The sequence below is a fragment of the Oncorhynchus mykiss genome, chromosome 16, assembly GCF_057628025.1.
Source record: "Oncorhynchus mykiss isolate SJ-2025 chromosome 16, ASM5762802v1, whole genome shotgun sequence".
In the NCBI taxonomy this organism is placed as follows: Eukaryota; Metazoa; Chordata; class Actinopteri; order Salmoniformes; family Salmonidae; genus Oncorhynchus; species Oncorhynchus mykiss.
This window is the reverse complement of record NC_143037.1, coordinates 10,150,001-10,201,282: the sequence shown is the minus strand read 5'-3', so window position 1 is coordinate 10,201,282 and position 51,282 is coordinate 10,150,001. Positions and strand designations below refer to the sequence as shown.

General features: G+C 44.3%; 2 protein-coding genes across 5 annotated transcripts in view; both read right to left on the bottom strand.

Annotated features, from left to right (window-relative positions):
* Window positions 1–881: 881 nt before the first annotated feature.
* On the bottom strand, window positions 882–34,029 carry LOC110491336 (transmembrane protein 94). Of its 4 annotated transcripts, none has more exons than XM_036946120.2 (31): window positions 33,861–34,029; window positions 33,374–33,435; window positions 32,716–33,026; window positions 22,663–22,788; window positions 22,431–22,558; window positions 21,255–21,391; window positions 20,780–21,067; window positions 20,535–20,686; window positions 20,062–20,164; window positions 19,890–19,976; window positions 19,647–19,763; window positions 19,509–19,565; window positions 17,090–17,194; window positions 16,858–17,013; window positions 13,999–14,178; window positions 13,578–13,887; window positions 13,313–13,486; window positions 13,017–13,119; window positions 12,692–12,900; window positions 11,547–11,725; window positions 11,245–11,457; window positions 11,066–11,165; window positions 10,744–10,852; window positions 10,374–10,563; window positions 9,510–9,587; window positions 9,323–9,408; window positions 9,145–9,226; window positions 7,576–7,834; window positions 6,900–6,993; window positions 6,596–6,766; window positions 882–6,416 (listed from the first exon to the last, which is right to left on the bottom strand). In XM_036946120.2, the coding sequence occupies exons 7-31, from the start codon at window positions 20,786–20,788 to the stop codon at window positions 6,344–6,346; spliced, it is 3,396 nt and encodes a 1,131-aa protein (XP_036802015.1). In that variant the 5' UTR covers window positions 20,789–21,067; window positions 21,255–21,391; window positions 22,431–22,558; window positions 22,663–22,788; window positions 32,716–33,026; window positions 33,374–33,435; window positions 33,861–34,029; the 3' UTR covers window positions 882–6,343. The 4 variants fall into 4 exon arrangements, with proteins under 4 accessions (XP_036802015.1, XP_036802013.1, XP_090057989.1 ...); XM_036946118.2 differs by having other exon boundaries at window positions 20,853–21,067; XM_090201863.1 differs by lacking the exon at window positions 19,509–19,565.
* Window positions 34,030–38,716: 4,687 nt separating this feature from the next.
* myo15b (myosin XVB) overlaps window positions 38,717–51,282 on the bottom strand; it is a 38,321-nt gene continuing 25,755 nt past the window's right edge. Inside the window, exons 30-37 of the mRNA XM_090201862.1 lie at window positions 51,224–51,282; window positions 51,041–51,137; window positions 47,880–48,028; window positions 47,626–47,750; window positions 45,071–45,204; window positions 44,768–44,901; window positions 44,410–44,550; window positions 38,717–44,104 (exon numbers count right to left, since the gene is read on the bottom strand). The exon at window positions 51,224–51,282 is cut by the window's right edge and continues 19 nt beyond it. Of these exons, the coding sequence (XP_090057988.1) occupies window positions 44,018–44,104; window positions 44,410–44,550; window positions 44,768–44,901; window positions 45,071–45,204; window positions 47,626–47,750; window positions 47,880–48,028; window positions 51,041–51,137; window positions 51,224–51,282 (926 nt within the window). The 3' untranslated portion in view covers window positions 38,717–44,017. The remainder of the gene's footprint in view (window positions 44,105–44,409; window positions 44,551–44,767; window positions 44,902–45,070; window positions 45,205–47,625; window positions 47,751–47,879; window positions 48,029–51,040; window positions 51,138–51,223) is intronic.

The following is a 51,282-nucleotide window of genomic DNA, read 5'->3' as shown; positions in this document are numbered from 1 at the left end:
TGCAGTTCCGAGTTAAGTTGTTTTGAGCCTGGCACAAATCATGCTTCATTGACAGCATGGCCAATGTTGCATGTTTATAATTTTAAACTAGAAAGAGAGACCCTTTAATCTTAGACTTGGGACCACACAGCCACTCCACTGAATAGCAGGCTAATGATTTCTTTGCAATGCTTGCAGTTAGCTGCTGATTCTTTCCAAACTACTCATTGTTGAATTTGCGATTTCCAACTTGTGTAATTTTTATGTCCAATGGCCGATGAGCACCGATACGTCCTATCTGCCGGGCGGCAGCGTAGCCTAGTGGTTAGAGCCTTGGACTGCCCAATCATCCTACAGTCTGGCCAAGTTCAAATCCCCCAGCTGACAAGGTACAAATCTGTCGTTCTGCTCCTGAACAAGGCAGTTAACCCACTAGGCCATCACTGAAAATAAGAATTTGTTCTTCACTGACTTGCCTGGTAAAATAAAATATCTATACTTTTTTTTTCATTATTTCTCTTCATGTGACAAGGATTAAGAAGTATTTTGTCGACTTGATTCATGATGGACAGCTAAGATTTTAAAGGTATGATTTTGAAATGATCAGTCCAATCAAAGCTACTGTAGATATGTGATCTAACATTTTATCTGTGGCCAATGACCTTGAGCCACCTTGGATGGACACTTCTGTAACTCTATGGCAGCCCCTTGGCTAAGGGGCTTGAACTTGAACTCTACCCTTAGACTTCACCAGTGACGTAGTGTCCCCATGAGTGACAGAACACTGAGCCAATCATGCTCCGTCTTTCCCGCTGGCTTGCCCCACCACCACAGAAAGCACTGAGCTAGGCTGAAACATCTGCATTTAAGAGCTGCCCTACTCAAGAACACAAAAACGAGATCATGTTTGTATGCGGCTTTATTAACTCAATTATATTTTTTTTATACATTGTTTGTAAATTGATGTGACACGTATTAATGCAAAAAAATAACATTCAAAACAGGCAAGCCCAATATTGTTTTTGCAAAAAATGTGGGATCTCTGCCCAAACTGCCCTGAATGACAGGTCGCCACTGAGGTTTACATTTGAGTCATTTTGCAGACGCAGAGCAACTTACAGAAGCAATTAGGGTTAGGTGCCTTGCTCAAGGGCACAACAGATTCTTCACCTAGTCTGTGACCTTTTGGTTACTGACCCGCTGTTAACCAATTTCTGTCTAGTCTGTGTACTGTATCAGAGATGAAGAGGCACATCTTTGACTGTACTATGGTACTGTAAAAGCCACAGACTAGTATTCTGACCCTATAAATCAGAGCTATCTAGTTTTGAATTACATTAAATAGTTGCTCTCCCATAGATTGTTATTCAAAGGCATTTTAATAAGTGCATTCTATAGTCGTTCTCAACATGTCCTTCTCTAAGCCTCAAGCAGCATGCCTTAATTCTGCACAGGACATCCCTTTTGTACCTCAGAGGCCATTGGATGCTTTTCATTTGTGGAATACATACAGTTAGGTGGAATAAATATTTATTTAAAAATACCATATGACATTACCATATGACATATTTTTGCACAAAAAAAAAACAATTATACATCTTTAAAAATATATACATTTATCAATTCACCAAAAAGTCTCACATTTCAAGTCAATTGACACAAGGTTCAGCTTTACGCATTTTAATATGGACAAAGTTCCAGAGCCTTGGTTGTTCCACCAAAACTGCTGTTTACCCACCCCAATCCCGTACCTTCAACACCCCAATCCACCTACATCTCGTACCTTCAACACCACCCCAATCCACCTACAGCCTGCACCTTCAACACAACCCCAATCCACCTACATCCCGTACCTTCAACACCACCCCAATCAACCCACAGCCCGTACCTTCAACACCACCCCAATCAACACACAGCCCGTACCTTCAACACCACCCCAATCCACCCACATCCCGTACCTTCAACAACACCCCAATCCACCTACAGCCCGTATTGCCTACACTGATCCAGTCCTTTCAGATCTACACATATCTAGGGGTCAATTTGGAGCTGGGTCGTAGAAGAGTGGTAAGAAGGTGTCTAGGTCGATCTGTGTATTGAAAAACAACACCTGCAGGCCAAGCTCCACTGAGTTCACATTGCATACTCAAACTGAAAACATAAAAAAAACTGAAACCATATCATGACCAATACTTGGCATCTATAAGGTCTTATTTATGCATACATGTAAGCAATGACATGAGAAATATATATATTAGATACACACACAAAACTAGTCAAAAGTTTGGACACTCATTCAAGGGCTTTATTTTTTTTTTTACATTGTAAAATAATAGTGAAGACAAACTAATACAGGATCAAGTTGTAACCAAAGTGTTAAACCAATCAAAATATATTTTAGATCCTTCAAAGCAGCCACCCTTTGCCTTGACAGCTTTGCACACTTGGCATTCTCTCAACCAGCTTCATGAGGTAGTCACCTGGAATGTATTTCAATTAAACAGGTGTGCCTTGTTAATTTGTGGAATTTCTTTCCATCTTAATGCGTTTGTGCCAATCAGTTGTGTTGTGACAAGGTAGGGTTGGTATACAGAAGATAACCTTATTTGGTAAAAGACCAAGTCCATATTATGGCAAGAACAGCTCAAATAAGCAAAGAGAAATGACAGTCCATCATTACTGAAAGACATGAAGGTCAGTCAATCTGGAAGATTAAGAAATTTGAACGTTTCTTCCAAGTGCAATCACAAAAACCATCAAGAGCCATGATGAAACTGGCTCTCATGAGGACCGCCACAGGAAAGGAAGACCCAGAGTTACCTCTGCTGCAGATGATACGTTCATTAGGGGTAACTGCACCTCAGATTGCAGCCTAAATAAATGCTTCATGGGGGTCAAGTAACAGACATCTCAACATCAACTGCTCAGAGACTGTGTGAATCAGGCCTTCATGGTCGAAATGCTGTAAAGAAACTAATGGACACCAATAAGAAGAGACTTGCTTGGGCCAAGAAACACGAACAATGCACCGGTGGAAATCTGTCCTTTGGTCTGTGTCCAAATTTGCGATATTTGGTCTTTGTGAGATGCAGAGTAGGTGAACAGATGACCTTCGCATGTGTGGTTCCCACCGTGAAGCATGGAGGAAAGGGAAAGGGGGATGCCTTCAACTGAAATATGTCTTCCGCATTTAATTCAACCCCTCTGAATCAGAGAGGTGTTGGGGGCTGGCGTCGTCGGTGCCCAGGGAACCGTGGGTAGATTGACAGATTTTTACCTTGTCAGCCTGGGGATTCAATCCAGCAACCTTTCGGTTACTGGCCAAACGCACTAACCACTAGGCTACCTGCCGGAGGTGGTGTGATTGTGCTTTGTTGCTGCCACTGTCAGTGATTTATTTAGAATTCAAGGCACACTTAACCAGCATGGCTACCACAGCATTCTGCAGCGATACACCATCCCATCTGGTTTGTGCTTAGTGGGACCATAACTTGTTTTTCAACAGGACAATGACCCAACAAACCTCCAGGCTGTGTAAGGGCTATTTGACCAAGGAGAAGAGTGATGGAGTGCTGCATCAGATGACCTGGCCTCCACAATCCCCCAACCCCAACCCCAATTGAGATGGTTAGAAATTAGTTGCACTGCAGAGTGAAGGAAAAGCAGCCAACAGGTGCTCATTATGTGGGAACTCCTTGAAGACTGTTGGAAAAGCATTCCTCATGAAGCTGGTTGAGAGAACACCAAGAGTGTGCAAAGCTGTCAAGACAAAGGTTGGCTACTTTAAAGAATCTGAAATATAAAACATATTTGGATATGTAACACTTGTTTGGTTACTACATGATTCCATGTGTGTTATTTAATAGGTTTGAAGTTCACTATTATTCTACAATGTAGAACATAGTACAAATAAAGAAACCCCTTGAATGAGTAGATGTGTCCAGACATATATGGGAAACACATTTTTGTTTTTTTTAATAATGGATTGAAATGTACTTATGTGCAGTGTGTGGATGCATTCTATTGTACAAAAACCAACATCTTCAGTCTGTTTTCCCTTTTAAGATCGCTACGTTGTTCATTCAATAAGGATTTCTAAGTAGACCAGTGCTTTTACATGACATCTACCTCACACACAGATCTAGCAGACCATGCAACTACCAACTCTTCTGTGAAATAGTGTCACTTAAAGTAAGTACGCTCCAACCAAAGGGAGCCTGTGAAGACCACAAGTGTGCGAGGCCCGATCCTGAGGTGTTAATCTAAAAAAAAAAAAAGGTAGGCACCATGTTTTTATGCCATCTTGGGCCCTGCTCCGACCCCCATGTCAATATAACGTATGAGCATTGTAGCCCGCATTCAAAACAGAGAGGGGTAACCAATACCAGAGCACGTGGTGAGAAGTCGAGAGGTGTGGGCGCACCACGCATGATCAAACGTATACAGTTTGACTGGGGCACAGGAGTTTTTTTCTGACCTCGTGATACAACCGGGGGAAAAACTACAGACCGAGGTGCATAGGGTGCCATTTGGGAAACAAGGATAAGAAGATCAACACGTCTGTAAAAATAAGATACAACAACAATTAAAATAGAACTGTAGTGGCTGATCAATCTGTAGCTAGTCATCATTTGTAGAGTTCAAATGGGTCTACTGATATGATCACCCTGCAGACAGGTAGCCTGGCGGGTCTCAGTAATTCTACTTTTAGGCCGGGCTTCAAATCCGAAAGCACCATTCAGTGCTTGACATAGGCCATTTCCAATTGAGCCGAGGTCTGCAGCTTTAACCTTAAAATGGGATCTCCACGAACGCGCTACCATTGCCTTTGAAAGCAGCATTGTCTACAAGCGTGATCGGATTGAATCGCGGACTAAGTCAGCTTGCACATTGTTGTTGTCGAATGCAGAAACAAGCACACAGGCCAGTAAAAAGACAACTGGATGACATGAAGCACCTTCAGAATACCCTGGGATGCTCTAGAACTCTAGAGGCTATTATAATCTAGAACACCACTGACGAAACCTTATTAGCTTGAGTAGACCACAGTCAGTAGAACTCTGGTGGGAAAAACAGGATGTACACAAGGATCAAACCGGTCTAGGATGATTGATGATTAAACAAATCCCTTTCTTACAGTACACAAGTTTCAAAGTGGCAGGCTAGCACATTCTTCAAAAATATAATTTACCTAGAAAGAGACAAATTCGGTTTTTACTTGTTTATAGTAAATTAAATGAATGTTCATTACTTATTGCATTAGAGCAGGATTGCCCTTGGCTTAGCTCGGGAGTCGGATCGTGTGGTTGAAACAAAGGAAACATTTGTTAGGAAGGAAAATCACAAGAGATATTCTTGGATCCTGGTTAAGAACATGCCATGTTGATTTCATGGCTAGAAGTCTGGGCTATAAAGAGTAGCCTTGTTAAGAAATCCTTAGTATGGTCAACAGAACTTTTCCGAAACTGCGTCAAGTGAATACACAGGGTTAGCACTACATTGTGGACTCCAGACTTCACCTTGATGGCAGGCTTTTCAGGTCTATCAATGCCAATTATTTGACAGATTTAGGATCAGGACATTGTCCCAGATTCTAGATACATCTCTCCTATCCTTTCAGCACTGCTGGGCATTCAGATATACAGCAGCAAGTGGCTGTAATGACACACTACATTCAAGGTGAAGGCTAGTGTACTCTACTATGGTATTGGGATTCATGTGAAAGGGGGAGACATGCTGAAGTGTGATAAAGTGTGATAATCCCCATGTGAGCCAGTATCAGAGACCAGTGACTAGGAGAAAATACCCCCTTCCCTAAACTCAAGTAGGGGATACAGTAAAACCTTCCACATGCATTAAAAAAAAAAAAAAAACACTCCACTAGATAATAAATTATTCACATTTCTTAGCTGTCTTTCTTTTAAAAGCAAAAAAGAAAATAACATTCTTTGGGATTTTCCTCTTTTTTTTTTTTAAACATAACAATGATACAATATAATTTAAATCTAAAAAATAAAAAAAGATTGGATTTTCGCAGTGTTCGACCACCCAGCACATGTAGCGGTTTGGAGGACCTGCTAGGCAAAGTGCTTTCACGGTGAGGTGGGTTGAGTGATCCTGGGTTCAAGTCAATGGGCACTCAAGGAGTTTGATTCTGGGTTTAAGGTAGAAGTTCCCCTAAACCACAGATCTAAAGTCAGGTAACCCTTTCTCCAATCCTAACAAACAGAGGGATGAGAACCATCTGACCCTGTGTCAGTGGTTAGGGCCAACTTCGACCTCCTCCAGATTCTGGTGCCTCATCTTTCCCCGAGGGCTGATTGGTTCACAGCATGCTTTGCCACGCCCTTCTGTTAATTGTCAATCAGAAGGGAGAGTTCATCCCTAGTTTAGTCTCAAACTGTAGCTTCTGTCTCTTCTGGTAGCGAACCCTCACCCTGCAGACAGAAGGAATGGAAAGAGCAACACATGAGAACAATTTCCCCCCCACATGACATCATCCTCCATCCCACAATCCTCACAGAATCCTCTACTTTCAACCCATCTGTCTTTTCCGCAATCTTCCTCCCATCATACCCCTCCTACTCTCACCCATTCCTTCCTTCCTCCATCTTACCGTATCTCGTGTAGTTTGACAGCCTCGTTGAGCAGCACCACCACCAGGCAGGACAGGGAGACCAACAGCCAGGCCAGCATGGGGATGTCCTTCAGGCCAAAGGTCAAAGAACCCGACCTGTCCTGCCACAGCTTGTAGTCCACCGTGGCCTGTACCATCTGACCCAACAGACTGGAGGTGGGGAGGAAGAGTGAGAGTATCAGATGATGCCAACAAAAAAACATCTATTGCAGCTGCCCGCTTCACAGTTGTTTGAAACAATTAGGCTACACACACACACACATACACACACACACACACTTACACTACAATGACAGTGAGGCACCACCAGGTGTTGCTGAAAGGGTTCTTCTTCCACAGAGGCTGGGAGCGATGGACGTAACTTAGCGAGATGACCACTGGAAAAGAGGAAGGGAGGACACTTAAAAACACAGGACTCTCCAGGGGCAGAACAGAAGTCAGAGTCTGTGTCTGAAATGGCACCCTATTCCCTATATAACACACTGGTTAAAAGTAGTGCACTGTATAGGGAATAGAGTGCCATAGGGCTCTGGTCTAAAGTAGTGCACTATATAGGGAATAGAGTGCCATAGGGCTCTGGTCTAAAGTAGTGCACTATATAGGGAATAGGGTGCCATAGGGCTCTGGTCTAAAGTAGTGCACTATATAGGGAATAGGGTGCCATAGGGCTCTGGTCTAAAGTAGTGCACTATATAGGGAATAGAGTGCCATAGGGCTCTGGTCTAAAGTAGTGCACTATATAGGGAATAGGGTGCCATAGGGCTCTGGTCTAAAGTAGTGCACTATATAGGGAATAGAGTGCCATAGGGCTCTGGTCTAAAGTAGTGCACTATATAGGGAATAGGGTGCCATAGGGCTCTGGTCTAAAGTAGTGCACTATATAGGGAATATGGTGCCATTTAGGATGCATCCTGACTTAACAGATGCAGGGGTGAGAGTTCACCGAGAGCTCCTCATACCGGTGTGCAGGGCCAGGAACCCAGCCATGACCTTCTGAGTGAGCAGCAGGCCGTTGGACAGCTCTCTGAACCAATGGGGAGCGTCCCGAGCCGAACTGACCCTGAGGATATCAGTACAGTTGATGGTGGTGTTATCGGCCAGTGTCAGGTTGTTGGTCCTCAGGCAGACCTCGTGCAGCGTGAAGCCAAAGCCTAGCAGGTAGGCACACACGGTCAGGCCAAACTTCAGCAGGAAACAACCCAGGAAGTAGGTCTGTGTCTGCAGGAAGTATATGTAGGCAAATCAAGATGTTAGAAGGAATGCCATGGTACACGTCATGATTAAGACACACTTTATATACAAAAGTATGTGGACACAACTTCAAATGAGTGGATTTGGTTATTTCAGCTAAAAAAATAATGGAGCACACAGCCATGCAATCTCGATAGACAACATTTGCAGTGGAATGGCCTTACTGAAGAGCTCAGTGACTTTCAATGTGGCATTGTCATAGGACACCACTTTTCCAACAAGTCAGTTTGTCACATTTCTGACCAGCTAGAGCTGCCTCATCAACTGTAAGCACTGTTATTGTGAAGTGGAAACTTCTAGGAGCAAGAACGGCTCAGCCGCAAAGTGGTAAGCCACACAAGCGCACAGAATGGGACAGCCGAGTGCTGAAGTGTGTAGCGCATTAAAATCGTCCGTCCTCAGTTGCAACACTCACTACCCAGTTCCAAACTGCATCGGGAAGCAACATCAGCACAAGAACTGTTCGTCGGGCGATTCATGAAATGGGTTTCCATGGCCGAGCAGCCGCAGTGGTGTAAAGCTCAGCACCATTGGACTCAGGAGCAGTGGAAATGTGATGAATCACGCTTCACCATCTGGCAGTCCGACGGGCGAATCTGAGTTCGGCGGATGCCAGGAGAACGCTACCTGCCTCAATGCATAGTGCCAACTGTAAAGTTTGGTGGAGGAGGAATAATGATCTGGGGCTGTTTATTATGTTTTTTTTCAAGTTCCAGTGAAGGGAAATCTTAACGCTACAGCATACAATGACGATTCTTCCAACTTTGTGGCAACAGTTTGGGGAAGGCCCTTTCCTGTTTCAGCATAACAATGCCCCTGTGCACAAAACAAGGTCCACACAGAAATGGTTTGTTGAGATCGGTGTGACTTGACTGACCTGCACAGAGCCCTGACCACAACCCCATAGAACACCTTTGGGATGAATTGAAACACTGCAACTGCGAGCCAGGCCTAATCACCCAACATCAGTAACCGACCTCACTAATGCTCTTGTGGCTGAGTGGAAGCAAGTCTCCGCAGCAATATTCCAACATCTAGTGGAAAGACTTCCCAGAAGAGTGGAGGCTGTTATAGCAGCAAAGGGGGGAACAACTCCATATTAATGCCCTTGATTTTGGAATGAGATGTTCGACCAGCAGGTGTCCCCATCCAACTGGTCATGTAGTGTATCAATAATAAGCATTTGACTCAGCATATTTGGAGTTGGCCAATCATGACAATCCTCCTAAAATTAGCATAGTGTAATGTCTGAAACCGGGCCGGAGCGGGTATAGTACCTTTCTGGGGATGGCATCTTGGTTCTTCCCTGTGGCTACATTCATCACAGAACTGTCTGGTGGCTTTCCTAAGAATGACACACTGCCAACAACACAGAGACATGGTTAGTATCATGTAAGTCTACTGTTGTACTAGATAACACGAGTGTGAAATCGATATGGTTAGTAGTGGTGGTACCTGAGCAATGGACAGCTGAAGCAGGACAGCCACAGGATGTCAGTGATGTTCATGGGAGGAGGGAGCTGGGCAAGGCAGGCCAGAAACTACACCAACAATAATGGAATCCAATATTCAGGTGAAACTGTTGCATCCTCAGTTCTTTTATTATAGCTGAAATGAATTGGCTGTACAGGTGTTCTCTCACCTGGATGAGGACCAGGGTCAGCTGACACTGCAACAGGAACAGGAAACTCTTGCGGATGCTGTAGGTGGTGTGACGTGCCTGGAAAGGATCCAGACATGTAAAATAAATGTATTGTATCTTTGTGTGTCTGTACATGTTTTCTTACCTTATCAGAACCAAAATGTTCCGACAAGGTAGGAAAACAAGAACCATTTGGAAAGCCTGTACTTTTTTCAGGTCCTGAATTTGTTAGTCTTAAGGGTTAAGTTTGGGGTTAAAGGTTAGGGAAAATAGGATTTTGAATGGCATTTTTAGTCATATATATATTTACATATATATTTATTTATAGTGTGTGTGTGTGTGTGTGTGTGTGTGTGTGTGTGTGTGTGTGTATATATATATATACCTATGATGAAAATTACAGGCGTCTCATATTTTTAAGTGGGAGAACTTGTACAATTGGTGGCTGACTAAATACTCCCCCCCCCACTGTGTGTGTGTGTGTGTGTGTGTGTGTGTGTGTATATATATATGTATTTTTTTTTAAATATATAATAATATATAATATATATATAAATATAAAATATAAATATATAAAAATAAGAGAGAGCGAGAATGTGGTCGTCTCTGGTGTTGCAGCATGGGTTCATTCATCTTCTTGCCATCAATTATACAGGCTGTGTGACCTAGCTCTTGGTTGACTCATCCACATCTCTGTGCATTAGTAATGGGGTAGGCTAAATAAATACAACAGAAATCAGAGCAGGAGAGAAGGATGACACTTAAAAAAACACTTTTATACTCTCCATGTTCCAGATGACTCAACTACTCTGCTCTGCTCCAGTTCCACTCACATCCTCTGGTGTGTGTGTGTGTGTGTCTCACCTGTTCTATGAGTTTGACCATGCTGACCGACTCCCCCTGGTGGAAGGTGACAGAACAGGCCAGGGTGTTGAGTTGACCAGACAGACTGAGAGGAGACAGACCCTCCACCTCCCCGTTCAGCCCTGCCCCTGTAGCGTAGCCAAACGTCTCCCACGAACACCGCGACGGGTACAGGGGGTCCAGGGCGATGCTGGGGGGTTAGGAAACAATAGTGTGTGATCTGTATTCCTCTCCATACTGTCATTAAGTCCAGCAGTATTATGTGGTTGTAAGTGTACTTATGGACGCACATCAAAGACTATTTATAAATTAACTAGGCAGCAGCTGCCGTGTTTGTGACATGTGATCACGTGTGTGTGTGTGTGTGTACCTGAGGTCACTCTGTAGAAAGAGGCAGCTGTTGCGGAAGTTAGCAGAGCTCCCCAGGCAGCACGTCACTTCTCTGTTCTCCTGCATGATCTTGATCATCTCACACATGGCTACACACACACACAGAGAGAGAGATTTAGAGCACTCACACATGCGTAGCTGTAACACGCATAAATACATTGCATATCTTGTGATAAAATACACTTCTATACCGTGGTCGATTGATTTGTATATTAAAATATAGGAATGTCTCAGTAACAAATACTACGGTTTTTGAAAAACAGAAACGTTTGTTTCATGTAAGTGGAGATGTTCAGACTCACTCTCTGGGGTACAGTCGGTGAAGAGGGGCACCAACAGAGGCACGTTGTCAATGTTCTTCAGGTGAGGACGAACCTGGTGGATACCACGAGGTAGCTTCGCCTGGAGGGAGACAGAAGGATTAGCATGAGACAGGGGGAAAGGACAGACGAGGGAAGACCAACAGTGTTTGTTCCTGTACCCGGTTGCAGTCCTCCAGGAAGCTGGGGACATCAGTGGGCTCCTCCTCTGGTAACAGCAGCCCCTCTGCCTCATCTCTGGAGTCTTGATGTTCATCGTGTACGGAGTACTGGCCGGGGCTGTTGGGGGCGCCGTCACAGGGACTGTCTCTGTTTGGGGTCAGAGAGATATGACAGTTCCACCCGGTCTCCAGGCCCATCTTCTCTGCAAACACCTACCACATTCACAAAACAGACAGACAATCATCATCGTCTCCGGCATCATCACATACATCTCAGCAAACACACACACACACACACACACCTTGCTGCGTAGTTCGTCCTCCATAGAGAAGTAGACAAAGCGTATGCAGGCGGTGACCAGAGCGTCTATGAGCCTGACGGTGTCCAGACGAGCCTGGAACTGTGATGACACCATCCCCATGAAGATCTGACCACTCAGAGCCTGAACACAGTCGTCCTTCTCCACACCTCCTATACCCTCTATGGAGAGAGAGGAGTGAGAGAGGAGGGGGACAAGACAAAGTACAACATCTTGTGAGTGTAGCAGCATCTCCCTTCCTGCATCCTCCAGTCTTCCCTCCCTCAGTCCCTCCCTCAGTCCCTCCCTCCCTCAGTCAGTCAGTCCCTCCCTCCGTCCCTCCCTCCCTCCGTCAGTCCCTCCCTCCCTCCGTCAGTCCCTCCCTCCCTCCGTCAGTCCCTCCCTCCCTCCGTCAGTCCCTCCGTCAGTCAGTCAGTCCCTCCCTCCGTCCCTCCCTCCGTCAGTCCCTCCCTCCCTCAGTCCCTCCCTCCCTCAGTCCCTCCCTCCGTCCCTCCCTCAGTCCCTCCCTCCCTCCCTCCGTCAGTCAGTCCGTCCCTCCCTCCCTCCGTCAGTCAGTCAGTCCCTCCCTCCCTCCCTCCCTCCCTCCCTCCGTCAGTCAGTCAGTCCCTCCCTCCCTCCGTCAGTCCCTCCCTCCCTCCGTCAGTCCCTCCCTCCCTCCGTCAGTCCCTCCCTCCCTCCGTCAGTCCCTCCCTCCCTCTCTCCGTCAGTCCCTCCCTCCCTCTCTCCGTCAGTCCCTCCCTCCCTCTCTCCGTCAGTCCCTCCCTCCCTCTCTCCGTCAGTCCCTCCCTCCCTCTCTCCGTCAGTCCCTCCCTCCCTCTCTCCGTCAGTCCCTCCGTCAGTCCCTCCCTCCCTCTCTCCGTCAGTCCCTCCGTCAGTCCCTCCCTCCCTCCGTCAGTCCCTCCCTCCCTCCGCCAGTCCCTCCCTCCCTCCGCCAGTCCCTCCCTCCCTCCGCCAGTCCCTCCCTCCCTCCGCCAGTCCCTCCCTCCCTCCGCCAGTCCCTCCCTCCCTCCGCCAGTCCCTCCCTCCCTCCGCCAGTCCCTCCATCCCTCCGCCAGTTCCTCCCTCCCTCCGCCAGTTCCTCCCTCCCTCCGCCAGTCCCTCCCTCCCTCCGCCAGTCCCTCCCTCACCATCAGAGCTCCAGGAGTTCCTGCGGGAGACATGTTTGATAGGGGTGGTGGAGGGCAGTTCTACCCCAGAGAAGAGGTTGGGTCCGGGGGCTAGCTCCACACATTTTCCATTGAGTTGGTTGGACAGAGACACCTGCATGGGCTTGTAGGCAAAAGCAGAGCAGTATCCCGACAGACAGGCCCGTTGGTAGAAGTCCAGAACCTTCTTCCTGTAGGGGGGAGGGGTAGACATATTAAGGGTTAATAATAATTGTCATGAGGCTGCTATAAGGCTGTCATAAGACTGTCATAAGGCATCACGTGGCTGTTATTAGGCTGTTCTGACCTGTCGGAGCCAGAGAGGGGGTAGATGTCGGTTCCGTCCCAGACATCAGTGCAGGCTTCCAGGATGAGGTCAGCTGAGCCGTGAGACAACATCTGTACGTTATCTAGAGGTGAGAGGTCAGGGGTCACAGAGGTGCAACAAAACGATTCCAAGAAAGAGGTCAAGGGTTAAAGGAGAGGAGGGCAAGAGATGGAGAGAGCGAGTAGCCAATCAGAGAGATTAGTGAGAGGGGAGAAATACAAAGAACAAAAGAGCTATAGAGAAAAAAATTATAATACAAATTGAGCTATTCTCACTGGAAGAGGAGTCTCTGATGAAGAGGGAGATGAGGTGGCTGATGGGAGGTTGTCTCTTGGTAAAGTTATGTTGGCGTCGAGGGACAGACTCCTTGGCCTTCTCCCCACAGGGCAGCTGGTACAGAGCTAGGTGGTTCTCCTGTTTAAACAGCTCCCTCGCCCCGGGAGTGAACCCTGAGAGAACCCCAGGAAGAGAGAGAAGGGGTCAGAGTGTATGAGTCTGGAGTTCACACAGTAAATGTATACTTTCTCTTCCTCTCCTCACCTATAAGCCTGGAGAGCTCACACAGTCCCCAGGGCACGTGGACAGGCAGCACGGCCCCGTGGCTCTCCTGCAGCGCCAGGTTACTGAGGTGGTCGGAGAAGCGGCAGAGCTGCTGGGTGACGCTGGCGTTGCACAGGTTGAGCAGGATGTTGAGCCCCAGGGGCTTGAGGCTGGGCAGGTGGCACTGCCAGCCCTGCTCGTCAAACTGGATACTCACCGGGTTCTGCTGGTCCTGAGACAGACTCAACATCTCCAGGTGGTAATCACACACGTAGTCCTCCGCTTCGTTGTCATAGCAACCCGACATATCCTGTAGAGAGGGGTGGTGAGAGAAAGAAGAGAGAGAGAGGAGAGACATGCTGTGTAGTAAGATGACAAGAGAATTATATACAGGGTGTGTGTGTGTGTGTGTGTGTGTTACCTGTTCAGGGCCCTGATCCCCTCCATCAGTGTCGTGGCTGAAGCTGACATTAGATCCTGAGGGGTGTTTGGTGCGTGTGTGTGTCTCCCGTGCTTGCGAACAGCCAGTGTCATGTGACGTCTCGCTGGGCTCATACCCATCCATCATTGGCATACACAGCAGAGCCTCCCCCTCCAGTGTCTGATGGACAGGATGAACAGCCAGACATTACTCTTTCAATCACTGAAAAGCACTCAAGTTAAAATAAAGTAAATAAATAATTACGTGGTTTTTTGGGGGTATATTTTTCATAACTTTTAGGTCACTATATTCCTGAAGAAAATGTGTTTTTTCTCCATTCTATTTTTATCAGTACTATTACATTTTGAATGCTTAGCAGGACAGAAATGGTCCAATTCACAAACTTATAAAGAGAACATCCCTGGTCATCCCTACTGCCTCTGATCTGGAGGACTCACTAAACACTGTGTTTGTAAATTATGTCTGAGTGTTGGATTGTACCCGTGGCTATCGGTAAAAAAAAAAAAAATTGTAAATCGTGCCGTCTGGTTTGCTTAATAGGAACGTTAAATCGTGCCGTCTAGTTTGCTTAATAGGAATTTGAAATGATTCATAATTTTACTTTTGATACTTAAGTATATTTACAAAAAATAAAGATAAAAAAAAATATTTTTTTACTCAAGAAGTATTTTACTGAGTGATTTTCTATTAAGGTATCGTTCCTTTTTACCACCACTGTTGAAAAGACACCATCACCTATCAAACGAGTCTCACAGGAACTAGGTCATCGTCTCACGGCAGATAGCGCCATCTGACGGAAGACAATTGGAACCACAGAGCCTTCAGAAACTATTCACACCCCTGGACTTGGTCCACATTTTGCTGTCTCACAAATTGGGATTCAAATGGATTTGTCATTTTTGTCAACAACAACAACATTTACACAAAATATTCTAATGTCAAAGTGTAAGAAAAATTCTAACATTAGTCCAATTAAATTTTTTTTTAAATACAAAAAAAAATAAAAAACAAAAAAATATATACACTAATAAACACTATATACACAAAAGTATGTGGACACCCCTTAAAATGTCTGTTTTCGGCTATTTCAGCCACACCCTGACAGACATGTAAAAATCGAACACACAGCAACTCTAGAAGGGCAGTGTGTGTGTGACAAACTGACTTGTTGGAAAGGTGGCATACTATGACGGTGCAAAGTTGGAAAGTCACAGCTCTTCAGTTAGGCCATTCTACTGCCAATGAAGATTGCATGGCTGTGTGCTCGATTTTATACAACGGGTGTGGCTGAAACAGCCGAAGAGGAAAGCAGCATCGTTGTCGTCAACGTCTTGTTTCATCTTCTGCATTGACTATGCAGACTGAACAACGAGCGTCAAGAGGTCTCGTGGTGGAGCAACAACAGGGGGTGGGGCATGGTGAGAGGAGGAAACTCTAAAAACGGACGTTACACACAGGGGGTGGGGCATGGTGAGAGGAGGAAACTCTAAAAACGGACGTTACACACAGGGGGTGGGGCATGGTGAGAGGAGGAAACTCTAAAAACGGACGTTACACACAGGGGGTGGGGCATGGTGAGAGGAGGAAACTCTAAAAACGGACGTTACACACAGGGGGTGGGGCATGGTGAGAGGAGGAAACTCTAAAAACGGACGTTACACACAGGGGGTGGGGCATGGTGAGAGGAGGAAACTCTAAAAACGGACGTTACACACAGGGGGTGGGGCATGGTGAGAGGAGGAAACTCTAAAAACGGACGTTACACACAGGGGGTGGGGCATGGTGAGAGGAGGAAACTCTAAAAACGGACGTTACACACAGCGGAGTGGCCAATCACATTAAAACGGACGTTACACACAGCGGAGTGGCCAATCACATTAAAACGGACGTTACACACAGCAGAGTGGCCAATCACATTAAAACAAACATTAAAACGGACGTTACACACAGCAGAGTGGCCAATCACATTAAAACGGACGTTACACACAGCAGAGTGGCCAATCACATTAAAACGGACGTTACACACAGCAGAGTGGCCAATCACATTAAAACGGACGTTACACACAGCAGAGTGGCCAATCACATTAAAACGGACGTTACACACAGCAGAGTGGCCAATCACATTAAAACGGACGTTACACACAGCAGAGTGGCCAATCACATTAAAACGGACGTTACACACAGCAGAGTGGCCTATCACATTAAAACGGACGTTACACACAGCAGAGTGGCCAATCACATTAAAACGGACGTTACACACAGCAGAGTGGCCAATCACATTAAAACGGACGTTACACACAGCAGAGTGGCCAATCACATTAAAACAAACATTAAAACGGACATTACACACAGCAGAGTGGCCAATCACATTAAAACGGACGTTACACACAGCAGAGTGGCCAATCACATTAAAACAAACATTAAAACGGACGTTACACACAGCAGAGAGGCCAATCACATTAAAACGGACGTTACACACAGCAGAGTGGCCAATCACATTAAAACGGACGTTACACACAGCAAAGTGGCCAATCACATTAAAACAAACATTAAAACGGACGTTACACACAGCAGAGTGGCCAATCACATTAAAACGGACGTTACACACAGCAGAGTGGCCAATCACATTAATACAAACATTAAAACGGACATTACACACAGCGGAGTGGCCAATCACATTAAAACGGACGTTACACACAGCAGAGTGGCCAATCACATTAAAACAAACATTAAAATACTGTTAGAAACAGTGAAGTAAATACATCCATACCGGTATATAGGAAGATACGACATACCACCCACCCACCCAGCCACACACCCAGCCACACACCCACCCACCTCGTCCCGGTCCTCGGAGTTGACAGAGAGGTCGTCTCGCAGGTCTTCTTGACTGTCGTTGTGAGGCGGCTCCACGCGACCACTAAAGAACAGCACCGTCTCTGGACTGGGGTTAGGCCAGGATAATACACCCCGTTTATCCACACAACACAACACCTGGAGAGAAAAAGAGAGCGAGTTACACACAAATGCACACACACACACACACACACACAAAAGCACACACACTTACAGTGACAGAGCCAAGTGTGTGTAGCAGGCTGGAAGTATAGCAGAGTGTCTGTGATTCTCCCTTCAGCACGCCCACCAGGTGTCTCCACACACACCGCAGCATCTCCTGCACACACACACAAGCACACATTTAGTCTACATCGCATTTTCACCCACTAATAAAAATACATAGTTGATACATAGTTGACTCAATTTTACGGGCAATATAATCTACAGTATAGTGGGCTACAGTGCCTTCACTAAGTTTTCAAACCCCTTGTCTTATTCCACATTTTGTTGTGTTACAACCTGAATTCAAAATGTATTTCATTGAGATTTTGTGTTACTGGCCTACACACAATACCCCAAAATGTCAAAATGGAATTAATGTTTTAAGAATTGTTTACCAATTAATTTAAAAATGACTCGTGTGTACAATAAGTGTTGAACGTGATTTTTGAATGACTACCTCATCCCTGTAACCCACACATATGTGTAAAGTCCTTCAGTTGAGCAGTGAATTTCAAACACAGATTCAACCACAAAGACTGGGGAGGTTTTCTAATGCCTCGCAAAGAAGAGCACCAATTGGTAGATGTGTAAAAATGTTTTAATAAAAGCTGATACTGAATACCCCATTGAGCATGGTGAAGTTATTTACACTTTGGGTGGTGTATCAATACACCCAGTCACTACAAAGATACAGGCATCCTTCCTAACTCAGTTGCCGGAGAGGAAGGAAACCAACCGCTCATGGATTTCAAAACAAGGCCAATGGTGACCTTAAAACAGTTAGAGTTTAATGGCTGTGATAGGAGAACACTGAGGATGGATCAACATTGTAGTTACTCCACAATACTAACCTAAATGACAGAGGGAAAAGAAGGAAGCCTGTACAGAATGAAAAATATTCCAAAACATGCATCCTGTTTGCAAACAAGACACTGAAGTAAAACTGCATGAAATGTGGCAAAGCAATTAATACAAAGCATTATGTTTGGGACTAATCCAACACATTACTGAGTACAACGCTCCATGTTACCAAACATAGTGGTGGCTGCATCATGTCATGGGTATACTTGTAATCATTAAGGATCGGTGATGAAAATAAAACAGAACGGAGGACAGGCAAAATCCTAGAGGAAAACCTGGTTCAGTCTGCTTTCCACCAGACACTGGGAGATGAATTCATCTTTCAGCAGGACAATAACCTAAAGCACAAGGCCAAATCTACACTGGAGTTGCTTACCAAGACGACGCTCAATGTTCCTGAGTGGCCGAGTTACAGTTGACTGTCTAGCAATGATTAACAACCAACTTGACAGAGCTTGAAGAATTTCAAAAAGAATCACGTGCAATTATACAGTCCAGGGGTGCAAAGCTCTTCTTAGAGACTTCACCAGAAAGACTCACAGCTGTAATCTCTTCCAAAGGTGATTCTAATATGTACTGACTCAGTGGTGTGAATAAATGTGCAAACATGTTTTCACTTTATTTCATCCATTTTGAATTCAGGCTGTAACACAACAAAATGTGGAATAAGTCAAGGGGTCTGAATACTTTCTGAAGGCACGGTATATTATTAGTGGCAAAGTGGAAAAGAAAACACCTCCACAACACCTTCATCTTTCCCAACATGGTTGAAACCTAAATGTGAGTAAACACAGTATTTGTAGACGTCATTTTAGATGTCTTCAGTCTGACTACAGCCCAGGCGATGCAATCAGGGACTATGACCCAATACTCTCAGATGCTTCCTTTCCTCAAGTCCTTTTCTTAAGAAATTATATTTCTCCCAGGTCCTTCTGACCCTTTCCAGATTAATTTTCATCAAGTAAGGCTTTTGAGTAAAGGACACAAGGAAAGGAAGTCGTTTGAGAGTTGAAGTACACAGCTAGTGAGGCAGAGTTTCCCCATCATGCATTGCAAGCTAGAAGACAGAAGTGGCAGGCTCATGGGAAAGGCCGATCCAGAACCAAGCCCTATAGCAGGGAGGGGGTTAGTTCTGGACCAGGCCAAAGTGTCAGTAACGTAGAGGTGGGGGCGGTGAGTACTGGGGTTTGTGGGGGGAGTCAAAGGGTTACGTGATTAGCTGAAGAAATGGTATGATGAAAAATTGCCCAAACTAGACGAGTCAAATTTGCCCTTCCATTAGGGATGATCGGAGAAAGACTGATTGGCTGACAGAGAGAACCAATAGAAATGCCAAAGAGACGAGATCTCATGCCAGCTGAAGAAAATCAATCACATTAGGGATAAACAATGCAAAACCAAATAGATGATTGGAGTCCCAAACTCGAACAACAAAAGAAGATGCGTGAGGCGGGTGTGTGTGAGCTACAGGGTTTCACAGTGGTGGGTGAAGGGGCGAGGGCGGGCAGCGTGAGGACAGGAACGAGGGAGTGGGGGGGAGGCAGGGGTAGGACTTGGAGAAGTTATACCTGGGAGGACACCACTTCAGTGTAGCTGCTTAAGGTGTCCTCGGAGAACTTAGCAAGCTGGGGCGAGAGAAGACGCTAGTTAAACCACACAGGAGGCATCTCTCTGTGTCTCGCATGGCGCTTGTGTGCGTTTCTCACCAGGCCAGTAGGAGAAGCTCTGCTGGACTCAGCCAGGACGCTAGCCTCGCCATAGGTGTTGACCAGCACCCACATGACAGGAAACAGCAGGGGAAGGATGGGCAGCACTCCCATCAGCTGGAACACAACACTTATTACAATAGGAATATTTTATAGGTTTGAAGAGATTCTGTCCCCACAGGATCGCCTACCCTGCTATAAATAGGGAGAAGGGGCACGGCCAGGAAGAGGGAGTCTCCATACCTGCAGCTGGATGAAGTTGAAGCGTCCAGGAGTGAGGCTAGGGGCGTCAAAGAAATAACGCACTGTATTCACAACCAAGAACGTCATCTATAGGAGGAGAGAGGGATAACATGAGGGACAATGGCAAGTAGCTTTAATTAAGAAACTGTGTTTCTGTGTCTGCTTTTCTCACCAGTACAATAGGGCAGGCGAACTTGGCCATGATGGACTGAACGGTGAACCTCTCGTTATCCAGGGCTGTGATTGGTCGAGACAGAGCCAGGTCCAGACTGTTCCTGTAAAGCAGAGGTGGATTCAGCCAGGGGTGTCAGTCATTTTAGATGACGTCATGAGACGGTTTGAGTCTCATCCTGGACAACAACAAACATGCAGTTCAGAACAGTATTAGACTTAATGTGGGTCTGGGAAACCTGCCCTGTATCTTTAAACTGCTTCAAAATGACACACTGAGACGTCACAATTTCAGGTTTCCTTTGACTCTAGATGATCATTCATGATTTGCGCAAACTTTCTCCTCGAGTTGAATTCTTGAACCAAGAATTGTTGGATATCAAACTAGCTCGAGGTGAATTATTACCTCAAACCCGGTCACCTCAAAATCAAAGTTTGTCAGACTGTTTAGCCTCAAGAGGATGCATTGCCCACCTGACGCTGTCGAGGATGGGCGTGCGGACCACCCTGAAGAGGCGGTGCTGCTGGGGGCTCTGGGGACCCCTCTTCTGGTCCCCCCGGGGGGAGGGAGGGGGGGAACGAGGTGGGAACATGTCCCCTGGCTCCAGAACTATATGATCGTCATCCTGGAGAAGGGAGATAAAGGTGAGACATCCACATAAGCAGTATCCACCTCCTCTCTCGCCTTTACCATCTACACCCCCCTCTTTCCCTCTCACCTTCACCATCTACGCCTCCCTCCCTCTCTCTACCCCCCTCTTTCCCTCTCACTCTTCATCCCTCTCGCCGTACATTGATGCCTCTGAGAGAAGAGAATGTCTCCTGTCCTGGCCGTAGTGCTATAACGTCTCCCTCCACCAGTAGGGACACAGGCAGGTTGACCAGGTTGGAGTCGCGGTAGGTCCAGTGGAGCGACCAGGAGGGGGAGGAGGGGGTGTACAGGTCAGGGTAAAGGGAGGGAGACCACCTCATCCCCTCACCCAAATCTGCCCAGCCCGACAGGTAGCCTGGAGGCGGGAGAGAGAGGGTGGAAGGGGAAATTGAAAGATAGGATCACTAAACGAGAATGGTGGAAACTTGTCAACCTCAAGTAAAAGTGTTTATTTCTTAATGTTTTCCCTCCATTTAAATGTCCAACTGTCAACTCTCATCCCATCTCCTCTCCTCCTTGCGTCATCCCCCCCTTTCTCTCACCGTTGAGCTGATTGATGATGCTGTTGAGCCGGTGCACCATCTCAGTTCTCCTCAGCCTCTGCTGTCGACCAATCAGCATGAAGCTCAGCGTGAAGAGCATCAGGAGGGCTGCAGCGTTCACCAACTCTATCCCAGAACTACAGAGAGAGGAGAGGAGGAGAGATATGATAGTATTCACAGACTGTTGGGGCTTCCTGTGTTTCAACCTTATTTTACAGTGAGGTTGCTCTGATAGGAACATTTGGGTTGAAGTCCCAGTCTAAACAATACCCACACAAGTCCCAGTCTAAACAATACCCACACAAGTCCCAGTCTAAACAATACCCACACAAGTCCCAGTCTAAACAATACCCACACAAGTCCCAGTCTAAACAATACCCACACAAGTCCCAGTCTAAACAATACCCACACAAGTCCCAGTCTAAACAATACCCACACAAGTCCCAGTCTAAACAATACCCACACAAGTCCCAGTCTAAACAATACCCACACAAGTCCCAGTCTAAACAATACCCACACAAGTCCCAGTCTAAACAATACCCACACAAGTCCCAGTCTAAACAATACCCACACAAGTCCCAGTCTAAACAATACCCACACAAGTCCCAGCCTAAACAATACCCACACAAGTCCCAGTCTAAACAATAACCACACAAGTCCCAGTCTAAACAATACCCACACAAGTCCCAGTCTAAACAATACCCACTCAAGTCCCAGCCTAAACAATAACCACACAAGTCCCAGTCTAAACAATACCCACACAAGTCCCAGTCTAAACTGTGTGGGTATTGTTTAGACTTGTTTAGAACGTTCCGGTCTAAACAATACCCACAATTTACAGAGGCCCAGTATAAATAACACCCACAATCAAAAAAAGTTGGTCCAATTGCCTGAATTGATACCATAACAATAAATAGAACGGCAAGTTCATAACATTAATGTGTACCACCGTTTATTCAAATGATCCTTTAAACTAATACTTCTAGTTTGATGGTTATAGTCATCAACTGTCCCATTAACGATCACCCATATTAGCAAACTTATGTCATATCAAACTTATTTCACATTTCTCTAGTATAGGTTACTTATCGTAATGAACGATATCAGCAAACGATATCGGTATGGTCTGTGTCGATAATGTTCTGTCAGTTGTCCCAGCTACACAGTCAAACACACCTGCCGTGCGGCTGGTCGCCATAACAACAGAGAAGTCCCACCACCACCAGCAGTGTGAGGGCGGCTCCCGGCCAATGGAGACAGGAGTGGCGGTTGCCATGGTGAAGGAAGCTTTTCACCCACTGCTCCTAAAATAACATCAACAAACAAAACAGCTCATTACGCTCTACAACAAAGTGTGTGTGCGTCCGTGTGTGTGTGTGTGTATGTGAGTGTGTGCGGTGGTATCTACCTGTGCAGTGGGTTGTTTGCCACGGCCTGTGGTCTGGTGCTGGTCAAGCAGGGTGGTGAGCTGGTCCCTCAGTGTTCCCAGAGCCTGACCAGTGGACAAGCCCAGGGTCCCCGCTCCCCCCTCCTCCTGAAACACACACACACACAAAATATATAGTTAGAATGCACAAATCACATTACAGTCAAGAACGAGTCAAATAGTTCAAAGGTCACAAATTCATGAACATTTATGGTACAAAAAGCACCTTGTCCACATAGCTTGGCTGCCCATGACCGCTGAAACAGAGCAGTACCTTGCTAGCTGCTTTGCCTTGGTCCTATGCACAGCTAAACTGAACTGTACAGTATAATTATCGTCACTCTAAGGAGCTAAACTAACTGAAGCCAATAGGATATGGTTTTAAATGAGCAGAGACTAGAGGTCGGCCGATTTCAAGTTTTCATAACAATCGGTAATTGCCATTTTTGGACGCCGATTACATTGCACTCCACGAGGAGACTGCGTGGCAGGCTGACCACCTGTTACGCGAGTGCAGCATCAAAAGGGCCTTGTGGCTGCAAGGAGCAAAGGTCAGTTGCTAGCTAGCATTAAACTTATCTTAACATAATCACTAGTTAAACTAGTAATATCAACCATGTGTAGTTAACTAGCTTGTCCTGCGTTCCATATAATCAATGCGGTGCCTGTTAATTTAGCGTCGAATCACAGCCTACTTCAACTTCGCCAAACGGTTAATGATTTAACAAAAGCGCATTTGCAAAAAAAAGCACAATGGTTGCACCAATGTACCTAACCATAAACATCAACGCCTTTCTTAAAATCAATACACAAGTATATATTTTTTTTAAACCTGCATATTTAGTTAAAATAAATTCCTGTGAGCAGGCAATATTAACCAGGGAAATTGTGTCACTTCTCTTGTGTTCTGTGCAACAGAGTCAGGGTATATGCAGCAGTTTGGGCCGCCTGGCTCATTGCGAACTGTGTGAAGACCATTTCTGCCTAACAAAGACCGTAATTAATTTGCCAGAATTTTACATTTTTATGACATAACTTAACAGCAATATTTCGGGTTGACACCCGTTCGATAACATACTTAACGGTTCCGTATTTCACTGAAAGAAAACTTTTTGATTTCGAAATTATCGTTTCCAGATTTGACCATGTTAATGACCTAAGGCTCGTATTTCTGTGTGTTATTATATTATAATTAAGTCTATGATTTGATATGATAGTCGGTATCGGATTTTTTGGTCCTCCAATAATCGGTATCGGCGTTGAAAAATCATAATCGGTCGACCTCTAGCAGAGATTGTTATGCTATAAATTTAATCATTCCTCTACACTGAACAAAAATATAAAAACAAATGTTGGTCCCATGTTCATGAGCTGAAATAAAAGATACCAGAAATTCTCCATATGCACAAAAAGCTTATTTCTCTCAAATTTTGTGCAAAAATGTGTTTACATCCCTGTTAATGAGCATTTCTCCTTTGCCAAGAAAAATCCATCCACCTGACAAGTGCGGCATATCAAGAAGTTGATTAAACAGCATGATAATTACACAGGTGCACCTTGTGCTGGGGACAAAAGGTCACTCTGAAAGGTGCAGTTTTATCACACAACACAATGCCACAGATGTCTCAAGTTGAGGGAGCATGACATTTGCATGCTGACTGCAGGAATGCAGTCATTTCTCTACCATAATCCTCAAACGTCCTTTTAGAGAATTTGGCAGTATGTCCAACTGGCCTCACAACCGCAGACCACGTGTACAGCGTTGTGTGGGCGAGCAGTTTTCTGATGTCAACATTGTGAACAGAGTGCCCCATGGTGGCAGTGGGGTTATGGAATGGGAAGGCATAAGCTACAGACAACGAACACAATTGCATTTTATCGATGGCAATTTAAAATGCACAGAGATACTGTGACGAGATCCTGAGGTCCATTGTCGTACCATTCATCCGCCTCCATCACCTCATGTTTCAGCATGATAATGCACAGACCCATGTCGCAAGGATCTGCACACAATTCCTGAAATATGAAAATGTCCCAGTTCTTCCATGGCCTGCATACTTAGACATGTCACCCACTGAGCATGTTTGGGATGCTCTGGATCAATGGGTACAACAGCATGTTCCAAATACTGCCAATATCCAGCAACTTCGCACAGGCATTGAAGAGGAGTGGCACAACATTCCACAGGCCACAATCAACATCTCTTAAGCAGTGTGTCACACTGCATGAGGCAAATGGTGGTCACACCAGATATGGACAGGTTTTCCTTGTTTTTTTTAAAGGTATCTGTGACCAAGAGATGCATACCTGTTTGACCAGTTATGTGAAATCCATAAATTGGGGCCTAATGAAGGCATTTAAATTGACTGATTTCCTTAGATGAACTGTAACTCAGTAACATCTTTGAAATTGTTGCGTTTATATATATATTTTCAGAATAGTTATGCGCAACAGAAGTGAAGCTAGCTGTAGAGGAACAGTCATACCTAATGTCAGTGGGTTAGGGTTACAATGGAAGCCAGCTGCAGAGGAACAGTCATACCTAATGTCAGTGGGAACCCAATCTTTTCCCACACTCTACAGACACCTAATTTCAGCTCAGCTTTGTTTTCAAGCTCCACATCCCACACAGCTATAAATAAAACGGACAATTCTCCAGAGTCAAGAAGCAGAAAATCCTCTAGACATGGACACACACAAAACACACCCGGACGTCAGAGCCTGGTTGACACCGCTTCAGCATCCTAACGCCTGGCTAGCCGGTCTCATCTCTCTCTGCCCTACACTGAATCTTGGTCTAGTTCAGCCACAGCCCAGTGCCAGCTGGACAAGCTCTGACTGAATGTGCCTCTGCAATGTCTGGCTAGATGATGCAGGAGAGTGTGAAAAGAGTGGAGGCATATGAAAGCTGAAAGAAAGAGTGCCTGGGTGGAAAGGAGAAGAGAAACTGTAGAGGGTTGTGCTTTGCAGTGTTTCCTCAGCAGTTGTTTAGTGTGGTGGTGCGCCACGACAAAATTACAGTCCACTTTTCCTCTGCAAACAAAACAAGTGATGAAAAGAAAAACTATTCTACTCTTGATGTTGTCAGAATGATCTGTTTACCTAGTCGGCTTGTGCGTTTTATGCCACATAAATATTCCTTGAGGAACAAGTTACGAGTGCTATAGGGAGGGAAACATGAAATTCTGACAAGAAGTCAACGCATAACAATTCTCGCAATTGCAGGGAAAACAGAAATGAATGGCCTTTGTTAAAAAGAGGACCCCAGCTTTCCAGTCCTACTTTTAACTCCTAAATATGAGCAAACTGCAACATTTTAAACCAAGACTTTTTAGCAGTGGCATGGTTAAGCAAGTTACCACTGCTATTCCCTGGGAGTGCATAGGGGAAAGTGGGGTTAAATGTAACATGGGTAAATTGTAGGGTAACATGGGGTAAAATGCCACCCGACCTCAAAACACTTTCAGTTGAGCAAGAGTAGTGGTCACCAGTGAAAGTGTTGAGGGAAAAACTGCCATGAAGTGGTTTCTGTGAGAAGTACAGACAGGGGGCGTATTACCCCGGGTGGTGGAGTGGCCCCAAGTTACCCAAACAAGACAGGCCTACATTATATTCAGTGTTTATGCAAGTTTTTGGGGACTTAAAATTCATCAATAGGATGCTAACTAGTTAAAATATCACATTTGGGATCTAGCTAATGATTAGCCCAACAGGGTAAATGCAGAGGCAACCCCATGCTTCAGACTATTTATTTATGCAGCATTAGCTGGGTAACAGGTAATAATGCGTATTGCTAATAGTATACCTGATAATATGGACCATGCATAGGCTATATGTGAAAATAATTTTAACAAATAATTTAACAATTTCTGGGAGGTGGAAATACATATTTTTCCTTCATTTTAGAGTAATAAGTCCTTTTAAAAAGTCACCTGAACTGAGCTTAGTCCTTCTACATAACAACCCCCAGACCCTTAAAACAAGGGGGGGGACCCAACCTTTGAGGGGTAGCAGGGAGTAGCAGCACTTGCTATGCAAACGTGAGTATAACTCTGGTCACGCAAATTGGAAAACTTCGTAAAAAGTAACATGAGTCTTCAATATCCCAGGTAAGAAGTTTTAGGTTGTAGTTATTATAGGAATTATAGGACTATTTTCCTCTATACCATTTGTATTTCATTAACCTTTGACGATTGGATGTTCTTATAGGCACTTTGGTATTGCCAGTGTAACAGTATAGCTTCCGTCCCTCTCCTCGCTCCTCCCTGGGCTCGAACCAGCAACACAATGACAACAGCCAACATCGAAGCAGCGTTACCCATGCAGAGCAAGGGGAACAACTACTAGAAGGCCCAGAGCGAGTGACATTTGAAACGCTATTAGCGCGCGCTAACTAGTGTCATGACGTTGGCCTTTTTGGGTATAGCAAGCCCATCCCCCTCTCCCTGCCTCCCCCTTGGCCTCCTTCAACTAGGCTGCTCTGGTCAGAGGTCGTAAGTTCCTGAGAAGACCTCATGGACACACAGTTATAGAGAGTAGTTTTTCATGGAGACAAAGGAAATCCTTCCACCTCACAGAACTTGAGGTACGAACAAATTTCATGTTCCGGAGAAAGTGTAAAAGATCGGTGAAGAACCATGCTACGAACTGGTCCGTTTGTAACGACTTGGGAAGCTCATGGGAGACGGTGTGGCCACATTACCATAACCCTGTTTATATTATAGCCCCAGATATAAGGTTTACATCTAATTGTTGTACAAGATGAATGAGTGAGTATGATACTGTTTACACAATTTTACAATGTGATTTTGGACTGTTTAATGAAGGAAAACTCAAAAAGGGAATTGGATTTGAACTAAATCAGAGGACCACCCCTGAGCCCAATTAGGGTCAGACATCCTGGAACAGCCCTTTCCTACCATTCCGAATAAAACCCAACTTTGAGAAATTATCACCAGACCAAGCTTACCTCAATTACGAGATGGCTAAAGGTGTAGACCATTGCTGAATCTTTTTAACTATACCATGTGGTTAAACTCAGACTATTGATACCGACAGAATAAGAACAAGTCTTTGATATTGATTACTAGTCTGCAGCTGGGAATTCGGCATCATTGAACGTGAAGAACGACAACCACCGAAACATTCATTCTATAACGAATGTCACTCTGAACAATCCCCTCTAACCACAACCGAGAGAGAGAGACGGACAATTCTACAAAATAAATTAACTTTTCACCAGCGATCAAGACGACACACTGAGCGTAAATATATACAGTGCCTTGCGAAAGTATTCGGCCCCCTTGAACTTTGCGACCTTTTGCCACATTTCAGGCTTCAAACATAAAGATATAAAACTGTATTTTTTTGTGAAGAATCAACAAGTGGGACACAATCATGAAGTGGAACGACATTTATTGGATATTTCAAACTTTTTTAACAAATCAAAAACTGAAAAATTGGGCGTGCAAAATTATTCAGCCCCCTTAAGTTAATACTTTGTAGCGCCACCTTTTGCTGCGATTACAACTGTAAGTCGCTTGGGGTATGTCTCTATCAGTTTTGCACATCGAGAGACTGAATTCCTCCTTGCAAAACAGCAAAACAGCTCGAGCTCAGTGAGGTTGGATGGAGAGCATTTGTGAACAGCAGTTTTCAGTTCTTTCCACAGATTCTCGATTGAATTCAGGTCTGGACTTTGACTTGGCCATTCTAACACCTGGATACGTTTATTTTTGAACCATTCCATTGTAGATTTTGCTTTATGTTCTGGATCATTGTCTTGTTGGAAGACAAATCTCCGTCCCAGTCTCAGGTCTTTTGCAGACTCCATCAGGTTTTCTTCCAGAATGGTCCTGTATTTGGCTCCATCCATCTTCCCATCAATTTTAACCATCTTCCCTGTCCCTGATGAAGAAAAGCAGGCCCAAACCATGATGCTGCCACCACCATGTTTGACAGTGGGGATGGTGTGTTCAGCTGTGTTGCTTTTACGCCAAACATAACGTTTTGCATTGTTGCCAAAAAGTTCAATTTTGGTTTCATCTGACCAGAGCACCTTCTTCCACATGTTTGGTGTGTCTCCCAGGTGGCTTGTGGCAAACTTTAAACAACACTTTTTATGGATATCTTTAAGAAATGGCTTTCTTCTTGCCACTCTTCCATAAAGGCCAGATTTGTGCAATATACGACTGATTGTTGTCCTATGGACAGAGTCTCCCACCTCAGCTGTAGATCTCTGCAGTTCATCCAGAGTGATCATGGGCCTCTTGGCTGCATCTCTGATCAGTCTTCTCCTTGTATGAGCTGAAAGTTTAGAGGGACGGCCAGGTCTTGGTAGATTTGCAGTGGTCTGATACTCCTTCCATTTCAATATTATCGCTTGCACAGTGCTCCTTGGGATGTTTAAAGCTTGGGAAATCTTTTTGTATCCAAATCCGGCTTTAAACTTCTTCACAACAGTATCTCGGACCTGCCTGGTATGTTCCTTGTTCTTCATGATGCTCTCTGCGCTTTTAACGGACCTCTGAGACTATCACAGTGCAGGTGCATTTATACGGAGACTTGATTACACACAGGTGGATTGTATTTATCATCATTAGTCATTTAGGTCAACATTGGATCATTCAGAGATCCTCACTGAACTTCTGGAGAGAGTTTGCTGCACTGAAAGTAAAGGGGCTGAAAATTTTGCACGCCCAATTTTTCAGTTTTTGATTTGTTAAAAAAGTTTGAAATATCCAATAAATGTTGTTCCACTTCACGATTGTGTCCCACTTGTTGTTGATTCTTCACAAAAAAATACAGTTTTATATCTTTATGTTTGAAGCCTGAAATGTGGCAAAAGGTCGCAAAGTTCAAGGGGGCCGAATACTTTCGCAAGGCACTGTATATTGATTGCAATTGTTCCCGACTGAGAGCGTTCATGTGTAAGGATTAGCATTTCAATTGTTATAGCTATCACTTTGTAGTGACTTCTTAGTCGACCCCCACTCCCCCTCGTCAAACAAGCCGCCATGCCGGTTCAGCCCACTAGGGCACATTCTCCTATCATTTCATGTAACCACATTTACCATGTTTGTTTGTTTGTTTATGCATTTCTGTGAATTACCTACTTAGTAATAAATAAATGGTTTAAGACAATTGATGTATGGATGACTCATAGTGAAGACGGGGTTCGTGCAGATAACCAACAATTTACGACGTTTGGAATGAGACTAACGTGAGGTACAGTAAATACTTCATTAATTCAAAAGATAAAATATCTGAAAAGTTATTTTAGGAAATGATAACTTTGTAATCTGAATATTTTTCCTTGGTGCCCTGACTTCCTAGTTAATTAGTTACGTGATTAAGTAGTTGATCGCGCAGTAACTAATTAGAGAGAATCTTTGATAAAAACTATAAGTCTTCAGTTAATGATATTAAAGACACGACACTAGCTAGCCATTTCACTTCGGATACGTCAGCCTCAACTCGGGAGTTGATAGGCTTGAACAGCGCAATGCTTGACACACAACGAAGAGCTGCTGGCAAAACGCATGAAAGTGCTGTTTGAATGAATGTTTACGCGCCTGCTTCTGCCTACCACCGCTCAGTCAGATACTTTGATACTTGTATGCTTAGTCAGATTATATGCAACGCAGGACACGCTAGATAATATCTAGTAATATCAACCATGTGTAGTTAACTAGTGATTATGATTGATTGTTTTTTTATAAGATAAGTTTAATGCTAGCTAGCAACTTACCTTGGCTTACTGCATTCGCGTAACAGGCAGTCTCCTTGTGGAGTGCAACGAGAGAGAGACAGGTCGTTATTGCGTTGGACCAGTTAACTTGCAAGATAAAATCTGTTGTTCTGCCCCTGAACGAGGCAGTTAACCCACCATTCCTAGGCCGTCATTGAAAATAAGAATGTGTTCTTAACTGACTTGCCTAAAAAATACAGATTTCCGATTGTTATGAAAACATGAAATCGGCCCTAATTAATCGGCCATTCCGATTAATCGGTCGACCTCTACTGTCTGCACTTGGGCTCTGTGTGTGTGGATGGCTCGATGGATGGGGTCTGTGGTGCCAGGCGATAGAGCTTGCCTGCGGGCTAAATTGAAATGCGATGCTTTGGTCATGGATCTGATTGTGGATCTGGGGGTCATTTTGGAGAAGTCCTGGAGACAGGCTTTCTTTGGAGGAGTGGACTGTGGATTTTGTTCAATGGGAAAGTTATTAAAAATAAATCTTAGGTTCCATGTTGTCACAGTTGCTTCTTGTTGAAGAGGCATCAGCTAACGTTAGCTTCCTCTGCTTCTTGTTGAAGAGGCATCAGCTAACGTTAGATTCCTCTGCTTCTTGTTGAAGAGGCATCAGCTAACGTTAGCTTCCTCTGCTTCTTGTTGAAGAGGCATCAGCTAACGTTAGCTTCCTCTGCTTCTTGTTGAAGAGGCATCAGCTAACGTTAGCTTCCTCTGCTTCTTGTTGAAGAGGCATCAGCTAACGTTAGCTTCCTCTGCTTCTTGTTGAAGAGGCATCAGCTAACGTTAGCTTCCTCTGCTTCTTGTTGAAGAGGCATCAGCTAACGTTAGCTTCCTCTGCTTCTTGTTGAAGAGGCATCAGCTAACGTTAGCTTCCTCTGCTTCTTGTTGAAGAGGCATCAGCTAACGTTAGCTTCCTCTGCTTTTTGTTGAAGAGGCATCAGCTAACGTTAGCTTCCTCTGCTTCTTGTTGAAGAGGCATCAGCTAACGTTAGCTTCCTCTGCTTTTTGTTGAAGAGGCATCAGCTAACGTTAGCTTCCTCTGCTTCTTGTTGAAGAGGCATCAGCTAACGTTAGCTTCCTCTGCTTTTTGTTGAAGAGGCATCAGCTAACGTTAGCTTCCTCTGCTTCTTGTTGAAGAGGCATCAGCTAACGTTAGCTTCCTCTGATTCTTGTTAGCTGATGCCTCTTCAACAAGAATCAGAGGAAGCTAACGTTAGCTGATGCCTCTTCAACAAGAATCAGAGGAAGCTAACGTTAGCTGATGCCTCTTCAACAAGAATCAGAGGAAGCTAACGTTAGCTGATGCCTCTTCAACGTTAGCTTCCTCTGCTTCTTGTTGAAAAGGCATCAGCTAACGTTAGCTTCCTCCGTTTCTGAATTAGTTTGTGGCCTTTTTTTCTAGCTGGCAAAATAAGTGAGCTAGATTGTTTGTGTATTACCAGATGTTGATAACATACCCACGTTTGTCACTGGTATTGGCTAGTAAATATCCGAAATCTTGCCAGCTAGACAGTTATAGCCGCAAGCTAAAACTAGGGAAAGAGGGAAGAGAGAATTTACTTTGTTTCATCTGCAGCTGGCTTGATAAAGTAATTTTACAGACTATAATTGCTCAATAAGTTGTGAATATCGTAGGAAAATCCTCAAAGCTTAGTGGGCATCAGCTCATCATGTACAGTAGGTTCACCGTGTGAATCATCTTGTGTTCGGTTTTCATATGCAGGGAGAATAAATTGTACAATTGTAAAGTAAAAAGTTAGAACCCATGTATATTCATAGTTGCAGGAAGTCATGGTACTGAGGGTGCTGCAGAACCCCCTGACAAATGACAATTCAATTCATATTATTTGAACTGATATAGTCTAGGCCTTTATTACTCCTGTATGACCCGAGAAAAATACTCCACTGCAGAGTGGGGTGACAGAAAGGGAGGAGGCTGAGAAGGAGAGCGGATGGTGTGGTTGCTGACACTTGTCAACCTTCGGCTCACTGCTTTAAAAGTACAGGCTCATGATAACGAGCTGACAGTCCAGTTCCTCTTTTGAGACACCAGACCAAAGACGGTTTCAATGTCTGTCATGAATATGTCACCAACATTTATTGGCCAACTTAAAAAAAAAAAACTTGGAAGAGCGGTCTGCGGGGATCAGTCAGCACACACACACACACACACACACACCCAGACACACACACACACACACACGTCCCAAGGAGTCTCTGTTTCACAAACAGCCCACTTCAGGGAGCCAGCTGACGTCGCTGGGCGCTAGGAAACTCACCTGCTTCTTATCCTGTAGCTCCATGGCAACCAGCGCAGCCTCTCACCATGCTCCGAGTCTCATACACACACCAGACGAGCATAGGCAGCGCCTTCACCCTCCGAATGTCCCCTCGATCCCCAACTTTGGCTGTCCCCTCGATCCCCAACGTCGGCTGGAGGACAATGTCACCCACTGGCCCCGCTATGTCAGCCTGCTCTGCCAGTCTGAGGGGATGACCACGCACGCCCACATGGACTCACTGCAGGGTACGCTGGGAGATGTAGTTTTTGAGGAGGCTAGTTACTGTAGTCACGAATGGCTGGGTAGATCTGTGTGGGGAAGAGATCAGTAAAAGGGAAAGAAATGATTACGGTATTGGTATATAGCAGTGATTTCATACCCTAGCTATAGGTCCGTGGGAAAGAGGCAGAGACGGATGTCTTTCTGACAGTTTCAGCTGAACAGGTACAGGAACCAAACCCAACTTGTATGATCCATTTACTTAACATGTATACATGGTGTAAGAATGCGGTCCAATAAGCAACTGGTGCAAACTACTGTGCACTTACGGAAAGACGTCATGAACTTATATAGCCAGCCCATTCACAACAAGAGCCTACGTCAGAAGCAGAACTATTCGTTGCTGACAGATGTACAATAGATTTAATGTACTCACTTTCTGCGTATGCTTATCCTTGGATTTCCTTGCACTGATTTGACCTGTACTTACAGTGTCTTCTATGGGAGAGAGAGAGAGGCGATGAACGACAGCCCACATGTCATGATGCTTTTATAGTGACTTCCGGTTTTAGTGTGCATACGGAGCTTATGGTTTCACATGCCATCTAGATAACTGAGAGTCAATGGTAGTGTCTGCAGATTCTGCCATGGAAAAACAAGAATGCAATGCACCTAGCTAAAACTTCGCACAATCAATGCTGTGTGACAAAAACACGTGTTAACGTTGCCAGCTAAAGCACTGTTTACGATTCATCGCCAGCTAGCTAATGCGAGCTAAGCTAGCTAGCGTTGCCATTTGTAACGTCAAGGTTCGTTTTCTTATCGATGTCAAGAGACGCCTGCGATAACTGGCAGTCGCACGATAAGCAATTTATAGAGCGAATGGCACCACTGTCAATGCGCCAAATATATGTCACACTCACGTTCAGGTTGCAACGAGGTCTGTCTCTCGTCACACCGTTTAAACCTCAATTTGATCTCGAAAAGTCCGTGTACAGTCCACTAGTGAAACGCCATGTTCGTGAAGGAGTGGCATTTCTTGTTGGAAGCTGTGAAGTACGGTTGTGATAGGTTGGGATTCCTGGAGGGCTTGCCATAGGTGGAATATTCTCTCGTTTGTTGATAAGGGTTTTGATTGACGTGTGTAGGAGGGGCGGCTGGTGCAAGTCCGATTTTTACGGTCTAGACACGAATCGATCGTTTTAGTTTAACTTATCCTCAATTCAATTTCAATTCAAGGGGCTTTATTGGCATGGGAAACACATGTTAACATTGCCAAAGCAAGTGAAATAGATAATTAACAAAAGTGAAATAAACAATAAAAATTAATAGTAAACATTACACTCACAGAAGTTCCAAAAGAATAAAGACATTAAAAATGTCATATTATGTCCATATACAGTGTTGTAACGATGTGCAAATAGTTAAAGTACAAAATGGGAAATAAATAAACATGGGTTGTATTTACAATGGTGTTTGTTCTTCTCTGGTTGCCCTTTTCTTGTGGCAACAGGTCACAAATCTTGTTGCTGTGATGGGTAAATTCTTTGTGGGCAGTGTGCACATAGCCTGTCTTCTAGAGTATGGGGGCCTTTCTCAATAGCAAGCCTATTCTCACTGTATCTGTACATAGTCAAAGCTTTCCTTAAGTTTGGGTCAGTCAGGGTGGTCAGGTATTCTGTCACTGTGTACTCTCTGTTTAGGGCCTAATAGCATTCTAGTTTGCTCAGTTTTTTTGTTAATTCTTTCCAATGTGTCAAGTAATTATCTTTTTTTGTCTCATGATTTGATTGGGTCTAATTGTGTTGCTGTCCTGGGGCTCTGTGGGGTGTGTTTGTGTTTGTGAACAGAGCCCCAGGACCAGCTTGCTTAAGGGACTCTTCTCCAGGTTCATCTCTCTGTAGGTGATGGCTTTGTTATGGAAGGTTTGGGAATCGCTTCCTTTTAGGTGGTTGTAGAATTTAACAGCTCTTTTCTGGATCTCTCTGTAATCTTTTTCAAAGGTGAGTAGGTTACTGCGTAGTTGGCTTTACCAGAGAGGAAGAGGCGGTCCATGAAAATGAGCCCATGAAGTAAGGATTCTTTTGTAGGGTGGTCCATCAGAGCATGTCGAATTTGGTCAACATTGATTTGTTAATTTTCTACATGAGGCAATTTTTTGTTGTTGTTGATTGAATAGAAGTTTCTTCATGGTTAGGTTGTTACCAATGCACTGATATAAAATGGATGCACATTGAAAAAACAACAACTTTATATCAGAGTTGTGTCTGTTGTCATGGAGATAGAAGCCTCATCATTTTAGCATGGACATTGCCATTGAGGGCTTCCACCATTTTAAAGTGTTCAACTGGGTGGGGATTGCTACGAGTTGGGCGCAATCAGCCAAAGAAGAAGAATTATTATTATTATATTGTACTACTTTAAAACGTAGAGAACCTCAATGGCGCTTCCCATGCTGTCACAGACCGGCCACATCATGATGATGCAAAATGCATAATTTTGCATATTCCTGATATGGCTGGTGAAACTTTGCTTATTCACAATGATTCACAGCTGTAATGGCTGCCAAAAGCGCTTCCACCAATGGTAGGGCAACATTTTAATTTCCACCTAAATAGACATACCCAAATGTATTTATTTTTCATGACATGGCTATAAACAATAACTGGTATTGTGGCATTGTTTAAGAAAGGTCTGGAATTGACCTTTCTGGTAAAAAATAATTATAAATGCTGAGATTGTCTCCTAAAACGTCCAATGAGCGTCGCAGATACCATTCAAATGTGTGCCGACTGATTACAACAGCAGCATAAAGCACAAAGTGATTTTGTCCGTCTGTGACCATGGAAAAGTCGTCTTCTTTCAATTCTGTAGTATTTTTTCCATGTTGAGAGCTAAAAATCCAGCTGAGAATATCACAGCGAGATGAAATCACAATGGCATCGTTTCATTTGTTATCTCTAAAGCTGGGCTCACTCGCTCAGAGGAAGAGATAATCGATTCTTTGTATGGATAGAAGACCTGGGATAACTATAGTTTTAACTAGGCTTTGTGGAAAGTACCTATTTTCTCTGGGAACGAATAGTTACTTTGGAGGTGATTACAAATATTTGAATACATATCCCAAAAAGTACTACTTTTTAAAAAACAATTTCAATTCAGATCTCAGAAAGTAACTACTTTTTTAAAATGTTTGATTACAGATCTCAGGAAGGGACTTCTTTCCTGAAGCTATTGGATTGGCTGCTTTATACTAATGTCAGGAATGTATCTGGAACTGCATGTTGAAGGTAGAAATGAAAGGGATAGAGCACACACCATCTCCTATACTATTTCAATCTATCTGACAGTCATATGTGATCTACACAATACATTTCTATCTGAACATTCCATTGTCCTATATGTCCATTGCCCCAGGTGTACATAATCAAGTCAAACAAATTATATTCTGAACAGATAAGTATAAATAAGTTGCAATTCTCAACTACTGTATGATTCTTTCAACATGCCACTGAAAAGGTTCAAAGCGGCAATTCCTTTTATGATACCTGAAAAAATACTGTAGAGTAATTCAAAGCCTTTTGCAACTGTTGCAAACAGCAAGTTGGATGCTGAGCAAAAACAACTTCAAACCTCTTTGTCCATCTGAGGGTAAGAGTCCTTGTTTCAACCACACACTACACCCTCTTTAAAGGGTTAGTTTACTCAGAATACAAACGAACACGATTTTCAACCTACCTTGGCTGTAGTTGATTCAAGAAGGCAGGTTTTTGATATTTTGCAACACTTAACAGCCGTATTTTGTGACTGCAAGCATTCTCAGTTTTATTTTACTTGGCAAGTCAGTTAAGAACTATTTTTTTTTCAATGACAGCCTAGAAACAGTGGGTTTATTGCCTTGTTCAGGGGCAGAATGACAGATTTTTACCTTGTCAGCTCGGGGATTCAATCTTGCAACCTTTCGGTTACAAGTCTAACGCTCTAACCACTAGGCTACCTGCCGCCTCAGCAACACCTAACATTAAACTGTTCAAGAAGCAGCAAAGGGAGCACCCTCCGATCCACATCGATGGGACACCATTGGAGAAGGTGGAAAGTTTTTTTTTTTAAAGTTCCTCGGCGTCCATATCACTGACAAACTGAAATGGTCCACCCACACAGACAGTGTGGTGAAGAAGGCGCAACAGCACCTCTTCAACCTCAGTAGGATGAAGAAATTTGTCTTGTCACCTAAAACCCTCAAACGGCAACTGCACACCCACAACTGCAGGGCTCTCCAGAGGGTGGTGCGGTCTGCACAACGCATCACAGGGGGAAAACTACCTGCCCTCCAGGACACCTACACCACCCGATATCACGGGAAGGCCAAAAAGATTATCAAGGACAACAACCACCCGAGCCACTGCCTGTTCACCCTGCCATCATCCAGAAGGCGAGGTCAGTACAGGTACAGCTTCTATCTCAGACTGATAAACAGTCATCAGAGAGGCTGCTGCCCACATACAGACCCAAATCATTGGCCACTTTAATAAATGGATCACTAGTTACTTTATAATGCCACTTTAATAATGTTTACATATCTGCATTACTCATCTCATATGTATTTACTGGTCTATGCCGCTCTGACATTGCTCATCCATATATTTATATATTCTTAATTCCTTTACTTAAATTTGTGTGTAATTAGGTATTTGTTGTGAAATTGTTAGATATTACTTGTTAGATATTACCTGTTAAATATTACCTGTTAGATACTACTTGTTAGATATTACCTGTTAGATATTACCTGTTAGATACTACTTGTTAGATATTACTTGTTAGATATTGCTGCACTGTCTGAACTAGAAGCACAAGCATTTTGCTACACCCTCAATAGCATCTGCTAAATATGTGTATGTGACCAATAACATCTGTTAACATGTGTGTGTGACCAATAACATCTGTTAACACGTGTATGTAACCAATAACATCTGTTAACATGTGTATGTGACCAATAACATCTGCTAAACAAATCAAATCAAATCAAATTTTATTTGTCACTTACACATGGTTAGCAGATGTTAATGCGAGTGTAGCGAAATGCTTGTGCTTCTAGTTCCGACAATGCAGTAATAACCAACAAGTAATCTAACTAACAATTCCAAAACTACTACCTTATAGACACAAGTGTCAGGGGATAAAGAATATGTACATAAAGATATATGAATGAGTGATGGTACAGAGCGGCATAGGCAAGATACAGTATATGGTATTGAGTACAGTATATACATATGAGATGAGTATGTAAACAAAGTGGCATAGTTAAAGTGGCTAGTGATACATGTATTACATAAAGATGCAGTAGATGATATAGAGTACAGTATATATGTATACATATGAGATGAATAATGTAGGGAATGTAAACATTATATTAGGTAGCATTGTTTAAAGTGGCTAGTGATATATTGTACATCATTTCCCATCAATTCCCATTATTAAAGTGGCTGGAGTTGAGTCAGTGTGTTGGCAGCAGCCACTCAATGTTAGTGGTGGCTGTTTAACAGTCTGATGGCCTTGAGATAGAAGCTGTTTTTCAGTCTCTCGGTCCCAGCTTTGATGCACCTGTACTGACCTCGCCTTCTGGATGATAGCGGGGTGAACAGGCAGTGGCTCGGGTGGTTGTTGTCCACGTGTATGTGACCAATAACATCTGTTAAACACGTGTGTGTGACCAATAACATCTGTTAAACACGTGTGTGTGACCAATACGATTTGAGTTGCCTGTGTAATAAAACTGTACTTTCTTTTGGATCAACATTTTATTTGCATGTCGTTACATACAGTCATACTCTGGTAATGGTATGTTAATTGCGAAGCAATGAGCTGAGTTTTTGTAACTTCTGTACAAGAGGTATAGTGACTGTTCCTTATTCCACTTTTGTAAAGACTGCATTATTATGGAATTATAAATGAGTTTACAAAGTCCTAGGTACCACCAATGTCAGTCAGAACCAGAACCACTCATCTCAGAAGTTTTTAACTCTGAGGTGTGATGACATCAAGACATCTTAGTCTTTTATTCATTTGGAAAATGTTCTGTAATTTTATTTCACTTTCAAAATGTCAAGTAGATCTATAGGGGGTGGGGGGGGGGGGGTGGAATCAAACTGAAACCCTTAGACTTAATATTAAGGTAGCAAATTGTGAATACTGTGCCATGTGTGTGAACTTTGGATATCTTGAAGAGACACAGCTTCTCTGCCACAAACCAGACCTGTTGTGGCAGTAAATAATGAGCCCACTAATAATGAGCCCACTAATAATGAGCCCGTCAATAAAACAAACAAAACTAACTTGAACTTTTTTGTGTGTGAGGATTTCTGGATCCCGTGTGGCTCAGTTGATAGGGTATGGTGTTTGCAACACCAAGGTTATGGGTTCTATTCCCACTGGGAAAAAGTACAAAAATGTAAGAGCATCTGCTAAATTACTCAAATGTAATGATAGAGTGTACTGCCCTGTTGAGGAGAGCATTTCATTGTACCGTTTACACTGTACCCTGTGCATGTGACCAATAAACTGTAGAGGAGAGCAGTTCATTGTTTCCTGTGCATGTGACTAATGAACTTTGGTTTATTTTGAGACCATTTGACTTGAGCCTGTTGTAATCTGTTTATAATTGTATAATTAGCCTAGCAGTAGTAATTATCATGTCATGGGTTAGATGGGATGATCTATGTGCATTGTGTTTGTGCTGAGATAAAGGGGGCCTGTCTCTGAGTGCAAAAATGATTCCATAACATAACATAAGACCGCTCGAGCGCCTGTTGATTTTGTCCACCCAAACTAGACCCGATCAGGACACACAGTTTGAAATATCAAAACGAAAACTGAACCAACTATATTAATTTGGGGACAGGTCAAAAAGCATTAAACATGTATGTCAATTTAACTAGCTAGCTTGCTGTTTCTAAATATTTTGTCCTGGGATATAAACATTAGGTTGTTTTGTCACCTGAAATGCACCAGGTCCTCTACTCCGACAATTAAACCACAGATAAAAGGGTAAACCAAGTTAGTTTCTAGTAATCTCCCCTCCTTAGGGTCTTCTTCCTCTTCTTTGGACTTCATATGGCGGTTGGCATCCAACTTCAAGGTGCATTACCACCTCTAACTGGACTGGACTGTTGACCTCAGTTCATCTTTCAACCACCCACATGGGTATACACTGCTAAAAGCCAATGAGGATATGGGAGAGGCGGGACTTGCAGCGCATCAAGCATCACAAACAGAACCAAGTTCTATTTTTAGCGCGCAGTGTGGGTGCAATGATTGACTAACTTGTATGTGTAAATGTATTTTGCAATGATCGCGCTCGCGCTGTGTGGTCAGCCTGTGAGGGTTGAATAGGAGCCATGTGTCTGGGGTTAGCTCTGATAGACCATAATCACTGTTTTATAACTTTACAGTTTTTTATACTCTTAGAATGAATATGCAGTTTTTAAAAAAAATATATTCTTAGAGATTGAAAGTAGTGTTAGGTTTAAGGTCTTTGTGTTTGAAAGGTGTAATTATTTAGTGGACAGCAGTAGACTTTAGGAATGTGTACTACTAACTCAAAGCCTGACTGACTGATTTTTTATTGATTTTATGTACCCTTTATTTAATTAGACAAGTCAGTTAAGAACAAATTCTTATTAATAATGACAGCCTACACCGGACAAACCCTAACAACGCTGGGCCAATTGTGCGCCGCCCTATCGGACTCCCAATCAAGGCCGGTTGTGATACAGCCTGGATTCAAACCGGGGTGCCTGTCGTGACGCCTCTAGCATTGAGATGCAGTGCCTTAGACCGCTGCGCCACTCGGGAGCGCAGCGATAAGAAGACCTGGGAAAGGCCCCGGAGGAGTGCGAAAGCTCTGGACTCTGGGACACGATAACACCAAGAGGAACGGACTCAGTTTCTGCTCAGCAACAGAGACTGGTTGTTCATCCTAGACATAAGGTAGTGGGGTCTAGTCAGAAGTGGGGTTTAGTCAGAAAGGTATACATCTATGTGCTTGTGTGACCTGTAGATTGTCTTTTGCAGCTACAACACTCAGTGTGGTGAATAAATCTAGCTTGATTTTTCTCGGAGTCCGTCTGGAACACAGGAGGTTGGTGGCACCTTAATTTGGGAGGACGGGCTCGTTGTAATGGCTAGAGCGGAATAAGTAGAATAGTATCAAATACATCAAACACATTTTTTTAATTTTTTATTTTACCTTTATTTAACTAGGCAAGTCAGTTAAGAACAAATTCTTATTTTCAATGACGGCCTAGGAACAATGGTTAACTGCCTGTTCAGGGGCAGACGGACAGATTTGTACCTTGTCAGCTCGAGGGTTTGAACTTGCAACCTTCCGGTTACTAACCACTAACCACTAGGCTACCCTGCCGCCCCAGTTTGATGCCATTCCATTCACTCCATTCCAGCCATTTCATATGAGTCGTCCTCCCCTCAGCAGCCTCCACTGGTCTGGATTATTGTACCAGAAATTAGAACCTACCAGTAGCCTACAAAGATTCCAGGATTGCCAGGCCTACTGTAGGCTTCTGGGCTAGAAGTTGTTTCCATACTGTAGTTATGTAAGAATGGGACAGGTCAGTTTGTGGTTTTATAGGCCTATCAAACTAAATACAGCTGGAAAACAGTATCTCTTTCTAACATAGCTTTTCTATTAGCAATACATGTTCACATAGAATTTAAACAACAATACCTTATTCATCAAGCTTTTTCATAGTTATACACAAAGTAAACAAGAACATCAATCCCCAAAATATGTTTAAGGCCAGGCACTACAGTCTGAAATGAAATGTTTGCTTCTACTTATACATTTTGAGATTTGTTGGTATTTTATAATATGAGTAATTTCTAAAAAAGAAGCATAACATTTTTTAAAACTTGATAAAAATATATATTTTCTTTAGTTTATCATACTATAGTGCCACTTTAAAATGGACATATATGAATCATTTCAAAACTCACTACATTAAATTACCAATAATTTAAAAGACCATTGCATAGATAGTGTTACAAACTGGACTATATTCAGTAACCTACTTTGAAGAGATGGTGATTGGCTGTAAAATGGCATTTGGCCCCCAAATTAAGTGTTCTTAAACTGCCACTTCCCGAAAATACCTCTTCCCACAACTAGTTTTTCTCAGCCTCAGAAGCATCTGCATTTACAACATATTGTGTGGTTATCCTTAAATATATCTCCAGACTTCCCCTGAAGGAATTGTTGAATCACTACATGACCAAAAGTATGTGGACTTGTCGAACATCTCATTTCAAAATCATGGGCATTAATATGGAGTTGGTCCCCCCTTCGCTGCTTTAACAGCCTCCATTCTTCTGGGAAGGCTTTCCACTAGATGTTGGAACATTGCTGAGAGGACTTGCTTCCATTCAGCCACAAAAGCATTAGTGAGGTCGGGCACTAACGTTAGGCGATTAGGCCTGGCTTGCAGTCAGCATTCCAAATGATCTTCCACACCGATCTCAACAAACCATTTCTGCATGGACCTCGCTTTGTGCATGGGGGAATTGTCATGCTGAAACAGGAAAGGGCCTTCCCCAAACTGTTGCCACAAAGTTGGAGGCACAGAATAGTCTAGAATGTCATTGTATGCTGTAGAGTTTTCCTGAAAAGATTTTCCTTCACTGGAACTAAGGGGCGTAGCCCGAACCATGATAAACAGCCCCAGACCATTATTCCTCCATCAAACTTTACAGTTGGCACTATGCATTCAGGCAGGTAGCGTTCTCCTGGAATCCGCCAAACCCAGATTCGTCCGGCGGACTGTCAGATGGTGAAGCGTGATTCATCACTCCAGAGAACTAGTTTCCACTGCTCCAGAGTCCAATGGCGCTGAGCTTTACACCACTCCAGCCGACGCTTGGCATTGCGCATGGTGATCTTAGGCTTGTGTGCAGCTGCTCGGCCATGGAAACCCATTTCATGAAGCTTGTGGCGAACAGTACTTGTGCTGACGTTGCTTCAAGAGGCAGTTTGGAACTCTGTAGTGAGTGTTGCAACTGAGGACAGGCAATTTTGATTCACTACGTTTTTCAGCACTTGGCAGTCACATTCTGTGGGCTTGTGTGGCCTACCACTTCGTGGATGAGACAATTTTGCTCCTAGATGTTTCCACTTCACAATAAAAGCCCTTACAGTTCACCAGGGCAGCTCTAGCAGTGCAGACATTTTACGAACTGACTTGTTGGAAAGGTGGCATCCTATGACCTACTGACAATGTTAGTCTATGGAGATTGCATGGCAGTGTGCTCGATTTTATACACCTGTCAGCAACGGGTGTGGCTGAAATAGCCGAATACCCTCATTTGAAGGGGTGTCCACAAACGTTTGTACATATATTGTATGTTGTACATTTTTTATTCTAGATAAAATTTTCATTGGAAAAATGCGCCAAAAATGCATTTTATGTGCGTGTCTAGTATTTCACAGATAGAAAGATAACAAGTATTTATCCACAATCTGCTCTGGACAAGTCCGGTCATGGAGTGTCTTAACAAAATTAAACCAAATATTTGGACTGACTTTATCCAGTGTACAGAAAATTAGATTTGCATGATATGCAAATATGTGGCCATTTCATTAGATATTGCGTCATTTGCATATTTAAACCAAATATTTCAGAAGAATTGTAATACAAAAAAATCTTATAATTGTGTCTGCATTCAACTGGTAAAAGTTAATTGCTATATTGATTAAGGGGAAAAAATTACCCTGCGAGGGTGTGGTGCCTGGCCTTAAATTACACAAACATTTATTGCAAATAAATCTTCACATTGATACATTGGTTATATAAACACGTACAAAGGAATTTAAACATGTGGACATTCATTGGTACTCATAGCTGTAATATGTCGACTTTTTTATAACTAAATGATGTAGATAAAAATATGAAGGCATTGATCTGTTTTGATAATCATCAGTGCAGGCCCGTTAATCAATAGGCTGATCCTGAGACATCTGGGCGGAGGGTATCAGCAGGCTCCCTCTCTAAGAGTGTGTGTGTGCGCGTATCTACTAGTTGCGGCTAGAGACAGAACTATTGATGGGTGGTTGTACCAGTTTCTCCATAATGACAGCAATGATGTGGCACAACTCCTTGGCCTGTAGGGCAGAGAAAACACACACACACACACACACACACACACACACACACACACACACACACACACACACACACTATTGAGTAGCGTTCAGGTTGCATCTCTAACGTGCGCTGCCCTTAGTGCCCAAGTCCCTTCCACTGTCTAACCTCACAGCTTACACAACTAACCCATACACCAGTGGTCACCAACCTGTTGTCCTGGAAAGCTCCAACTAAATTCTGCACTCCATGTATCTCTACAAGGGACTGGGGGTTGGTGACCATCGCACTGTCATAGCCTACTGTGTACTGAGTTGTACTTCACCTGCTTGAGGTGGACGGTGATGGTTTTTGGGCGTCCTGGGTTGCCGTATTTGATCTCCACTCCTGGCACCTTCTTGTCTTGCTTGGATTTGACCAAGCTCAGTGACTGCACTTCCACCAACGGGATCACAAACGCCCGCTCCTGAATAACACAGGAAAATTATTAGAAAGCATTTGTAGATGCGAACTAGAAATGATTAAAACATTAATAATTGCAGACATCTTTCAAAGCCACAGATCCATAAAATTCATCATGATCAATCAGTTCACTCATAATTCCCGAAACACTATGCCTACATTATGTACGTTTGGGGTGTCCCTCCATACACAACAGTGTTTCTGGGATGTAAATTCATTACCTGTGTTTTGGGATGACAGAACAACACTTCTTCTTGGTTGACAGCCACCAGGCAGGGCGAGGGGCAGCTGCGATGGCTGACCTTCTGAGCCAGGAAGATATTAGAGCCGAACAGAGGTAGGGAGCTCAGGCACTCTGGGGATAGAGGCAGCAAATCAATCAATATAATTATACTCATACAGCATTATACTATAGATACAGTGAATCTAAATATATTTACAAATATATTTATCACAAAGTGCTTTACACAACCAAGGCCAAAATAAAAGTGTGTGTGTGCTGTGTGTGTGTGTTGGTGCCTCACCGAGTAAGCGTGCTTTGGCGTCGTGGGGGCTGAGGGACAGCATGGTGGTTCTCTCTCTGAGGGAGATAGAGTGGATCTGCTCCAGGTTGGTGCTGCCCCCTTCCTGTCGGGGGAGGTACTCCTTCAGTTCAGGCCTGACAGGGACAGAAGAGAGAGAACTGTCAGTAACTCTATCACTCTTAACACAGGACAGAGAGAACTATCACTGATGTCCGGTTTGAAAACAACCGTATGAAAAAGCAGTGGTACTCATTGCGAGGCTCGCGGTGATTTTCCGATTTTCCCTGGATGGGGAAATTGTTCCCTGGATGGCAGATAGATGGCAGTAAAGCGCAGCTGTTGAACAGAAATAGAACGTTTGCCGAAATAGAACACAACTGCTCAGCTACAGCAACTGACACATATCAGTTTGCTACTAGCTAATTTTGCAGTCTGGTCGACATGGATCGATTTATTGTAAAAAAAGAAAAGTAAATCTATTGACAATGAAAATGAGGGGGAAGAGCTGGAGAACAACATGACAGCTATGAACGAATAACCACCGGAGAACAAGGAACATCAGGAAGATGGCAGCGGGGAAATGCAGCTAGCTAATGTAGCTAATGTAGCTAATGTAGCTAACGTGGCTCCGGTGGCAAAGAGAAGGATACGAGTCAAGAAGAACACCAAAAGTTCCAAGAGATGTGGACAGAGGTCTTTTTTTTTCAACAAGAACATTTAGAGCGACATTTCCAGTCACACATTGCCCACTTTGACACAACATATCCGTCCCAAAGCAACCTCAGAAACATCAAAATAGCACAACCCAAAGGACAGCTCAAAGGACAACAACAAATGATGGACAGATCTAGCACTGTTGCAGAGAAGACGACAGAGGCAACATGAGATTGCTTGGATAGTCGCGAGAAACAAGAAGACCTTCACAGACGCGGAGATTGTCAAATAATGTTTTTTGGCCTTAACTAAAATATTGTATGTTGATATTCTGAAAGCCTTTTTTACATTTTTTGCTGAAAATAATATTGACTGGTCAAAATGGGCATCTGTGTGCACTGACGGCGCCCCAAACATGTGAGGGAAGGAGATGGGACTCATAGGCCTGATGAGAAAGAGAGAGGATATTCCCGAATGTGTTACGTTTCATTGTATCATTCATCAGGAAGCACTTGTGGTTAAACTCAAAGACGGTGACTGAATTTGATCCAGGAAGTTGTGCGCGCGATGCACATGATAATTGCAAGGGTACTGAATCACCGGCTCCGTGAGTTGCTGGAGGAATACCAGACAGAATACAGCAGCTCTCTCTCCTCCCTCAAATCCATGAATTTGTTGCGAGCAATGGGGAGAGAGGAGCCAGAGCTGGATGATCCACAGTGGATATTAAAGCTGTTTTAACTTACATCACCAGCCACCTGAACAGGGTGAATCTCCAGCTCCAAGGGAAAGATACAACTCTGGGCAAAATGCTGCATGTGGTCACAGCATTTCAAAATAAAATCACCACACTGTTCATACCTGACAGACAGATTGTTCATTTCCCCAAACTCAGAGCAGTCACCACATCCAACCCAGACATACTGCAACATGTTAACTTTGATGCATTTGTGTGTGTTGGAAGAGTTGAAGTTGGAGTTTGAGTCAAGATTCAAGGATATCATCAAGTACAAGGAGTTTTTCAACTTCATTGAGAATCCCTTTCATGTGCCAGTGTCATCTCTGACCCCAGTCATCACAGCCCTCTGTCCTGACCGCGCTGGAATAGAGAGGGAGATAGTGTCATCTCTGACCCCAGTCATCACAGCCCTCTGTCCTGACCGCGCTGGAATAGAGAGGGAGATAGTGTCATCTCTGACCCCAGTCATCACAGCCCTCTGTCCTGACCGCGCTGAAATAGAGAGTGAGATAGTGTCATCTCTAACCCCAGTCATCACAGCCCTCTGTCCTGACCGTGCTGGAATAGAGAGATAGTGGAGCTGCAGGGAACATGACACATTGCAAGGTGAACTAGGAGCAGGTGTTACCCATTTCTGGAGCCTTGTCAGACACAGAGTATCCACTTCTGAAGCAGTGTGTGCAAAAGGTGACATCCATTTTTTTTGTCAGGACTTATTCATGTGAAGCAACATTTTCAACAATGAATATTGTGAAACAAAAACAGAGAAACAGGATGACCAATGCACACCTGGATTGCCTCACAAGGATAGCAACAACAGACTATACATTTATGAATGAATTCAGTCAAGGAGCAGCAGGGACATTTTCTCTCATCCAACGACTGAGGTAACCCTTAATATGGGTCTTATACATGTGATGTAGCCTATGTGATGTGTGTATGTATATATTTGTGATGTGCTGTACATCAAATCAATTACAGGTGCTCTATTGCTCTCAATTTGCTCTCAAATTGAATAATTCGATAATATTGGAAGAAAACGTATAACAACTTAAAGATCTGTGCGGCTCTCTGAATGATTGTCTCAACCCAAAGTGGCCCCCTTACAAAAAAATAGTGAGTAGCACTGAGCTAAAGGCTAAAGGTTAAGGCTAGTACTCACACAGAGGGCTCTTGAGTAAGACCCTGTGCCAGATGCTGCAGGACAGCCAGCTCTGCCATCTGCTGGACAACATTGGCACCACCGCTTGGCAGCAGCAGTTTGCCATCCAGGTAATCACCCAGGACCTGCAGGCAACAGACAGGGACAGAAGGAGTTCATTGAACTACAGGGACAGAAGGGTTGTCACCAGGGCCTGACATAACTGGAGGTGCTTTCTATGGTAATAACAGAACTCGGGGTCGTTACTACGATACCTGTTGGAAGTGGAACTCCAGGTACAGGTCATTGTCGAAGTGAAGGGGGTGTGTCCACATGACGCGGTGGAAGGACAGGAAAATGGAGCCGTCATCCAAAAGGAAGTCAAACAGGTACTCATCGGGGTGGATTGGCCGCATCATCCCCTCTGACGGAGGAGGGGAAGAAGAGAGGCAGGAAGGAGGTTGTGATAAGGCAGGATGAAGAGAGAAGAATTCATTCCCACAATCATTCCCTTTAAAACATCTCTACACAGTCATTACCTATAAAATATCTCTACACATTCATTACCTATAAAACATCTCTACACAGTCATTACCTATAAAACATCTCTATACAGTCCTTACCTATAAAACATCCCTACACAGTCATGACCTATAAAACATCTCTGCACTTAGCAAAATAATACCATCTGACTGCTGTTAATCTGACTAATGTTGGAGGATTTATTCTGTTTTAATGTTACTACTGAATCACTATGATAAATATAATTTTTATTGTTTTATTTTATTTTTAACAAAGCTGAGATTTACTTTGCAGTCCAAAGTGTAGGAATACAGGTGAAATCAGTTATTGACAGAGTCATAGAGGCGTAACAGGAAGATCGGAATGCTGTGAACCAAGAGGTTGTGAGTTCAAATCCCAGGTGAGGACATGTTGAATAATAATTACTGTATAAATAAACACACAATGTAATTCGTGACATCCTAATGACTCATTTCTGTTTGGGGGGGCATCATGTGACAATTAGAATCAGAATGAATTAGAATGTGAAAGGTTTATGTGATCACATTGGAAATTTCACATGTGAAATCATGTGGGGTTTTTTAACTGTAAGGGAAGCCTTTTGCGGTCACAAAATGAATGTGTAACAATATTTTGTCAGATGCAGGTGAACAGTTTGGGGGAGTCATTTGGGTTATATTGTCACGCCCTGACCTTAGAGAGCCTTTTATTCTCTAATTTAGGTTAAGTCGAGGTGTGACTAGGGTGGGTACTCAAATTTTTGTATTTCTATCTTGGCCTGGTATGGTTCCCGATCAGAGGCAGCTGTCTATCGTTTTCTCTGATTGGGGATCGTATTTAGGCAGCCATTACCCACTGTGTTTTGTGGGATCTTGTTTTTGTGTTGATGCCTGTGAGCCCAACAGAACGTCACGTTTCGTTGCTCTTTATTGTTTTTGTGAGTTTCAATTAATAAACATGTGGAACTCTACGTACACTGCGCCTTGGTCCGAGTATGATTACCACGACTATCGTGACAGAAGATCCCACCACAACAGGACCAAGCAGCGTGCCCAGGAGGAGAGTGTATCCTGGCCTTGGGAGGAGATATTGGATGGGAAGGGATCCTGGACTTGGGAGGAAATCCTGGCAGGACAGGATCGCCTTACTTTGCGGGAGACGCAAGAAGAGAAGGGAGGACAGCGACGACGCCGGGGTTCGCGGCCAGGTAGAAATCTCAAAAGACAGCCAAAAATTCAGAGGGGGAGGCACACGGGGTGGTCGGTGGAGCAGAGGAATGAGCCATAGACCATCAGGGAGTTGAAGGAGGAACTCGACAAAAGATTCCGGAGAGAGGTGGTGACGATGAGAGTGCTGCAGAGCGGGCAGCTGAGGAGCGTGACTGGTGTCATCTGCACCAGTTTCACGCATCTGGCCTCCAGTGCGCTTCCCCAGTCCGGTACGTCCTGTGTCTCCTCCACGCACTCGCCCTGAAGTGTGTGTCATTGTTCCGGTACAATTTGTGCCGGTTCTACGCACCAGGTCTCTAGTGCGCCTTCCCAGTCAGGTACGTCCTGTGGCTGCTCCTCGCACTCTCCCTGAAGTGTGTGTCACCAGTCCGGTGCCACCTGTGCTGGCCCCACACATCAGGACCACAGTGTGCCTCCACAGTCTGGAGATTCAGGCGACGGTTCCCAGTCCAGAGCCTCCAGCGAGGGTTCCCAGTCCAGACCCTCCAGCGAGGGTTCCCAGTCCAGAGCCTCCAGCGAGGGTTCCCAGTCCAGAGCCTCCAGCGAGGGTTCCTAGTCCAGAGCCTCCTGCGAGGGTTCCTAGTCCAGAGCCTCCAGCGAGGGTACCCAGTCCAGAGCCTCCAGCGAGGGTTCACATTCCAGAGCCTCCAGCGAGGGTTTCCAGTCCAGAGCCTCCAGCAAGGGTTCCCAGTCCAGAGCCTCCTGCGAGGGTTCCTAGTCCAGAGCCTCCAGCGAGGGTTCCTAGTCCAGAGCCTCCAGCGAGGGTTCCCAGTCCAGAGCCTCCAGCGAGGGTTCCTAGTCCAGAGCCTCCTGCGAGGGTTCCTAGTCCAGAGCCTCCAGCGAGGGTACCCAGTCCAGAGCCTCCAGCGAGGGTTCACAGTCCAGAGCCTCCAGCGAGGGTTTCCAGTCCAGAGCCTCCAGCGAGGGTTCCTAGTCCAGAGCTTCCAGCGAGGGTTCCCAGTCCAGAGCCTCCAGCGAGGGTTCCCAGTCCAGAGCCTCCAGCGAGGGTTCCCAGTACAGAGCCTCCAGCGAGGGTTCCCAGTCCAGAGTCCCTGGCGACGATCCACGGTCTGGAGATTCCGGCGACGATCCACGGTCCGGAGTCCCCGGCGACGATCCACGGTCCGGAGTCCCCGGCGACGATCCCCGCACCAGGGCCGCAACCGAAGCTGACGGATCCGAGCAGGGTCTACATTCCGCAACGGAGCCGCCACCAAGGCTAGATGCCCACCCGGACCCTACCCTATAGAGTCAGGTTTTGCGGCCACACCTAAGTGTGTGTGTGTGTGTGTGGGGGGGGGGGGGGGGTCCTGTCACGCCCTGACCTTAGAGAGCCTTGTATTCTTTCATTTGGTTAGGTCGGGGTATGACTAGGGTGGGTACTCTAGTTTTTGTATTTCTATATTGGCCTGGTATGGTTCCCAATCAGAGGCAGCTGTCTATCGTTGTCTCTGATTGGGGGTCATATTTAGGCAGCCATTACCCACTGGGTTTTTGTGGGATCTTGTTTTTGTGTTGATGCCTGTGAGCCCAACAGAACGTCACGTTTCGTTGCTCTTTATTGTTTTTGTGAGCTTCAATTAATAAACATGTGGAACTCTACGTATGCTGCGCCTTGGTCCGTTAATTCATTAGAAGATCGTGACATACAGTATATAAGCTATATGATGTCTTTGTCCTCCTACCCTGGTCCCGGCTGGCATGGATAGAGAACTCGTTGACTTCTGACAGGTCCTGGATGCCCATCTCTGTACACAGCTCTTCCACCACCTCCAGAGCCACCTTGGTACACAGAGTCAATCTTTATTTTTCTTCATGATGCTAATGAAAGGGAGGCAGGGGAAAGGAGAGAAGGAGTCTTGACTTACGCTAAAGCTGCGTATCTTACAGGGGAAGTCTACTCCACCCGGCAGCTTGATGGGGAACC

Coding starts and splice junctions, on each gene's coding strand:
- LOC110491336 (XM_036946118.2), bottom strand. CDS start 32,739: ATGGAGCTACAGGATAAGAAGCAG. Junction 11,726..12,691: donor GAACTCCTGGAGCTCTGATG/GTGAGGGAGGGA, acceptor CTCTCTCCATAG/AGGGTATAGGAGGTGTGGAG. Junction 7,835..9,144: donor AAGATGCCATCCCCAGAAAG/GTACTATACCCG, acceptor TACTTCCTGCAG/ACACAGACCTACTTCCTGGG.